General features: G+C 39.9%; 2 protein-coding genes across 3 annotated transcripts; both read right to left on the reverse strand.

Moving 5' to 3' along the window:
* Positions 1 to 26,809: 26,809 nt before the first annotated feature.
* Positions 26,810 to 28,400, reverse strand: LOC145714558 (protein BEX1-like). Of its 2 annotated transcripts, XM_081794153.1 has the most exons (3): positions 28,267 to 28,400; positions 27,784 to 27,866; positions 26,810 to 27,440 (listed from the first exon to the last, which is right to left on the reverse strand). In XM_081794153.1, exon 3 carries the CDS (start codon positions 27,433 to 27,435, stop codon positions 27,049 to 27,051), a length of 387 nt encoding a protein of 128 aa, XP_081650279.1. In that variant the 5' UTR covers positions 27,436 to 27,440; positions 27,784 to 27,866; positions 28,267 to 28,400; the 3' UTR covers positions 26,810 to 27,048. The 2 variants fall into 2 exon arrangements, with proteins under 2 accessions (XP_081650279.1, XP_081650280.1); XM_081794154.1 differs by lacking the exon at positions 27,784 to 27,866 and having other exon boundaries at positions 28,267 to 28,397.
* Positions 28,401 to 48,299: 19,899 nt separating this feature from the next.
* Positions 48,300 to 56,363, reverse strand: LOC145713739 (nuclear RNA export factor 3-like). The gene is given in 17 exon segments (XM_081792605.1): positions 48,300 to 48,369; positions 48,371 to 48,490; positions 49,020 to 49,092; positions 49,565 to 49,607; positions 49,701 to 49,818; positions 49,933 to 49,993; positions 50,114 to 50,217; positions 50,357 to 50,412; positions 50,498 to 50,566; positions 50,917 to 50,953; positions 52,739 to 52,842; positions 53,016 to 53,123; positions 53,681 to 53,761; positions 53,886 to 53,990; positions 54,083 to 54,166; positions 54,814 to 54,967; positions 55,181 to 56,363. Coding segments are annotated over 17 exon segments (1,407 nt in total). The 5' UTR covers positions 55,201 to 56,363.
* Positions 56,364 to 72,089: the final 15,726 nt, after the last annotated feature.

The raw sequence follows: 72,089 nt of genomic DNA on the forward strand, positions 1-72,089 counted from the left end.
TATTTATATCTGACTACATTTTTCATATGTAAAAAAGTAAAAACATTTTATCTTAATTTCCAGCACTAAAATTCCTTTAGGAGTGGGATGACCAAAAACTATGTCTGATATTGGGGAGGGGACTTTGAAGATCCAGCTGGGTTTTTAATTCTAAATACTGCATGACCGGCCTCCTGCTGGGGAAAGAGCCAGATAATTTTCCACTTTGGGGGAATTGGTAGGGGGAATGGATGGTAACCTAGCTGAGGGCAGATTAAGTGAGATGTTATTTATCAGGTTGAGGAATTTTCCTTTTCTTTTATCCAGGCCAATCATTCATGGGCCACAGGGCTGTCAGACTCTACCCTGATCTTTCAAAGGTGCCCCTCACAACCGTCTTCCACATATATCTTCTGTGAAAGGATGGTAAGGTGCTAGCATTTTCAGGGATAGGTACATTTGTCTCCATCCTTTGAGGCATACCCCCCACCAACACCTGTCCTCAGTTTCCAGAAGAATAGTTCTGTCTCCTCTGATTATATATATATATATATATATATATATATATATATGCCACATCTTCATCCATTCAACAGTCGATGTACATTTGGACACTTTCAATAATTTTGCTATTGTTGATAATGGCGTTAAAACATCAGGGTGCATGTACCCCTTTGAATCAGTAATTTTGTACCTTTTGGTTAAATACTTCATAGTACAATTGCTGGGTCATGGTGTAATTGTATTTTTAACTTTTTTTTTTTTTTTTTTTTTTTTTTAATTTTATTTTTTTTTTTAAATTTTTTTTTCAACGTTTTTTATTTATTTTTGGGACAGAGAGACACAGAGCATGAACGGGGGAGGGGCAGAGAGAGAGGGAGACACAGAATCGGAAACAGGCTCCAGGCTCCGAGCCATCAGCCCAGAGCCTGACGCGGGGCTCGAACTCACGGACCGCGAGATCGTGACCTGGCTGAAGTCGGACGCTTAACCGACTGCGCCACCCAGGCGCCCCTTATTTTTTAATATATGAAATTTACTGTCAAATTGGTTTCCATACAACACCCAGTGCTCATCCCAAAAGGTGCCCTCCTCAATACCCATCACCCACCCTGCCCTCCCTCCCACCCTGCCCTCCCTCCCACCCCCCATCAACCCTCAGTTTGTTCTCAGTTTTTAACAGTCTCTAATGCTTTGGCTCTCTCCCACTCTAACCTCTTTTTTTTTTTTTTTTTTTTTTCCTTCCCCTCCCCCATGGGTTTCTGTTATGTTTCTCAGGATCCACATAAGAGTGAAACCATATGGTATCTGTCTTTCTCTGTATGGCTTATTTCACTTAGCATCACACTCTCCAGTTCCATCCATGTTGCTACAAAAGGCCATATTTCATTTTTTCTCATTGCCACGTAGTATTCCATTGTGTATATAAACCACAATTTCTTTATCCATTCATCAGTTGATGGACATTTAGGCTCTTTCCATAATTGGGCTATTGTTGAGAGTGCCGCTATAAACATTGGGGTACAGGTGCCCCTATGCATCAGTACTCCTGTATCCCTTGGATAAATTCCTAGCAGTGCTATTGCTGGGTCATAGGGTAGGTCTATTTTTAATTTTCTGAGGAACCTCCACACTGCTTTCCAGAGCGGCTGCACCAATTTGCATTCCCACCAACAGTGCAAGAGGGTTCCTGTTTCTCCACATCCTCTCCAGCATCTATAGTCTCCTGATTTCTTCATTTTGGCCACTCTGACTGGCGTGAGGTGGTATCTGAGTGTGGTTTTGATTTGTATTTCCCTGATAAGGAGCGACGTTGAACATCTTTTCATGTGCCTGTTGGCCATCCGGATGTCTTCTTTAGAGAAGTGTCTATTCATGTTTTCTGCCCATTTCTTCACTGGGTTATTTGTTTTTCGGGTGTGGAGTTTGATGAGCTCTTTATAGATTTTGGATACTAGCCCTTTGTCCGATGTGTCATTTGCAAATATCTTTTCCCATTCCGTTGGTTGCCTTTTAGTTTTGTTGGTTGTTTCCTTTGCTGTGCAGAAGCTTTTTATCTTCATAAGGTCCCAGTAATTCACTTTTGCTTTTAATTCCCTTGCCTTTGGGGATGTGCCGAGTAAGAGATTGCTACGGCTGAGGTCAGAGAGGTCTTTTCCTGCTTTCTCCTCTAAGGTTTTGATGGTTTCCTGTCTCACATTCAGGTCCTTTATCCATTTTGAGTTTATTTTTGTGAATGGTGTGAGAAAGTGGTCTAGTTTCAACCTTCTGCATGTTGCTGTCCAGTTCTCCCAGCACCATTTGTTAAAGAGACTGTCTTTTTTCCATTGGATGTTCTTTCCTGCTTTGTCAAAGATGAGTTGGCCATACGTTTGTGGGTCTAGTTCTGGGGTTTCTATTCTATTCCATTGGTCTATGTGTCTGTTTTTATGCCAATACCATGCTGACTTGATGATGACAGCTTTGTAGTAGAGGCTAAAGTCTGGGATTGTGATGCCTCCTGCTTTGGTCTTCTTCTTCAAAATTACTTTGGCTATTCGGGGCCTTTTGTGGTTCCATATGAATTTTAGGATTGCTTGTTCTAGTTTCGAGAAGAATGCTGGTGCAATTTTGATAGGGATTGCATTGAATGTGTAGATAGCTTTGGGTAGTATTGACATTTTGACAATATTTATTCTTCCAATCCATGAGCAGGGAATGTCTTTCCATTTCTTTATATCTTCTTCAATTACCTGCATAAGCTTTCTATAGTTTTCAGCATACAGATCTTTTACATCTTTGGTTAGATTTATTCCTAGGTATTTTATGCTTCTTGGTGCAATAGTGAATGGGATCAGTTTCTTCATTTGTCTTTCTGTTGCTTCATTGTTAGTGTATAAGAATGCAACTGATTTCTGCACATTGATTTTGTATCCTGCAACTTTGCTGAATTCATGTATCAGTTCTAGCAGACTTTTGGTGGAGTCTATCGGATTTTCCATGTATAATATCATGTCATCTGCAAAAAGCGAAAGCTTGACTTCATCTTTGCCAATTTTGATGCCTTTGATTTCCTTTTGTTGTCTGATTGCTGATGCTAGAACTTCCAGCACTATATTAAACAGCAGCGGTGACAGTGGGCATCCCTGTCGTGTTCCTGATCTCAGGGAAAAAGCTCTCAGTTTTTCCCCGTTGAGGATGATGTTAGCTGTGGGCTTTTCATAAATGGCCTTTATGATCTTTAAGTATGTTCCTTCTATCCCGACTTTCTCAAGGGTTTTTATTAAGAAAGGGTGCTGGATTTTGTCAAAGGCCTTTTCTGCATCGATTGACAGGATCATATGGTTCTTCTCTTTTTTTTTGTTAATGTGATGTATCACGTTGATCGATTTGCGAATGTTGAACCAGCCCTGCATCCCAGGAATGAATCCCACTTGATCATGGTGAATAATTCTTTTTATATGCTGTTGAATTCGATTTGCTAGTATCTTATTAAGAATTTTTGCATCCATATTCATCACGGATATTGGCCTGTAGTTCTCTTTTTTTACTGGGTCTCTGTCTGGTTTAGGAATCAAAGTAATACTGGCTTCATAGAATGAGTCTGGAAGTTTTCCTTCCCTTTCTATTTCTTGGAATAGCTTGAGAAGGATAGGTATTATCTCTGCTTTAAATGTCTGGTAGAACTCCCCTGGGAAGCCATCTGGTTCTGGACTCTTATTTGTTGGGAGATTTTTGATAACCGATTCAATTTCTTCGCTGGTTATGGGTCTGTTCAAGCTTTCTATTTCCTCCTGATTGAGTTTTGGAAGAGTGTGGGTGTTTAGAAATTTGTCCATTTCTTCCAGGTTGTCCAATTTGCTGGCATATAATTTTTCATAGTATTCCCTGATAATTGTTTGTATCTCTGAGGGATTGGTTGTAATCATTCCATTTTCATTCATGATTTTATCTATTTGGGTCATCTCCCTTTTCTTTTTGAGAAGCCTGGCTAGAGGTTTGTCAATTTTGTTTATTTTTTCAAAAAACCAACTCTTGGTTTCGTTGATCTGCTCTACAGTTTTTTTAGATTCTATATTGTTTATTTCTGCTCTGATCTTTATTATTTCTCTTCTTCTGCTGGGTTTAGGCTGCCTTTGCTGTTCTGCTTCTATTTCCTTTAGGTGTGCTGTTAGATTTTGTATTTGGGATTTTTCTTCTTTCTTGAGATAGGCCTGGATTGCAATGTATTTTCCTCTCAGGACTGCCTTCGCTGCATCCCAAAGCGTTTGGATTGTTGTATTTTCATTTTCGTTTGTTTCCATGTATATTTTAATTTCTTCTCTAATTGCCTGGTTGACCCACTCATTCGTTAGTAGGGTGTTCTTTAACCTCCATGCTTTTGGAGGTTTTCCAGACTTTTTCCTGTGGTTGATTTCAAGCTTCATAGCATTGTGGTCTGAAAGTATGCATGGTATAATTTCAATTCTTGTAAACTTATGAAGGGCTGTTTTGTGACCCAGTATATGATCTATCTTGGAGAATGTTCCATGTGCACTCGAGAAGAAAGTATATTCTGTTGCTTTGGGATGCAGAGTTCTAAATATATCTGTCAAGTCCATCTGATCCAATGTATCATTCAGGGCCCTTGTTTCTTTATTGACCGTGTGTCTAGATGATCTATCCATTTCTGTAAGTGGGGTGTTAAAGTCCCCTGCAATGACCACATTCTTATCAATGAGGTTGCTTATGTTTATGAGTAATTGTTTTATATATCTGGGGGCTCGGGTATTTGGCGCATAGACATTTATAATAGTTAGCTCTTCCTGGTGGATAGACCCTGTGATTATTATATAATGCCCTTCTTCATCTCTTGTTGCAGCCTTTAATTTAAAGTCTAGTTTGTCTGATATAAGTATGGCTACTCCAGCTTTCTTTTGGCTTCCAGGAGCATGATAAATAGTTCTCCATCCCCTCACTCTCAATCTAAAGGTGTCCTCAGATCTAAAATGAGTCTCTTGTAGACAGCAAATAGATGGGTCTTGTTTTTTTATCCATTCTGATACCCTATGTCTTTTAGTTGGCGCATTTAATCCATTTACATTCAGTGTTATTATAGAAAGATATGGGTTTAGAGTCATTGTGATGTCTGTATGTTTTATGCTTGTAGTGATGTCTCTGGTACTTTGTCTCACAGGATCCCCCTTAGGATCTCTTGTAGGGCTGGTTTCGTGGTGACAAATTCCTTCAGTTTTTGTTTGTTTGGGAAGACCTTTATCTCTCCTTCTATTCTAAATGACAGACTTGCTGGATAAAGGATTCTCGGCTGCATATTTTTTCTGTTTAGCACACTGTAGATATCGTGCCAAGCCTTTCTGGCCTGCCAAGTTTCAAAGGAGAGATCAGTCACGAGTCTTATAGGTCTCCCTTTATATGTGAGGGCACGTTTATCCCTTGCTGCTTTCAGAATTTTCTCTTTATCCTTGTATTTTGCCAGTTTCACTATGATATGTCGTGCAGAAGATCGATTCAAGTTACGTCTGAAGGGAGTTCTCTGTGCCTCTTGGATTTCAATGCCTTTTTCCTTCCCCAGTTCAGGGAAGTTCTCAGCTATAATTTGTTCAAGTACCCCTTCAGCACCCTTCCCTCTCTCTTCCTCCTCTGGGATACCAATTATGCGTATATTATTTTTTTTTAGTGTATCACTTAGTTCTCTAATTTTCCCCTCATACTCCTGGATTTTTTTATCCCTCTTTCTTTCAGCTTCCTCTTTCTCCATAACTTTATCTTCTAGTTCACCTATTCTCTCCTCTGCCTCTTCAAGCCGAGCCATCGTGGATTCCATTTTGTTTTGCAATTCGTTTAAAGCGTTTTTCAACTCCTCGTGACTGTTCCTTAGTCCCTCGATCTTTGTGGCAAGAGATTCTCTGCTGTCCTGTATACTGTTTTCAAGCCCAGCGATTAATTTTATGACTATTATTCTAAATTCACTTTCTGTTATATTATTTAAATCCTTTTTGATCAGTTCATTAGCTGTTGTTATTTCCTGGAGATTCTTCTGAGGGGAATTCTTCCGTTTGGTCATTTTGGAGAGTCCCTGGCGTGGTGAGGACCTGCAGGGCACTTCCCCTGTGCTGTGGTGTATAACTGGAGGTAGTGGGCGGGGCCGCAGTCCGACCCGATGTCTGCCCCCAGCCCACTGCTGGGGCCACAGTCAGACTGGTGTGTGCCTTCTCTTCCCCTCTCCTAGGGGCGGGATTCACTGTGGAGTGGCGTGGCCTGTCTGGGCTACTTGCACACTGCCAGGCTTGTGTTGCTGGGGATCTGGCGTATTAGCTGGGGTGGGTAGGCAAGGTGCACGGGGGCTGGAGGGGCAGGCTTAGCTCGCTTCTCCTTAGGTGATCCACTTCAGGAGGGGCCCTGTGGCAGCGGGAGGGAGTCAGATCCGCTGCCGGAGGTTTGGCTCCGCAGAAGCACAGAGTTGGGTGTTTGCGCGGAGCGAGCAAGTTCCCTGGCAGGAACCGGTTCCCTTTGGGATTTTGGCTGGGGGATGGGCGGGGGAGATGGCGCTGGCGCCTTTGTTCCCCGCCAAGCTGAGCTCTGCCGTCCGGGGGCTCAGCAGCTCTCCCTCCCTTTGTCCTCCAGCCTTCCTGCTTTCCGAGCAGAGCTATTCACTTATGACCTCCCAGACGCTAAGTCGCGCTTGCTGTCGGAACACAGTCCGTCCGGCCCCCCAGACTCGGGGGCTCTGCTTGGCCGGCGAGCGGCCCCTCTGCCCCGGCTCCCTCCCGCCAGTCCGTGGAGCGCGCACCGCCTCGCCGCCCTTCCTACCCTCTTCCGTGGGCCTCTAGTCTGCGCTTGACTCCGGAGACTCCCTTCTGCTAATCCTCTGGCGGTTTTCTGGGTTCTTTAGGCAGGTGTAGGTGGAATCTAAGTGATCGGCAGGACGCGCTGTGAGCCCCGCGTCCTCCTACGCCGCCATCTTCCGGCACTCCCTCTATTTTTAACTTTTTGAGGAGACTCAATATTGTTTTCCAGAGTGACTGCCACAGTTTGCCTTCCCACCAGCAGTTTAAAAGTTTCCCTTTTCTCAGAATCATCATCAACATCTGTTGTTTCCTGTGTTGTTAACGTTAACTATTCTGATAAGTGTGAGGTGGTATCGCTGCAGTAAGGGATACTCTAGTGTCTTCTGTGCTTTTCTCAAGCCCATCTAGTATATTTTTTAAAAATTATTTTTAATGTTTATTTATTTTTGAGAGAGAGACAGAGACAGAGACAGCACGAGTAGGGAAAGGGCAGAAAGAGTGGGAGGCACAGAATCTAAAGCAGGCTCCAGGCTCTGATCTGTCAGCACAGAGCCACATGCCAGGCTTGAACTCACAAACCGCAAGATCATGACTTGAGCTGAAGTTGAAAATTTAACCAACTGAGCCACCCAGACACCCCCCAGCTAGTATCTTTATAACTGTTTTATATTCCAGTTCAGACATCTTACTTATATCTGTATTGATTAAATTCCTGGCTATTACTTCTTCCTGTTGTTCCTTTTGAGGTGACTTCCTCTGTCTTGTCATTTTGCTAGGTCACTTTAAACTAAAGTGTAAAGTAAAGACAGTGTAAAACCTGTTCTATTCCTGCTCCTGAGTGTAATGACTATGTTTAGAAAAGGTACAGAAAAAAAAGGAAACAATAATTTTTCGGGGTAGTTCAGTGATATTAAATACATTCATAATGTCATACAACCATTACAACCATCTATCTCCATAATTCTTTTCTTCTTATATAACTGAAACTTTATCCCCATTAAATAATAACTTCTCATTTTCTCCTCACACCGGCCCCTGGCAACCACCATTATACTTGCTGTCTCTATAATTTTGACTACCTTAAGTGCTTCATGTAAGTGGACTCATACAGTATTTATATCTTGTGACTATTTCACTTAGCGTAATGTCCTCAAGTTTCATCTATACTGTAGCATATGTCAGAATTTCCTTCCTTTTTAAGGCTGAATAATATTCCATTGAATGTATATACCACATTTTGCTTATCCATTCATTTGTCAATGAACATTTAGGTTGTTCCACATTTTAGGTATCATGAATAATGCTGCTATAAACATGGGTGTACAAATATCTCTTAAGAGATCTTGCTGTATATTCTTTTGGTTATATGTCCAGAAATGTAATTGATGAATAGTATGGTAATGCTATTTTAAAATTTTTGTGGAACCACCATATTGTTTTCCACAAAGGCTGTACTATTTGACATTTCCATCAACAGTGCACAAGGGTACACAACCTCACCAATTTGTGTTGTTTTGTTTTTTGTTTTTCAGATGGTAGCAATCCTAAAAGTTAAGAGGTGGTATCCCATATAGTTTCACTTTGCACTTCCCTAGTGATTAGTGATGTTAAGATTTTTGTATGTGCTTATTGGCCATCTGCATATCTTTGGAGAAATGTCTATTCATTGAATTTTGAATTAAGTTGCTTGCTTTTTGTTGTTTAATTTTAGGAGTCCTCTATATAATCTGGATAGTAAATATATGATTAAATGATATTATTAAATATATGATTTGAAAATATTTTCTCTCATACTGTGTGTTGCTTTTTACCTTGCTGATAGTGTATTTTGATGCACAAATTTTGAAAATGTTTATGAAGTACAATTTTTCTAATGCTTTTTAGTTGTGTCCTTGGTGTCATATCCAAGAAACAATTACCAAATCCAATATTGTGAAGCTTTTGTTTTCTTTTCATATCTTTAGTGTTTTAGAAATCACATTTAAGATTTTGATCCATTTTGAGTTAATTTATATATATATATATATATATATATATATATATATATAGTTAGGTAAATGTTCAACTTCATTCATTCTCATATGGATACCAGTTTTTCAGCACCATTTGTTGAAGATACTCTCCTTTCACCATTAAATGGTCTTGTTAACTCTGTCAAAAATCATTTGACCATAGAGGCACCTGGTTGGCTCAGTTGATAGAGTATTTGACTCTTGATGTCAAGGTTGTGAGTTTGAGCCCCACAGTGGATGTATGGATTACTTTAAAAAAAATTAATGTTTATTTATTTTTGTGAAAGAGCATGCAAGTGAGGGGGAGGGGCAGAGAGAGGGGAAAGAGAGAATCCCAAGCAGTCTCCATGCTGTCAGCATAGAGCCCAATGCAGGGCTGATCTCACAAACCATAAGATTATGACCTGAGCCAAAATCAAAAGTCAGACACTTAACTGAACCACCTATGTACTTCTACTTATTTTTTTAAATTATTTGACTATGTATGTTAAGGTTTATTTCTGGGCACTCTATTCCATTCCTTTGGTGTATGTATGTTTTTATGCCAATACCAAATTCTTTGATTACTGACTGTAGCTTTGTAGTAAGTTTTCAAATTAAGCAGTGAGGGTACCCTATATTTTTCTTATATTTCATGGTTGTTTTGGGCTATTAAGGGTCCCTTGAGATTCCATATGAATTTTAAGATTTTTTTTGTACCTGAAAAAAAAGTAATTGGTTTTTAATGGGGATTACATTGAATCTGTAGATTGCTTTGGAAATATTGATATTTGAACAGGTTTATGTCTTCAAATCCATGAACATTAAGTGTGTTTCCATTTACTTACATCTTCTTCAATTTTTTCAGCAGTGTTTTGTAGTTTTCATTGTACAAGTCTCAAAAGACTCATGAATGTACTTGGCTAAGTTGTAAGCAGAATTGTTCACATAATTTCCTTTTCAGATTATTATTGTTAGAGTGCAGAAACACAATTGATTTTTGCACGTCAACTTTGTATCCTTATAATTTGCTTAATTTGTTTATTGGTTCTAATAGTTTTTTTGAGGAGGGATATTTAGGGTTTTCTACATATAATATGATATCTACAAAGACAGATAATTTTACTTCTTCCTTTCCAATTTGGATGTCTTTTTTTTTTCTTGCCTAATTGCTCTGGCTAGAACTTCCAGTAATATGTTGAATAAAAATGATGAAAATAGACATCCTTGCCTTCTTCCTAATCTTATAGGGAAAGCTTTCAGTCTTTCACCATTAAGCATGATAATCACTGTGAGTTTTTCATGTATGGCTTTTATTGTGTTAAGGTGGGTTTCTTCTATTATTAGTCTATTGAATTTTTTTATCATTAAAGGGTGTTGAATTTTGTCAAATGCTTTTCCCTTATCAATTGTAATGGTCATGTGGTTTTCTTCCTTCATTCATTCTGTTAATATGGTGCATTACGTTGATTAATTTCACATGTTGGACAATCCTTGCATTCCTGTATCTAACATAAAGCAATGAAACTCACTGTTTGTGTCTGGAAAAGTCTTTATCTCTCCTTCACTTTAAAAAAAATATTTATTTATCTTGGAGAGAGAGAGAGAGATAGTAGGGGAGGGACAGAGAAAGGGGGAGAGGGAGAATCCCAAGCAGGTTCTGCACTGTCATCACAGACACCAACGTGGGGCTCAATCTCATGAATTACAAGATTATGACTTGAGCCAAAATCAAGAGTTGGATGCTTAACTGACTGAGCCACCTAGGTTTCCCTCTCTCTCACTTTTGAAGGGTAATTTCTTTGGGTAAAGAATTTTAGACAGGTAAGTTTTCCTTTAAACACTTCAAATAACTTATTTCTCTCTCTTTTTGCTTGAATGGTTTTTGAAGAGAAGTCCCAGGTAATTTTTATCCTTGCTATTCTATATGGTGAGATGTTTTTTCCCCTTCTTTGGCTTTTCAAGATCTTTCTCTTTGTCTTTGATTTCCTGTAGTTTGAATATTATATGCCTTGGTATACATTTCTTTTTGTGTGTGTGTATTTATATTGTTTGGTATCCTTGAGCTTTCTTGATCTGTTATATCGTGTCTGTCATTACTTTTGGAAAATTCTTTTTTTCTTTTATTGTTTTATAAATATTTTTATTTATTTTTGAGAGAATGAAAGAGAGAGAGAGAGAGATGGAGTGCAAGCGGGGAAGGGAAATAAAGAGAGGGAGTCACAGAATCTGAAGTAGGCTTCAGGCTCTGAGCTGTCAGCACCAAGACCAATGAGGGGCTTGAACTCATCAACCACAAGATCATGACCTGAGCCAGAGTTGGACACTTAACCGACTGAGCCACCCAGTGTCCCTCCTTTTTTTCTTTTAATTCTGGTATTCCTATCATATATATGTTAAACTTTTGTAATTATCCCACTATTATTAGATAGTTTTTTCTATCTATCATTTTCATTCTTTTTGTTTTTCATTTTAGTTTGGGAAGTTTCTATTGACATATTTTTAAACTCGCTATTTTTTTTCATTCATGTCATATCTGTTGATGAACCTGTCAAAGACAGTCTCCATTTAACTTTCTTAATGTTGTTAAAGAACATTAAATTCCTAAATATTCTTAACTTTTAGCATTTTCTTTTGATTCTTTCCATATTTATGCTTACAATACCTACTTGTTCTTGCATGTTGTCCACTTTTTCTGTTAGAACCCTCAGCATAAATTCCTGGTTTGTTATTTTAAAATTTCTGCCAGAGTATGGTCCTTTCTTTCTTTGAAAAAAAAATTGTCTTTTGGTATGCCTTGTACTTTTTTGTTAAAAGCCATACATAATGTACTGAGTAATAAGAATTGACATACTTAGGTCTTTAGTGTGAGATTTATCTTTACCTGACTAGAAGTTAGTCTGTATTTACTACTTTAGCTGTAGGTATCAGAGACCAAAATTTCCTCTGGTGTCCTTGTTTTGCCTTTACTGTTAACTTTGGATTTTCCTAGAGACTTCCTTTTAGTAGGTTTTGATAAGTGCATTTTTTCTCCATTATATGTCCCTGTTATTTACAAGAGACTTATTGATGTAGTGGTAAAATGTGGGGGGAAGCGAAGTTTCTATTATCCTATGATTAAGTTTCAGTCTTTTAGTGAGCTTGTGAAATGGGCTGTGACCTTCAAAAGTGGTTCTCAGATCTCCCCAACAATTAGGTGAGTCCGGAAGACTAGAGATGGATATTTTCATTTATCTACCTGGTAAACTGGAGACAACTGAAATTGAGAATTTCCCTTCCCCCACATGGAAGTCTAGAGTACCTGGGGTTGAGTATTTTATTTTACTCATTTTGGTTAAGTTTATTTGAAGGCAGCTCTTTTTAAAAAGAACAGAATTCTTTGGGTGTATTTTTAAATGGCTATATTATCCCTCTTGCTGGAAACAGGAAGATATTTTTCTCTGATATTCATTGTAGGTGGCTTGTAGGGCTCTTGGAAGTAAAACGCATGAAAACATGGAGTGCCTCTTAATACTGGATCCACCTAGAGTTTTTAATTCTTAAGCTTATCAACAATAAGCTCTAACAATTCATCAATTATAGTTTATTTCCCTACCATGGTTCTGGTTTCAACATTGATCTGCTCCAGAATTTCTGCTCCAATAACCTGTGATTCCCTATATACACCTGTATATCTCTCCAGTTGGTGAGGTCAGTAGTATGATTTGTGGCTTCAATTGTCCAATGGTCTAAGAATTGCTGATTTTTGGTTTGTCAGCTTTTTGTTGCTGTGAGAATGGAAGTGATGACTTCAAAGCTCCCTACATACAGAACTGGAAACCAGAAGTTGAAATGTGTACCTTTAACCTGGAAAGACAAAAGTCAACATCATCAACAACAAAATAATCTGCTGTTTTTCATAATGGGAGATTTTGACACAGTATATACCAAATGAACCTGCTTCTGTTTGAAATATATGCACACAGATGGAAAAAAAAAACTGTAGGATGTTATACTTTAATGATTTTCATTGAGTGATGTATCCTAAAACAATTATTCATCTATTCATTGTGTATTTATGCAGCACCTACTGTGTATCAAATAGTGGTAGTACAAATCAATACCCCAGCATTAGATCTTGGAACTGAGTTCTTTATTTTTGATATATCCAAGAAATTATTATAAAACCTGATATTTTTGGCTCAAGACTGTAATTTTCAAACTTTGTTCAACTTCTGCTTCCCCCTGTATATTCTGTGACCCTCCTCCTCTCTCAGTCACACTGTTGATGAGTCAATGGTCACACCATTGCTGTACTTGCTCTTTCCTGGATAAGAGAGGGAAGGGAAAATGAGAGTGTGAAGTGGAAGCACCCCTGAAATCCCTTAGGTCTGTTCTGCCTCCAACACCTCAAAGATATTCCATACTACTGTGATCTGGCAAAGAAAATTTGGTAACTTACCAGCACAGAAGTGGAGTAAGACACATCATGTAGAAGTCCCTATGCCCTTGATGAATTAGTTGTCAAAGTTAATTGTGAAAGGGGAATAAAACATGAAAGCTCATGGGAGGCGATAGACACAAGGGTCTATGGGTGCAAGGCATGGACTTTGAAGAATTCACTGGAAAGACACTCATTACAAGGATTAGAGGTGTTCCTTTCTTTAGGGGAAAGTCTCAGGGTTAGCAACTCAACCAGATTCCTGAGTCTACCCTAAAACAGGTTAGATAGTAAAGTGGGAGTAAAACACATTCCCCAAGATATTTTCTTATTCTCTTTTCTCAATAATTCACCTGCCTCATTTTTTATTTGTTGAAAAAGTATTAGGTTGAGCTTTATGAGTTTGCTGATATATGCCTGGTTTTAGCCTTAAAAATGGCAATTTAATAGAGTTCAACCTACTGTCTCTTGGGACCTACCATGTGTCAGGCACTGGAGTAGATGCTGGATATGTGCTGGTGAATAAGGTAGACAAGGTCTTTCTGAGCATGAAATGTAAAGTTTAGTCAAAGGAAAGAAACATTATAAAAACATAATCTCAAATTGTGATAGAGAACAAGGTTCTGTGAGTGATAACATGAGGGGCTAGACCAGGGAATGAGAGAAGTACTCTCAGAAGCCATGATATTGTGTACTAAAGGGTAAATAAGAGTTAGTCAGGGAGAAGTAGTTAGCCTTCCAGAAGGAGAAACAGCATGTGCACAAGCTCTACGGCAGGGAAGTCCTTGGCCCATTTAGACCAAAGGAGGACTGTGTGGCTGGACCTTATCAAAAAAGGAGGAAAGTAGTCCTGCTGATTGGGAGAAGCGGCCAGGAGCTGGGTTTTGCAGAGCCTGAAGGCCATGGTAAAGATTAGTTTTGATTTGTTTTTAAGTATTTAAATTCAATGGAGAGAGGGAAGATGGCGGCGTAGGAGGACGCTGGGCTCACCGCGCGTCCTGCTGATCACTTAGATTCCACCTACACCTGCCTAAATAACCCAGAAAACCACCAGAGGATTAGCAGAACGGAGTCTCTGGAGCCAAGTGCAGACTAGAGGCCCACGGAAGAGGGTAGGAAGGGCGGCGAGGTGGTGCGCACTACACGGACTGGCAGGAGGGATCCGGGGCAGAGGGGCGGCTTGCCGGCCAAGCAGAGCCCCCGAGTCTGGCTGGCAAAAGCGTAGGGGCCTGACAGACTGTGTTCCGACAGCAAGCGCGACTTAGTGTCTGGGAGGTCATAAGTTAACAGCTCTGCTCAGAAAGCAGGAAAGCTGGAGGACAAAGGGAGGGAGAGCTGCTGAGCCCCCGGAAGACAGAGCTCAGTTTGGTGGGGAACAAAGGCGCTCGCCAGCGCCATCTCCCCCGCCCACCCCCCAGCCAGAATCCCAAAGGGAACCAGTTTCTGCCAGAGAATTTGCTCGCTCCACGCAAACACCCAACTCTGTGCTTCTGCGGAACCAAACCTCCGGCAGCGGATCTGACTCCCTCCCGCTGCCACAGGGCCCCTCCTGAAGTGGATCACCTAAGGAGAAGGAGCTAAGCCTGCCCCTCCTGCCCCTGTGCACCTTGCCTACCCACCCCAGCTAATATGCCAGATCCCCAGCACCACAAGCCTGGAAGTGTGCAAGTAGCCCAGACGGGCCATGCCAACCCACAGTGAATCCCGCCCCTAGGAGAGGGGAAGAGAAGGCACACACCAGTCTGGCTGTGGCCCCAGCGGTGGGCTGGGGGCAGACATCAGGTCGGACTGCGGCCCCGCCCACCAACTCCAGTTATACACCACAGCACAGGGGAAGGGCCCTGCAGGTCCTCACCACTCCAGGGACTATCCAAAATGACCAAACGGAAGAATTCCCCTCAGAAGAATCTCCAGGAAATAACAACAGCTAATGAACGGATCAAAAAGGATTTAAATAATATAACAGAAAGTGAATTTAGAATAATAGTCATAAAATTAATCGCTGGGCTTGAAAACAGTATTGAAGACAGCAGAGAATCTCTTGCTACAGAGATCAAGGGACTAAGGAACAGTCAAAAGGAGCTGAAAAGCGCTTTAAACGAAATGCAAAACAAAATGGAAACGAAGACAGCTCGGATTGAAGAGGCAGAGGAGAGAATAGGTGAACTAGAAGATAAAGTTATGGAAAAAGAGGAAGCTGAGAGAAAGAGAGATAAAAGAATCCAGGAGTATGAAGGGAAAATTAGAGAACTAAGTGATACACTAAAAAAAAATAATATACGCATAATTGGTATCCCAGAGGAGGAAGAGAGAGGGGAAGGTGCTGAAGGGGTACTTGAACAAATTATAGCTGAGAACTTCCCTGAACTGGGGAAGGAAAAAGGCATTGAAATCCAAGAGGCACAGAGAACTCCCTTCAGACGTAACTTGAATCGATCTTCTGCACGACATATCATAGTGAAACTGGCAAAATACAAGGATAAAGAGAAAATTCTGAAAGCAGCAAGGGATAAACGTGCCCTCACATATAAAGGGAGACCTATAAGGCTCGTGACTGATCTCTCTTTTGAAACTTGGCAGGCCAGAAAGGCTTGGCACGAGATCTTCAGTGTGCTAAACAGAAAAAATATGCAGCCGAGAATCCTTTATCCAGCAAGTCTGTCATTTAGAATAGAAGGAGAGATAAAGGTCTTCCCAAACAAACAAAAACTGAAGGAATTTGTCACCACTAAACCAGCCCTACAAGAGATCCTAAGGGGGATCCTGTGAGACAAAGTACCAGAGACATCACTACAAGCATAAAACATACAGACATCACAATGACTCTAAACCCGTATCTTTCTATAATAACACTAAATGTAAATGGATTAAATGTGCCAACCAAAAGACATAGGGTATCAGAATGGATAAAACAACAAGACCCATCTATTTGCTGTCTACAAGAGACTCATTTTAGATCTGAGGACACCTTTAGATTGAGAGTGAGGGGATGGAGAACTATTTATCATGCTCCTGGAAGCCAAAAGAAAGCTGGAGTAGCCATACTTATATCAGACAAACTAGACTTTAAATTAAAGGATGTAACAAGAGATGAAGAAGGGCATTATATAATAATCACAGGGTCTATCCACCAGGAAGAGCTAACTATTATAAATGTCTATGCGCCAAATACCCGAGCCCCCAGATATATAAAACAATTACTCATAAACATAAGCAACCTTATTGATAAGAATGTGGTAATCACAGGGGACTTTAACACCCCACTTACAGAAATGGATAGATCATCTAGACACACGGTCAATAAAGAAACAAGGGCCCTGAATGACACATTGGATCAGATGGACTTGACAGATATATTTAGAACTCTGCATCCCAAAACAACAGAATATACTTTCTTCTCGAGTGCACATGGAACATTCTCCAAGATAGATCATATACTGGGTCACAAAGCAGCCCTTCATAAGTTCACAAGAATTGAGATCATACCGTGCATACTTTCAGACCACAATGCTATGAAGCTTGAAATCAACCACAGGAAAAAGTCTGGAAAACCTCCAAAAGCATGGAGGTTAAAGAACACCCTACTAAAGAATGAGTGTGTCAACCAGGCAATTAGAGAAGAAATCAAAAAATATATGGAAACAAATGAAAATGAAAATACAACAATCCAAAAGCTTTGGGATGCAGTGAAGGCAGTCCTGAGAGGAAAATACATTGCAATCCAGGCCTATCTCAAGAAAGAAGAAAAATCCCAAATACAAAATCTAACAGCACACCTAAAGGAAATAGAAGCAGAACAGCAAAGGCAGCCTAAACCCAGCAGAAGAAGACAAATAATAAAGATCAGAGCAGAAATAAACAATATAGAATCTAAAAAATCTGTAGAGCAGATCAACGAAACCAAGAGTTGGTTTTTTGAAAAAATAAACAAAATTGACAAACCTCTAGCCAGGCTTCTCAAAAAGAAAAGGGAGATGACCCAAATAGATAAAATCATGAATGAAAATGGAATGATTACAACGAATCCCTCAGAGATACAAGCAATTATCAGGGAATACTACGAAAAATTATATGCCAACAAATTGGACAACCTGGAAGAAATGGACAAATTCCTAAACACCCACACTCTTCCAAAACTCAATCAGGAGGAACTAGAAAGCTTGAACAGACCCATAACCAGCGAAGAAATTGAATCGGTTATCAAAAATCTCCCAACAAATAAGAGTCCAGGACCAGATGGCTTCCCAGGGGATTTCTACCAGATGTTTAAAGCAGAGATAATACCGATCCTTCTCAAGCTATTCCAAGAAATAGAAAGGGAAGGAAAACTTCCAGACTCATTCTATGAAGCCAGTATTACTTTGATTCCTAAACCAGACAGAGACCCAGTAAAAAAAGAGAACTACAGGCCAATATCCCTGATGAATATGGATGCAAAAATTCTTAATAAGATACTAGCAAATCGAATTCAACAGCATATAAAAAGAATTATTCACCATGATCAAGTGGGATTCATTCCTGGGATGCAGGGCTGGTTCAACATTCGCAAATCGATCAACGTGATACATCACATTAACAAAAAAAAAGAGAAGAACCATATGATCCTGTCAATCGATGCAGAAAAGGCCTTTGACAAAATCCAGTACCCTTTCTTAACAAAAACCCTTGAGAAAGTCGGGATAGAAGGAACATACTTAAAGATCATAAAAGCCATTTATGAAAAGCCCACAGCTAACATCATCCTCAATGGGGAAAAACTGAGCTTTTTCCCTGAGATCAGGAACACGACAGGGATGCTCACTCTTACCGCTGTTGTTTAACATAGTGCTGGAAATTCTAGCATCAGCAATCAAACAACAAAAGGAAATCAAAGGCATCAAAATTGGCAAAGATGAAGTCAAGCTTTCACTTTTTGCAGATGACATGATATTATACATGGAAAATCCGTTAGACTCCACCAAAAGTCTTCTAGAACTGATACATGAATTCAGCAAAGTTGCAGGATACAAAATCAATGTACAGAAATCAGTTGCATTCTTATACACTAACAATGAAGCAACAGAAAGACAAATAAAGAAACTGATCCCATTCACTATTGCACCAAGAAGCATAAAATACCTAGGAATAAATCTAACCAAAGATGTAAAAGATCTGTATGCTGAAAACTATAGAAAGCTTATGCAGGTAATTAAGAAGATATAAAGAAATGGAAAGACATTCCCTGCTCATGGATTGGAAGAATAAATATTGTCAAAATGTCAATACTACCCAAAGCTATCTACACATTCAATGCAATCCCAATCAAAATTGCACCAGCATTCTTCTCGAAACTAGAACAAGCAATCCTAAAATTCATATGGAACCACAAAAGGCCCCGAATAGCCAAAGTAATTTTGAAGAAGACCAAAGCAGGAGGCATCACAATCCCAGACTTTAGCCTCTACTACAAAGCTGTCATCATCAAGACAGCATGGTATTGGCACAAAAACAGACACATAGACCAATGGAATAGAATAGAAACCCCAGAACTAGACCCACAAACGTATGGCCAACTCATCTTTGACAAATCAGGAAAGAATATCCAATGGAAAAAAGACAGTCTCTTTAACAAATGGTGCTGGGAGAACTGGACAGCAACATGCAGAAGGTTGAAACTAGACCACTTTCTCACACCATTCACAAAAAGAAACTCAAAATGGATAAAGGACCTGAATGTGAGACAGGAAACCATCAAAACCTTAGAGGAGAAAGCAGGAAAAGACCTCTCTGACCTCAGCCGTAGCAATCTCTTACTCGACACATCCCCAAAGGCAAGGGAATTAAAAGCAAAAGTAAATTACTGGGACCTTATGAAGATAAAAAGCTTCTGCACAGCAAAGGAAACAACCAACAGAACTAAAAGGCAACCAACGGAATGGAAAAGATATTTGCAAATGACACATCGGACAAAGGGCTAGTATCCAAAATCTATAAAGAGCTCACCAAACTCCACACCCGAAAAACAAATAACCCAGTGAAGAAATGGGCAGAAAACATGAATAGACACTTCTCTAAAGAAGACATCCGGATGGCCAACAGGCACATGAAAAGATGTTCAACGTCGCTCCTTATCAGGGAAATACAAATCAAAACCACACTCAGATATCACCTCATGCCAATCAGAGTGGCCAAAATGAACAAATCAGGAGACTATAGATGCTGGAGAGGATGTGGAGAAACGGGAACCCTCTTGCACTGTTGGGAATGCAAATTGGTGCAGCCGCTCTGGAAAGCAGTGTGGAGGTTCCTCAGAAAATTAAAAATAGACCTACCCTATGACCCAGCAATAGCACTGCTAGGAATTTATCCAAGGGATACAGGAGTACTGATGCATAGGGGCACTTGTACCCCAATGTTTATAGCAGCACTCTCAACAATAGCCAAATTATGGAAAGAGCCAGATGTCCATCAACTGATGAATGGATAAAGAAATTGTGGTTTATATACACAATGGAATACTATGTGGCAATGAGAAAGAATGGAATATGGCCTTTTGTAGCAACGTGGATGGAACTGGAGAGTGTGATGCTAAGTGAAATAAGCCATACAGAGAAAGACAGATACCATATGGTTTCACTCTTATGTGGATCCTGAGAAACTTAACAGAAACCCATGGGGGAGGGGAATGAAAAAAAAAAAAAAGAGGTTAGAGTGGGAGAGAGCCAAAGCATAAGAGACTGTTAAAAACTGAGAACAAACTGAGGGTTGATGGGGGGTGGGAGGGAGGGGAGGGTGGGTGATGGGTATTGAGGAGGGCACCTTTTGGGATGAGCACTGGGTGTTGTATGGAAACCAATTTGACAATAAATTTCATATATTAAAAATAAATAAATAAATTCAATGGAGGCATTAAGTGACATAATTGAAGGGAAGAACATGTTATAATCCCTCTTTAAAATATTACTTGGAAAATGAAATGAAATGAAATGAAATGAAATAATAAAATATTACTTGGATTTCCATGTAGAGACTGGATTGAAGAATGGTAAGAGGAGAAACAAGAAGATCAATTCACTGATCGCTCAGAGAATCTGTGAAAGATACAAAACAGTTATAAAACAATCCAAGACATCATGAGGGAAGCAGAGCATGAGGTGCCTGGATAAGTCCACTATTGCACATGCCAACTTCTGGGGGAAAAGAAATTTAAAAACCACAAGGTTCTGTCAGGTTCATGAGGATGAACAACCTAGGTTGAGCCTTGAAATGTGGGCAGGGTGAGGAGAAGTTCTCGAAAGGGCTGGTGAGGGGGAACAAGTAGCTTTGCTGGGGTAGAGGTGATGAGCATGCCAAGTGAGCAAAAAATGTCCAGTGGAAGTCTCCACAAACCCCAATAAGATTCAAAGCTTAAACAACTCAAGTGTCTGCTTTTCAGAAATGCTATTCAATAACATACAAGGCTGACTTTCTACCTATGTTTGGAGGAAGGGATGTGCCCAACACATTTGGCACTGGTTCATTAATTGGGGAAAGAATCTGGGAAGGGAGGTGTTACAAATGTGAGAAAAGTGGAAATTTTGTAAATACATATATATATTTTTTTTCTTGTAATTCTCTCCATATGGTTCTGTTCCTCACTGACTGTTTCTTGGGCTTCTGTAGGCACAGACCCACATGACTTCCACTTAACCCTAGTTAATGGTCTTACTAGACTTGGTACTCTGGAGAAACTTCCCCGTGTTTTGATTTTTAATCCCAGGGTTCCAAGAATCCCCGATTTCTATCAGTTGGGGAGCTTCTGCTTAATCATATTCATTATTCTTGCTCTTATTCTCATTCTCAATTCTTTCTCTTCCCTTTGAACGTTGGCGTTTTCTGGACTACTTTAGCTTTTTATGCTCTGTCTCCTGTCCTTTCAAAGGTTATTCAATATGTCATCCTGCTGTTGATATCCCACTGAGGGCCTAGTAGAGGCCATTCCTATTTGTGAAGTTCCCAGTGTAGTGTATGCTTACTCAACATCAACTTCTCCTTTCCTCCCTTAACAGAACTCCAAACATCTAGATTTCCACCCCACCTCTCCTTACTGGTAACTTCAGGAGGCAGGCCTAGTTATTCTGAACCTGTCAGGACTTGGAATTTCTCTGAGAATTGTTACTAGTTGAGGATGGCCAATGATCTTAAAATGACCCAGTCAGATTGAAGATATTGTCCTTGGTTGAGAGAGAGGTTTTACCTTCTGTCCTGAGGGACAAAAACAGAAAAGAATGTATCCTCAGTCACCACAAGCAGCCATCCCGTTGTATAAGGTGTAACCACCAGCCTTAGGATGAAGCTGACACTAGACATGGTAGAAGTGGACCAGAGATGGAAGGAACCTGGGTCCTTGGTAACATCCTGAATCAGTCAGCCCTGAAGCCTGTCTTACCTACTCCTGTTCTTTCTGCTATGTGAAATCGTAAACTTCCTTAATATTTAAGCCATTTTTCAGTCAATTATTATTTACATACAGCTGAAATTCCCTACCCAATATAACTGAAATAACTCCATTATTTATAATGACTATACAGCCTTCCAAAGTATTGCTGCATCTTATGTATTTATCTTTCCTTTATTTATAGTTATTAAAGTCATATCTAGTTTTTTGGGTTTCCCAAAAATGCTAAAACAGATATCCTGCTATTGCATATACTGTTGACCTTTGAACAACATGGATTTGAACTGTGTGGGTCCACTTCTAGATGAATATTTTGTAGTACAGTACTGTAAATATACTTTTCTCTTCTATATGATTTTCTTAATAACATTTTCTTTTTTTAGCTTACTTTATTGTAAGAATAATATAAAATATATATTATAGACTAATGTATTTTGTTATATATCTATATAACATACAGAATATGTGTTAATTGACTTTATGTTTTTGGTAAGGGTTACAGTCAACAGTATGTTATTAGTAATTAGGTCTTGGGGAATCAAAAGTTATATGTGGATTTTTGACTATGTGGGGTGTCAGTGCCCCTAACGCCTGCATTGTTCAATGCAGGCCATCTCTATTTTCGTACTTTCCCAGTTGGTTGTTTTCACAGATCTGGTACAGATCATTTGTATGATTTCTCACCTGGAGTGTAGTCATAAGCATAGAATTTCTGGTTCAAGACTATAGAATTGTTTTAAGACTTTTGATACATATTTTCAAACTATCTTTCAGAAAAGTTGAACCAATTCTCATTCTTACCAGCCCTGTATGTAAGTGCCCGTGCTCCTTTGTGTTTTCACTGTATGAAAGAACCCTTCACCTCTAGATGTAAATCACTAATAATGGTGTGGATTCAAACGTCACACTGTCTGTGTTCAAATTCCAGCTCCACAACTAACAGTCATGTGGCTTTGGGTGTGTGGTTCATTCTCTGTAACTATAAAATAGGTCTAACAATAGTATCTTCATGCAACTTATGTGGTTAGGGAAATTGAATAAGGTATGCAAAATATTTAGATTGTAATGATCAATAAATGTTGGCTGCTATTATTATTAAAATTATTTACCAATTTGTTACTTGAAAATGTTTTCTTATTCTCATTTTCATATGTCCTTGATTACAAATGATACATAATTTTTTCCATATATCTATTAGTCAATTACAAAATTGTTTAACTTTCACTTTTTCCATTATGATATTTGTTTTCCTTTTTCTGATTGATTTAAACCAATTCACTATTCAGTTATGATAGTAACTTTTTGTCTTTCTTATATATTATATTTCTAATATTTCATTTGCCTTTTTAAATTACACTTATATCAAATAAAAGTTTATTTTTTATGTAATAAAATAAGTTATTTTCTGCATAATTCTGCCTTAAATTATATGTTGAGGAATGTCTTTAATGTGCTTAAATTAAATAATCTATATTTTCTTCCAGTTTTGTTATTATTATATTTTTAATTTATGTAAATAACAGCTTTGTCTCAAATAATTTTTAAAGATAATGTAAAAAGGTTATCTTAAAATGTTAAGCGAAAAAGAAGCATACAAATAGAATATACAGTATGATCCAATTTTTATAGAACAAGATTCCATTTGTGGATGTTTTGTGTAGAAACTAAAATATTTAACAATGCTTACTAGGTTTAATAATTTTCTTCTTTATCTTTCTTTGGGCTTTCTGAAATGAATGTGTATCATCTTATCTTTATTATCAGAAATTTTTAAATAATACTTTTTAATTATAAAAACTTGGTATATCTTAAAATGATTTGGAATGGTGCAGTTCAACAGAAATATAATGTGAGCCATATATCTAATTTTAGTTTTTCTAATGAACATATTCTTTAAAAGTAAAAAAGTAACTAGTGAAATTAATTTTAACATTATATTTTATTTAACACCTTATAGCCAAATGCTATCATTTCAACATGTTATCAGTATAAAACTTTTTAAGATATTTTACATTCTTTTTTGGTACTGTGGATCTAAAATCTGGTGTATGCTTGGGGCACCTAGGTGGCTCAGTAGGCTGAGTGGTTCTGACTTTGGCTCAGATTGTGATCTCATGGTTCTTGAATTGAGCCTGTGAACCTCACATCAGTCTCCCTGCTGTCAGCATAGAGCCCACTTCAGATCCTCTCTGCCCCTCCCCTGTTCACTCTCTCTCTCTCAAAAATAAACTTAAAAAAACAATCTTGTGTATGCTTTACAGTTTTGCATATCTCATATGCATTAGTCATATTTCAAGTTTTTAATAACCACATGGATATCATTGTTATCATATTGTACACTGCATATTTGAAACATAAAAATGTCTTTTGAGTCCCAAAGTGGACCAAAGCCCAATTATTTACTGAACTGTTGCTTCAAATTCCTTTTGAGATGCAGTTGATATGAATTAGGGAGTATAAATTGAAGTGCCAGAGAGATAACTAGATAATCTAAGAAAAGCTGGGTACAAAAATAAAACTGAAACACGTGTCTTTCTAAAGGATTGAAGCCATCGGTAAGCTCCCTCCAGTCAGTTGGTGCAATGTGGGAATCCAGGCCCAGAGTTGACAGACCTGAGTTTTCATGGAAACCTAGAATCTGGATTTTTCTGTGCAATTTCTCAATTATTAAATGTTGACAAGGATTCAAAAATTGTACAGTATTGTACAGGACAAAGTATGTTTTTACCAAATATAATCCCTTTTTTGCCAAATTTTGACTTCTGGGATCAGTATATACTTTCAAAAATCTGCTAATTTTATTAACTTTAAAATATGAGGCTACTCATTCTTACTGAACTAAAGCTTTTATTTTCACCTAATGTGCTTTATAACATTAACAGCTAACATTTACTGAGAGCTTAATATATGACTGGCATCTTGGTGAACATTTTCTATATTTTACAGATTAGAAAAATGAAACTAAGGGCAGTTGACCAACTGTATTTAAGGTCACAAATCTTATAAGCAATGATGCCAGTATTTGAACTAAGGTCTGCCTGACTCCAAAGTCTGTGCTTCTACAAACATTCCTTTAAATTGCCTAGGAGTATTCATGTCTAGGTAATCTACCAATCTCAATCTCCCTTCCCCCCATCCACACAGTCCTCTGGTCCCTTTTAGTCATAAGAATACTACATATACTAGGACTTTATATGCCTCTGCCTTTGTCTCTTATTTTTCTCTCTTTTATGTTCATTCATCTCCTTTACAAAAGACTTTTTCCTTTTCTCATTATCATCTTTCATGTTCCTTGACTGGTAATGTCCTTGTTTTAATCACCTTGATAAGGGAGGATTCTGAGGCACTGGTGGTGTGCTTGAAGTTGGCTTTTACTGGCTGAGGACAGCTAACTGTGAATATCAATATGTTGGTCAGGGCCAGGGTCTTATCTGAAGGTTTGAGAGGGCAAGGATCTGCTTCCAAACTTGCCTATGTTGTTTGGCAGGATTCACTTCCTCAAAGGTTATTGGACCGAGGGTCCCAGTTCCTCACTGGTTGTTGGCTGAGAAATACTGTCAATTCTTTGACATATGAGCCTCTTTAACATAGGAATTTGTTTCAAAGGCAGCAAAAGGGAAGGGAGGACAAGGAGGAAGTCTTCTGGTAAAACCAAAACCACAATCTTCTGTAACACAGTCACAGAAATGGTGTCACATCACTTTTGTTGTAGTCTATTGATAGGAAGTAAGATCTAGTGATTTTGCCCACTCAGCAGGAGGGACAATTACACCAGGGCATGAATACTATATCCAAGGGTAATTTGAAATCTATATTATTTAAGTTCTGTCACTGATAATTTTAAGGGCCTACATTGCCTTTCATTTATAAGCTCACTGAAGAGTTCATTGGATGTGGATCTATTATTGACTTATTTCTTTTTGCACAAGTAATCCATATTCTTTAAGAAAAATGTAGTTGAGTACAAAGAAAAAAAACCCCAATACCCTACAAGAGAACCACCTTGAACTTTTTAGTGTATATACTTTAAATTTCAATTTTTATGTAGTAAATCTAAAAGCCTTTTTTTAAATTTTCTCACTCTGTATTTTAATACTTCTCTCCACTGAATTCAGATATTCACTTTTATGTTCTTCATTACGGTTCCTATTTAAGAATCGAGATCATAATAAATATATGCACACAGTAGCCCTTTAGACATTAATGTGCATCAGAATCACCAGGAACCCTTCCTACAAATTAATGTTCTGGATCCCCATTCAGTAGATTTAGGGTAGGACCAATAGTCAACATTTTCGAGAAAGTCCTCAGGTGATTTTCACATCCATGACAAATTAGGATAGTTTCAAGTACTTCAAGACATTCTTAAATGGATCTATTGTTCCCTTAGGAATTGCAAGTGGTCCCTTCTAGATAAGTGAAGCCACATATTCATGTTTATTTTATTCAGGGACTGAACTGAGACAAGAATTCAGAGCTCCTGACTCAATCATTATTAATTGTATTTTGTTAAGGGCCTACTTCTTGTCAGGCAGAATTCAGCTTGACTAGCAGAGTAAGAATACCAGACTGGTGAAACCTATTGGAAACTCTGCTAAGTGACTGAACAGAAAATCTGGGGATAGGGGGTCTTCCCTAATAGGTGGGATGAGGACAAAAATAGGTAAACACAGCTCATACACACTCCTTATCTTGTTTCACAGTCATGTGAAGCAAGCATTGTCCCCAATTTATAAAGAATTCCTAAGTTTATTCATCTGGCTAAAATATCCAAATTTCATGACCAAATATTTATTAAGGGACCCTACTGCTTTCACAAGGTCATTAAAAATAGTTTCCATTTATGGGGTACCTGGGTGGTTCAGTTGGTTGAGTGTCTGACTCTTGATTTTGGCTCAGGTCATAATCTCAGGGTTGGTAGGTTTGAGCCCTGTGTTGGGTTCCATGCTGACAGCACAGAGCCTGCTTGGGATTTTCTCTCTCCCTCCCTCTCTGCCCCCTCCTCCACCTTGCTCTCTCTGTCTCTCTTTCAGAATAAATAAACTTAAAAAAAATAGTTTCTATTTCTTCTAAAACTACAGAAATTATAAAATAAAACACATCAACTCATCTCACAGAAATATGTCCTTGTATTAATCCTTTTACATATTTAATTTCATCATTTTTCTCTTAATGTACTAAATATATAAACATAAATAAATAAAATAAATATAAATACAATAATAAAATACATAGGTTGCTTTTTTTAAACTGCTTTATTAGCTTCACAATATATAATGAGCATCTTTCCATGCAGTAGGCAAAATTTCCCTAACAAAAATCTTACATATTGGGTCAAAAACACAACATTCAACTAGAGGTAATAATAGACTCACCAGGAATGAGTGACATCAAAAGGTTTACAACAAAGGTATATCATGAACATGTAAGTTTAGAAAGCAGGTGTCTCCCTGTTAACCTCAGGGAAAACATGATTTAAGGCATAAGGCAAAACTCATCACGATGGTCATGGTGAGGGGGGTCAGTGCTAACTGCCCGCAAACTATGACTGAACTGTTTTTCTTTCAGCTTTTGCATGAGTTGTCTCATCTCCTCCCCAATCCTTTCCATATTCTCTTCTCTCATCATTGCCTGTGGCTCTTCAAGCCTCCGAATCACATCCCACGTATACTGCAGGATGGGCTGCCTAACACAGAACCGCCTATGATTTACTCTAGGCACACAATATTCACCAGTTTCCAAAGGGAGGGCCAAGGGATCTCCTTTATTAGCAACTTGCTCATTGTCATCATTTTTTTCATTTCCCTGGTCGGTATTTTCCATGTTGAGATTTTTTACTGCGTGTTCCTCTTTGGACGCCATTACTCCTAGGAGACAAAAGACCAAAGGGTTTGAGGTTTTGGTGGACAGATCAGCACCGAGAACAGAGGCCTTACTACTCCTCTTTCAGAGCCCTGGGTATCAAAGGTTTTTAAAGTATCATTTTCCCACCTGTAACGCTCCGTGCGCCCTCTAGGGGGCCTCCCGTATGGACCCTCCTCCTCTCTCACTTCTCCGTCCTACCTCCCCCCAAACCACCATTTTCCTACAAATATATCCCCAGGCTTCTGCAGTCACCAAAATGGAGGACAGGGGACAGGGATGGTGGAGTTGGGAGGGGGTCTCAAACTGGGCTCTTCACCCGCCCCCCACACTGTCCCCCGCACCGACCTGGGCCTATCCTTGCAGCCTCCTTCCTCCTGATTCTCGCCGTGCGTGTGCTGCTGCAACACTTGACACCTAGACCTGCAGACCTGCAGAGGGCCGGGGTGGAGGGAGCCGGGACTGTGGCGAAGCGTTTGGCGCCGACCAGCCACCACCTGGTCCCTTCAGGGTCCCGGACCGCCTGGCCACCACCCCCCCCCCCCATCCGCCTCTCCCGCCCCAACCCCTAGCCTCCCCCACCCCGCCTCAGAGGTTCACCATTTTCCTGTAGGAACTCAGAGGTGATTTCCCATGACTCTTAGTGGCTCGGTTGCCCTCGTGGCCGCCAGCACCTCCACCCCACCCCAGGAGGCCACTACGGACGCTCCCAAGACTGCTGGGTGTGGAGAAGCCATGCTGGGACCCGCTGCGCTGATCCTTTGCACCGCCCTCCGGGGTAGGCCTGCAGCTGCCGCCCTGGCCTTGGTACGCGGACCCCAGAGCCCTTACCTGCTCCGCTTTCCTCAGGCCCAGTGCCAGCCCGCCCGACCCAGGGCAGCGGGGAGCTGGTATCCAGCCAGGAATGACGACTGCTCCAAAGGCTGCACCGTTCAGCAGCTCCAGGTCACGTGAAGGCTTCGCGTCACCAATGAGTTTTCTCCCCTCCCACTCTACCTCCTCAGACAACGGGGAGTTTTGCAGGACCCTGCCCCCTACCTCCGCACGCTCGAACTCTTGCCAGGCCTCAGTACGCACAGCCTTGTAACTCAGCTCTGTCCCCTTCAATCTGAGGGCTCCCTAGTAGCCTTCTGGCCTTGGTTGGTTTTCCCTTCTCTTCTTACCAGGGGAGGGTATGCATATCACCCTGCCCCTCTCCCTAGGGCCTTGACATTGGCTTTGGTATTTTCAGTTTTTTCTCCTCTTCTCCCTGGCTGAATTTCTGCTTTCTAAAAATTTCTCTTTATTTTCTTTAAAACAATCAGTATGGCTCGAAAACAAAATTATGAAATTTCATTTTTAAACATGTTTCAACCTGGGGAAGTAAAAAAGCCTCAATTTTTATGTTCTCATGCACCACACAGGAAATACTTTCTCTGAGTTCCACAAAACTTCAGATTAGAACATTGTAGCTAGTTTTAAAATTTTGTAAAAAAAAAAAAAAGGGGGGGGGGTTGGGGCCGGGGGGAGGGGCAGCGAGTCTTCCTGAACACAGATGGTGTTTTGAAAATGATCAAGTCCAGTTGTCAGATCTTGGCTATTGTATATAAATAATCCACCCTTTGCCCCCTTATGGAACAAATTTAATATTTGTTAATAAACATTTATATTTTATTCTATTATGATTAACATTCATTATATATGGCAAAACTTTGCTGACAACTGAAGTCTTCTGTGAAATGTAATGGCTATTATTAATAATGATTTTGCAGACCCAAGCAAAGGGAAGGGCTGTGAGGTGGTGGCAGGTTGAGAGATGGATGCAGAGACAGTCAGATCTTTTCTGCCCTGACAAGAGTTTGGGAAGGAGCAGTCTACCCACTGCCACATTCCAGAGTCTTTTATTTCCTACATTTGGGCTCTGACTGTACTTATTCCAAAAATATAGATGGACAGGTGACAAAGGTAATGACCTAAATTGATTCCTTTGGTTCCTTCCCTCCATTTCTTGCCCAAATTCCCACCTAGTGACTCACCTCCCAGATAGATGTATGTGTGAGTGTGCGGGGGGGGGGGAGGGGGCGGGAAATCTGTTCTCATACCTTTTCTACACCTCTGTGGTAGAGGCTTTCAAGAATAGTAGAGAATTTATTCTGTAGGGAAAGCCTCCCAAGTTGGCGTGCTATATCCTCTTTGTCACCTTGTCCAGGCGGAAGCCTCCCTGGGACATTTCTGTTGTCTCTTACCTGGGTTAGAACTGCTGGGATCTTCACCCTGTCCTCCCCACCTCTAGGACATTCAGAAAGAACCTAGCCTTACTGCAGGGTCACTATCTGCCAGCCTATACTCACCCTGGTACTACCTCATTTATGCCAGGGCCCAAGGAACACTATCTACCAACCACCCTGAGTAAACGTAGATTAGTCATTCTCAACACAGAAGTTTGTGGAACAGATATTCAAATATTATCTATGTATGTGAGGAGTTGGTAATATATTCACATTTTTGTGGGGAGAGGGGTCAAACTTCTTAGCTGATCTTCAAGAGACACCATGATTCTCGCCCCTCAAAAAGTTTAAAAATCTCTATATATGCTGTCTCACCCTCTCTTTAAGCCCTTTACTTTCACCTTAGACCTGCTTCTTTTTCATTTGTTTTCTGCCTTAGTATCCACCCATTGGAAAGCCTAGAATCTGGCCATCATCCTTGAATCCTTTATCATTGTCCCTCATATTCAATTAATAACCAAACCTGGCTAAGACTCTCATGTCTTTTTAAAACAGCATTATGAAACCATAGTTCACATACCATAAGATGTGCCCACTTAAAGTGTATACTTTCATGGTTTTTAGTATATTTACAGATATGTGCAACCATCACCATAGTCAATTTTAGGACATTTCATCACATCAAAAAGAAACTCAAAAAGTACACTTTAGCTATCACTCTCTATCCCCCAATTCTTTCCAGGCCAAAACACACTAACATAATTTGTCTCCATAGATTTCCCTATTTTGGACATTTCATATAAATGACACATATAATATGTGTTCTTTTGGTATTGGCTTCTTCATTTAACATGTTTTCTGAGTTCGTGGCAACAGTACAATTAATCGTTTGAGGAACTGCCAAACTTTTTTCCAAAGTGAATGATCATTGTAAACATTCCTACCAGCAGTATATGAGGGTTCTTATACCTCCACATCCTCATCAACATTTGTTATTTTCTGAAATTGTGATTCTAGTCTTAGTAAAGATGAAGTAATATCTCAGGCTTGGCATTTCCTAGATGATTAATGATTTTGAGCATTTTTCATGTTATAGTTCTGCTCCCATTCTTATGCATGTGTGCATTTCCCCAAACCACAAAGCAATTCTCTGATATCAGCTGGGTGTCCTACAGTTATCTCAATTCTGACACTATTTCTCTGGAGATACATTACACAGGTTAAGGGCTCAGTCCACAAGACTGCCCTCCACTTCAGATGCCAGTCACAAGTACAGGTTGTTATATGTGTTTCTGACTTACTGACTATAAATCAGAAGTTCTCACCACCCCCTCCGTAGGTTTGATTAATTTGTTGTACAGTTTATAGAACTCAAGAAGCCAGTTTACTCACTAGATTACTGGTTTATTACAAAGGGTATAAATCAACAGCCAGATTAAGAAATACATAGAGTGAGGTCCTAAACAAATGAGCTTCTGTCACCATGGAGTTTTCCACACTGCGTGGCAGCACAGGGAAGTGCTCTGGTTCACCAACCTGGAAGCTCTCTGAATCTCATCTGTTTTGGATTTTTATGAGCCTGCATTACACAGGCATGGTTGATTAAATCATCAGCTGTTGATGATTGGTTTAATCTCCTGTTCATCTCCCCTCTCTGGAAAGCATGGGGTAGGACTAAAAGTTCCCACCCTCAAATCATGTTTTTTTTTTCCTACTGGCAATGAGCCACCCCACCTATCTTTAGGGGATTTCCAAAAGTCAACTTATTAAAAAACTTGGCTGTGGTTGAAAGAGATTTGTTATGAATAACAGTGACACCCATTTTACCTTTATGACTTTTAAATGACAAAAGACCAAATATTATGAGAGAAGGTACTCCTATTGCTCTTATCTGTTAGGTAATTTCAAGGGTTTGGGAAGTTTTGTGTGGGGGAAAATCAAATATATTTCTTATTATAAATCACAGTATCATATATGTGCTTATTAGTCATTTGTATAAATTCTTTGGAGAAATGCCCATTCTGACCCTTTGCTCATTTCTTCTTCAATTCTGCATCTTAAAAGTGTCATTTTTCTATATCCTCACCAACCCAAGCATTATCAATATTTTTAATCTTTGCAAATCTGGTAAATTAATAAAAAAATAATAAAATTAATTTTAAAAATAAAATAAAAATCTCACTTTGCTTTTCATGTCTTTGTTAATATACTTGAGAATCTTCATAGTTATTAGATATTCCTTTTTTGTGTGTCTTGGTTGTTTTTGTGTCCTTTGCTCATTGTTGTAGTGGTGTGTTTTATATAATTAGAGTCATTTTAGCTGCACAATGGTTGGTGAAAGAATGCAAGAACCAAATGATGGAGTTTCTTATAGTAAGAACCAAGTGGCCATCTTGGGTTTCTCATAGCCCCATTGTCCATTGAATTTACAACTATTGTTTGCCCACCATAATTTCTCTGAATCAGAAGCAGACTGTTGCCAATTTACAGGACATCAGGATGACAAGTCTGGCAACAATGGGTCATTTTGTGCAGAAGAATGGGTTTTATCTACATATGCCAAAACTTTTATACTTTCTGTTCCTGATGTCTTTGAATAAAAGTCAGCCAGGACATTTCCCTGATACTCAGTTTCAGTCCTCAATTTTGGTCACAGCAATTTCAGAAGGTAAGAGAACAGCAACAAGAAGGTCATTTACTTCTTGTCCATTTTTTATTGAAGTTACAGTAGATGTAAAGAAAACCCCCTTTTTATAATATGAAATTTATTGTCAAATTGGTTTCCATACAACACCCAGTGTTCATCCCAACAGGTGCCCTCTTCAATGCCCATCACCCACTTTCCCCTTCTTCCCACCCCCCATAAACCCTCAGTTTATTCTCAGTTTTTAAGTGTCTCTTATGGTTCAACCCTCAATTTATTCTCAGTTTTTAAGAGTCTCTCATGGTTTGCCTCCTTCCCTCTCTGTAACTTTTTTCCCCTTCCCCTCCCCCATGGTCTTCTATTAAGTTTCTCAGGATCCACATAAGAGTGAAAACATATGGTATCTGTCTTTCTCTCTATGACTTATTTCACTTAGCATAACACTCTCCAGTTCTATCCATGTTGCTACAAAAGGCCATATTTCATTCTTTCTCATTGCCTAGTAGTATTCCATTGTATATATAAACCACAACTTCTTTATCCACTCATCAGTTGATGGACATTTAGGCTCTTTCCAGTAAAAAAAAACACGTAAAAAAAGAAATACTAACAATATTATTATTTATATTAGATTATTATTATTAAGTAAAAATTAGATTCAGGATCATCTAAGATCATTTTCAAGGGCAAAATTCTGATTTTGAGCTTTATTTTGTCAATAAAGAATTTTGTTTGAAAGAAAAAAGAAAGAAAGAAACAAAGAAACCCCTTTGTTTCTATAACATCCCCAAATCACAGATGGCCCCAAAGGCATACTAGCTGTCAATATATATATTAACAGTTTGTCATTTTGATAATTGGCATGCTCCAGTAAGTGTGTAGAGCTCTGGTTGTTGAATTGATTTAACGTATGGAAGGTTTCCCCTCTCAAGTAATACATACTGCATAGTAACAGTATAGTCTGCTTGTAAATCCTGATTTCCATTTTTACAATATGATCCATCAACAAACAAAATTACATCAAGATTAGTCAAAGGGACATATTGTAAATCAGGATGCAGTGACATAAAATGCAACATTATTACCTCAGAATCATGGGCTTTGCCTTTATCAGGCAGGGGGAGTAACAGCAGGAATAAGAATGTTGGCAATGTTTAAGATGGAGGTTAGGTAGTGAAAGAAGGAGGATTCCATAAGAGGTTAACCTACTTGCAGAGAACTGTTGAGTCAATTCAGAACTAACAAGATATTGGACAACCTGTGTCTTTTGTAAATAAATGTCATTTCTGGAGTTTGGGAAGAAGGCAGAGTAGGAGGACCTTAAGCTCTCCTCATCCCATGTTTCTAACTAGATATCACTCACATCCAAGTAAATAAACTGGAAAGCAATCTGAAGTCTGGTAGAACAAACTTCACAACTAAATGTAGAGAAGCCACATCTGAGAGGTTAGGAAGGGCAAAAACTGTGGTAGAGAGTTGCCAACAGGAGGGAGAGAGAGCTGTGAGCAGAGAAAGGAGAAAGCATCAGGGAGCCCACAAGGGGAAAACAAATCCCCATAACATCTCGCCTTGAAAACCAGAGAGGATGAATTATGTGAGTTTGTACAATTGGTGGATCTTAGAGCCTGGAACTTTAAAAAGTCAGCTGATTCAGCACTGGGAGAGTCAAGAGGAGAGTAATAGTTGAATTTCCACCCTTATAGAGACTACAGCCCTTGGAGACGGAACATAAAAGTGACAGCACAATAACACAAGGAGATATCTTTATACTGATTTTGGGGCTTTTCAAAGGACTTGCTCAGGGAAGAAGGAGCTGGAAGTCACCATTTTCCTTCCTCCTACTCCCCAGCATAAACACAGAGCCACCTGCAGGAGGCTGCACTGCACAGACACTTGCTAATGCCTTGTATGCCCCACCCAGCTGCTACCTCTTGCACAGTGCCCTTGGTGGCCACTGGGCTTCAAGGGATATGGACTAGTGGCTCAGTGTACATGTTTCTATCACTGCATGCGCCCCACCAAACTGCCACACAAACATATGTCACCCACTGCATTCAGCTGCCACATGCACAGATGCTGGGCACCCCTGGTCAATGCCAATGCTGTACACCTCACCCCTGGCTGCTGCTGTGCTTCAGGGGATCGAGCATAGGATTAGTGGCTCAGCACAAAGCTTGCTAACACTATTGTCCTGCCCCCAAGCCCTCTTCCAGTCACAACCCCTCAGAGCCTGCCTGCCTAGGTCTCACTAACATCACACTGAGCAAGCAAATCCCACAACAAGCAGAAAGTCATTGCAGATGTCTGGACTGAAAGACAAAGCTACTCAGATGCAATAGCGGTACTCAAGCAACACACATAGGAGAATCTCTTGAAATGTCATGTTCTGGTGAACAGGGGACACTGCACTGCAGGGCATTACAAGACCTTTCTTTATAAGCCCATTACTTTCAAAAGCAAAAGACATAGTTGACTTTCCTAACACACATAAACAGGCACAGAAAAGTAGACAAAATGAAGAGACAGAGAAATATGTCCTTAATGAAAGAACAAGACAAAATTGCAAAAGGTGACCTAAGTGAAACAGAAAAAAAATAGTGTGCCTCATAGAGAATTTAAAGTAATGATCATAAAGATACTCATTGGACTTCGGAAAAAAGTGGAAGACATCAGTGAGACCATTGACAAAGAGATAAAAATAACATATCAGAAATGAAGAACTCAATAAATGAAATTAAAAATACAATAAATGGAATAAATAGTAACACACAGGAAGCAGAAGAACATAGCAGTGTCCTGGAAGATAGAATAATGGGAAGCAATCAAGCTGAACACGTGAGAGACAAACAAATACTGCATAATGAGAATAGACTTAGAAAACTCAGTGACTCCATCAAGTATAATAATATTTGCACTCTAGGAATTCCAGAAGAAAAAGAGAAAGGGGGCAGAAAATGTATTTGAAGAAATAATAGCTGAAATCTTCCTGAATCTGGGGAGTAAAACAGAGATCCAGTTTCAGTAGGCACAGAGATACCCCAACAAATTCAACCCAAAGAGGTCCACACCAAGACAGATAGTAATTAAAATGGTTCAAAATAGTGATAAAGAAAGAATTTTAAAAGTTGCAAAAGAAGACAGTTATATAAAAAGAAAACCCCATAAGGCTATCAGTTGATTTTCCGCAGACCTTTGCAGCCAGAAGGGACTGGCATGCTATATTTAAAGTGCTGAAAGGAAAAAATCTGCAACCAAGAATACTCTATCCAGGAAAGCTATCATTCAAAATAGGAGAGATAAAGAATTTACCATACAAACAAAAGTTAAAAGAATTCATAGACACTAAACCAGCCTTACAAGAAATGTTGAAGGGGACTCTTTGACTCAAAAACAAAACAAAACAAAAATATCAGGAGGAGTAAGAAAAATAGAAAGCACAAAAGAAAAAAAACGTATATCTATAAATATCAGTCAAGAAAAGCACAAAATAAAAGGATGAGAAATATGGTATCAAATATCTGAAATGTGGAGGAGAGAGGAGTGAAGAATGAGTTCAAAACTGAGCAACCATAAGCTTAATATAGACTACTATATGCAGAAGATATTATATATAAATCAAATGGTAACCACAAGTCAATAAGACCCAGTAGTGCGTATGCAAAAAATAAAAAAAATAAAAAATAAAGAGTAAGGAATCCAAGTATACCAGTAAAAGAAAACCAGCAAACTATGAGAGAGAAAGAGAAGAAAAGATCAGAGAAAAACTGTGCCTTAGATTATGACCTAGGTAATGAACATTGTCTGAAGATAATTATAATTTCTCCTTAGAGACTTTATGTCCTTTCTTAGCTAACTGTTGCAGCAAATAAATGGAATTTTTTATGGATGCTTCTTTGATAACTGAGCATAGTAAGAGGCTGTCTATACACTGAAGAAGATTTCTTTGGGAACTGTAAGGTACTTAAATCCTGGTGGAGTACTTGGGAGAAATAAGAGGCCTCAGTGAACCCCCTGAGTCATGACAAGTCCAGGTCTATTGTTGATTGTTCCAAGTAAAGGCAAATATATATTGCCTGTTGGGGTCTATAGGGATGTGGAAGAAGGCTGAACATAGATCCACAACAGTGAACCAGTTTTTAAGTCTGGTGGAACTTGTGACAAAAGGGAGTTCAGGTTTGGAACTATTGGGCAATGTGGAGTAACTGTCTTGTTAATAGGTTCTATGTCTTGGACAAATCTCATCCTTGCCTGTTAGGTTTTCAGTTTCTGGACTGACAAGATTGGAGTGCTACAGGATATGGTACTAGGAATGGTTTGCCCCTGGGGTATTAGGTCTTTAACTACTGGCATGAGGCATTGTATGGCCTTGGACTTTAGTGGATATTGAAGTGATTTGGGAAGAGATTTAGTTTTGCCTATCTTAACTTTTATAGGTTCTTCACTTTTTATTCTCCAATTGTCACTGTTAGAGGTGGCCACCAGATATTCAAACATCTGGATTAAATTAATGATCTTTTGCTGGAATTCTTACTCTTCTATATCGAAGAAAGATTGTGAGAAGCATAAAAGATCAGGTTCAGGTTGTTCAGGAAATTCTGAAGTAAGGTCTCCATTTGAGGCCAAATATGTTAGCCCCTTCGATTTAGAAAGGAGATCTCTACCTAATAGATCAACTGGAGCTGTATCACATAGCAAAAAGAATGTTTTTCAGTGAAAGGTCCCAGAGACTTTTGCACTGGTTGAAATAGAAGCTGTCTCTGAATTTTATTAGATACCTCCATTATAGAAGTTTCTTTCTATTCAGAAAGATCTGTTGTCTTATGAAAGTGGGATTTAAAGTAGAGAGTGTAGCTTTGGTATCTACCAGACTTTGGAAATATTTTCCATTAACTATGATTTTGGTTTCTGTTTGGTTTTGAAATGGAATTACTGGTAGTAGTGTATCAGAGAATCCCTGAGTCCTGTCAACCTAGGGAGATATTTATTTGGGGGCTCTCCTTAGAGGGTAGATTTGAAAACATTTGAGTTGATGTTGAAGGATTTGCATAAAATTTTGGACAATCTTTTTTTCAGTGTTCTAGTTGATTACAAATGACACACTGCTTCCTGAGGTAGTGTTTTGATGATGGACTCCTAGGAGGATACAATGGGGGTTGCACAGGTATTGTTTTGGGTTTCTAGCCTTGGGACTACTGCAGCTGTAAGGCTAATAATTTCAACTTTTATTTACAGCCTTGTTCCTTGTTCCAATGTTCTTCAAAAGTGAGCAACAATGATCATGAATTCAGTCAAACATGTGGTTTTCCATCTTATTTTCTGCCCCTTAATCAACCCACTAAATCTCAGGAGGCAATCCATTTACAATGGAACCCAGAATGCCATAGAAAGAGAGCTTCCAGACAAGCTTTAAACTCTGCCACAGATTTATTTTTCTTTTGTTTTCATGTTTGGATAGTAGACCAATCAGTGAAAGCAGGGATTACTCTAGGAATAGTTTTAAAAAAATGGTTTGCTATTTTGCAAGCTTGTTCTGGTCCATAAGGGGACCCTGTTGAAGATCAAGGATCTAGAAAATCATCCTCAGAGTTATGCCATTCTACTTCCACAGCCATTTTTGGACTTTGCCATGTCCTACCAGCATGTACACAAGTTGATAAAGATCTTGCAGCACCAGGTTATAGGTTCGTATGAGGGCTGTAAGTTCTTCAGAAAAATTTTTGGGATCCTCCCTGGGTTTAGAAAATTAACTATGGCCCTTGTTCAGTCTTTGACCAAGGAGTAAAATATACATGAAGAGAATCACCTGCAGCCTTAGGTGGTTTTGTTTTAGGAGTTTAATAGTTTCTTCAAAGTAGAAAGACAGTTTAGATAAAGAATTAGTATCCTGTGAAAACTCAGGTAAATGAGGATAGAGGGTAGCAGTAGGAATTACATCAGTGATATTCTTTTGTTCTGTGTCTTTGATTTTTCCCTGGCCTTTTGCAACAAGTCTTCCAATGAAGTTATTTTGGAATCTTAAACTATTTTGGAGGCTTCTGCATACCAAATAAAATAGGTGTCCCATTCTGTTTATTTGATTTGGGAAAACTTGCTTTCAAGGCACTTCTCAAATAAATAATTTTTTCTAATTGGAACATTCTGCATAATGGCCATCGCAATTCTTGGTTGTCTTTATTAAGATTTTGCCATTTTATTTACTTATTTTTTCAATATATGAAGTTTATTGTCAAATTGGTTTCCATACAACACCCAGTGCTCATCCCAAAAGGTGCCCTCCTCAATACCCATCACCCACCCTCCCCTCCCTCCCACCCCTCATCAACCCTCAGTTTGTTCTCAGTTTTTAACAGTCTCTTATGCTTTGGCTCTCTCCCACTCTAACCTCTTTTTTTTTTTTTTTCATTCCCCTCCCCCATGGGTTTCTGTTAAGTTTCTCAGGATCCACATAAGAGTGAAACCATATGGTATCTGTCTTTCTCTGTATGGCTTATTTCACTTAGCATCACACTCTCCAGTTCCATCCACGTTGCTACAAAAGGCCATATTCCATTCTTTCTCATTGCCACGTAGTATTCCATTGTGTATATAAACCACAATTTCTTTATCCATTCATCAGTTGATGGACATCTGGCTCTTTCCATAATTTGGCTATTGTTGAGAGTGCTGCCATAAACATCGGGGTACAAGTGCCCCTATGCATCAGTACTCCTGTATCCCTTGGATAAATTCCTAGCAGTGCTATTGCTGGGTCATAGGGTAGGTCTATTATTAATTTTCTGAGGAACCTCCACACTGCTTTCCAGAGCGGCTGCACCAATTTGCATTCCCACCAACAGTGAAAGAAGGTTCCAGTTTCTCCACATCCTCTCCAGCACTTATAGTCTCCTGATTTGTTAATTTAGCCACTCTGACTGGCATGAGGTGGTATATCAGTGTGGTTTTGATTTGTATTTCCCTGATGAGGAGTGACGTTGAGCATCTTTTCATGTGCCTGTTGGCCATCCGGATGTCTTCTTTAGAGAAGTATCTATACATGTCTTCTGCCCATTTCTTCACTGGGTTATTTGTTTTTCAGGTGTGGAGTTTGGTGAGTTCTTTATAGGTTTTGGATACTAGCACTTTGCTGATATGTCATTTGCAAATATCTTTTCCCATTCTGTTGGTTGCCTTTTAGTTTTCTTGATTGTTTCCTTTGCAGTGCACAAGATTTTTATATTGATGAGGTCCCAATAGTTCCTTTTTGCTTTGAATTCCCTTGCCTTTGTAGATGTGTCAAGTAAGAAATTGCTGCGGCTGAGGACAGAGAGGTTTTTTTTCCTGCTTTCTCCTCTAGGATTTTGATTATTTTCTGTCTCACATTCAGGTTCGTTGTCCATTTTGAGTTTATTTTTGTGTATGTTGTAAGAAAGTGGTCTAGTTTTATTCTTCTGTATGTTGCTTTCCAGTTTTCCTAGCACCATTTGTTAAAGGAACTGTCTTTTTTCCATTGGATATTCTCTCCTGCTTTGTCAAAGATTAGTTGGCCATACTTTTGTGGGTCCAATTTTGGGTTCTCTATTCTATTCCATTGGTCTATGTGTCTGTTTTGTGCCAACACCCTGCTGTCTTGATGATTACAGCTTTGTACTAGAGACTAAAGTCTGGGATTGTGATGCCTCCCACTTTGGTCTTCTTCAATATTACTTTGGCTATTCAGGGTCTTTTGTGGTTCCATACAAATTTTAGGATTGCATGTTCTACCTCTGAGAAGAATGCTGGTGCAATTTTGATTTGGATTGCATTGAATGTGTAGATAGCTTTGGGTAGTATTGACATTTTAACAATATTTATTCTTCCAATCCATGATCACAGAATGTTTTTCCATTTCTTTGTATCTTCTTCAATTTCCTTCATAAGCTTTCTATAGTTTTCAGCATAAAGATCTTTTACTTCTTTGGTTAGGTTTATTCCTAGGTATTTATGATTCTTGGTGCAATTGGGAATGGGATCCCAATTTTGGGATCCTGTATTTGTCTTTCTGTTACTTCATTATTAGTATATGAGAATGCAACTGATTTGTGTACATTAATTTTGTATCCTGCGACTTTGATGAATTCATGTATCACTTCTAGCAGACTTTTGGTGGAGTCTTTCGGGTTTTCCATGTATAGTATCATGTCATCTGCAAAAAGTGAAAGCTTGACTTCATCTTTGACAATTTTGATATCATTGGTTTCCTTTTGTTGTCTGCTGATGCTAGAACTTCCAACACTATGTTAAACAACAGCGGTGAGAGTAGACATCCCGTGTTCCTGATCTCAGGGGGAAAGCCCTCAGTTTTTCCCCATTGATGAGGATATTAGCTGTGGGCTTTTCATAAATGGGTTTTATGATGTTTAAATATGTTCCTTCTATCCCAACTTTCTTCAGGGTTTTTATTAAGAAAGGATGCTGAATTTTGTGAAATGCCTTTTCTGCATTTGGATATATGGTTCTTATATTTTATTTTATTAATGTGATGCATCCCATTGATTGATTTGCGAATGTTGAGCCAGCCTTGCAGCCCCATAAGGTGAAGCATCCTTTCATGTACATACTGGACAAATTTATGTATTATTTGGAAAAAATATATGTATTCAGATTTGCTCATTTTATTTTTTTTAATTCTTTTTAAGTTTTATTTATTTATTTTTGAGAGAGAGACAGAGAAAATGAGTGGGGGAGGGGCAGAGAGAGGGAGAGAGAGAATCCCAAGCAGGCTCTGTGCTGTCAGCATGGAGCCCGACATGGGGCTCGAACCTACACACCATGAGAGAGATCATGACCTGAGCTGAAACCAAGAGTCGGACTCTCAACCAACTGAGCCACCCAGGCGCCCCCAGATTTGCCCATTTTAAATGATATTTTTTGTTGTTTTATTGAGTTGTATGAGCTCTCTATTTTGAATATTAGCTTTTTATTTGCAATTTTTATTTGAAAATACTTTTTTTTTTCCATTCACTGGTTGCATTCTCATTTTGTTGGTGTTTTTTTTTTTTTTGATGTGCAGAAGTTTTTATTAATTTTAATTTTTATTTTTTTTAGTTTACTTGAATTCAAGTTAGTTAACACACAGTATAGTATTGGTTTCAGAAGTGGAATCCAGTGATTCATCACTTACATGTAACACCCAGTTCATCCCAAAATGTGTTCTCCTTAATTTAATACCCTTCACCAATTTAGTCCATCTTCCACCCACTTCCCTTCCAGCAACCCTCAGTTTGTTCTCTGTACTTAAGTCTCTTACAGATTGCCTCCCTCTCTGTTTTTATCTTAGTTTTCCTTCCCTTCCCTTATGTTCATCTATTTTATTTCTTAAATTCCACATGTGAGTGAAATCATATGATATATGTCTTTCTTTGACTAATTTCACCTAGCATAATACACTCTAGTTTCATCTATGTTGTTGCAAATGGCAAGATTTCATTCTTTCTGACCACTGAGTAATATTCCATTGAGTATATATACCACATCTTCTTTATTCATTCATCAGTTAGTGGACATTTGAGCTCTTTCCATAATTTGGTTATTATTGATAGTACTTCTGTACACATTGTGGTGCATGTGCCCCATGGAATCAGCATTTTTTTTATCTTTGGATAAATATTTAGTAGTGTAATTGCTGAGTCATAGGGTAGTTCTATTTCTCATTTTTTGAGGAATCTCCATACTGCTTTCCAGAGTAGCTCTACCAGTTTGTATTCCCACCAGCAGTGCAAAAGTGTTCCTTTTTTCTCATCATTCTCACCAACATCTGTTGTCTTCTGAGTTAATTTTATCCATTCTGACAGGTATGAGGTGGTATCTCATTGTGGTATTGATTTGTATTTCCCTGATGATGAGTGATGTTGAGCATGTTTTCATGTGTCTGTTTGCCTTCTGGGTGTCTTCTTTGGAAAATTGTGTATTCATGGCTTCTGCCCATTTCTTCACCGGATTATTTGTTTTTTTTTAGGTGTTGAGCTCGATAAGTGCTTCATATATTTTCAATACTAACTATTTGTCCATTATGTCATTTGTAAATATCTCTCGCATTCCACCAGTTGACTTTTAGTTTTATTGATTGTTTCCTTCACTGTTGCAGAAGCTTTTTACCTTGATGAGGTCCCAATTGTTTATTTTTGCTTTTGTTCCTCTTGCCTCTGGAGACTTGTCTAGTAAGAAGTTGCTGCAACCAAGGTCAAAGAGGTTGCTGCCTGTTTTCTCTTCTAGGATTTTGATGGTTTTCTGTTCTACATTTAGGCCTTTCATCCATTTTGAATTTATTATTGTGGACGATGTAAGAAAGTGGCCCATTTTTATTCCTCTGCATGTCGCTGCCCAGTTTTCTGAGTGCCATTTGCTGAGGAGACTGTGTTTTATTGATTGGATACTCTTTCCTTCTTTGTCAAAGATTACTTGACCATACATTTGTGAATCCATTTCTTGGTTCTCTATTCGGTTCCATTGATCTATATGTCTGTTTTTATGCCAATACTACACTGTCTTGATGATTACAGATTTGTAATACAGCTTGAAGTCTGGAATTGTGATGCCAAGCTTTGGTGGTCTTTTTTAATATAATTTTGGCTATTTGGGGCCTTTTCTGATTCCATACAAATTTTAGGATTATTTGTTCTAGCTCTGTGAAGAATCCTGGTGTTATTGAGATAGAGATTGCATTGAATGTGTTGATTACTCTGGGGAGTATAGACATTTTAATAATATTTGTTCTTCCAATCCATGAGCATGGAATGTCTCTCCATTTCTTTGTGTTTTCTTCAATTTCTTTCATAAGCTTTCTTCTATAGTTTTTAGCATACATATCTTTTACCTCTTTGGTTATGTCTATTCCTAGGTCTCTTATGATATTTGGTGCAATTGTAAACGGAATCGATTCCTTGATTTCTCTTTCTGTTGCTTCATTATTGATGTATAAAAATGCAAAAAAAAATTCAGTATACTGATTTTATATCTTGTGACTTTGCTGAATTCATGTATCAGTTCTAGCAGTTTTTTGGTGGAGTCTTTTGGGTTTTCCACATAGACTATCATGTTATCTGCAAAGCGTGAAATATTGACTTCTTCCTTGTTGATTTGTATGCTTTTTATTTCATTTTGTTGTCTGGTTGCTGTGGCTAGGACTTCCAACACTATGTTGAACACCTGTGGTGAGAGAGGATATCCGTGTCACCGTCCTGACCTTAAGGGGAAAGCTCTCAGTTTTTTCTCCATCGAGGATGATATTAGCTGTAGGTCTTTCATATATGGCATTTATGATGTTGAGGTATTTTCCTTCTACCCCTACTTTCTTGAAGGTTTTTATCAAGATGGTGTATTTGGTCAAATGCTTTTTCTGCATCTATTGAGAGGATCATATGTTTCTTATACTTTCTTTTATTAAGGTGATATATCACATTGATTGTGATCATGGAAAAAATGAGACACACAAAAAAACTGTAAGACACACAGAAAACAAATAACAACATGGCAACCATAAGTTCATCCCTATCAGTAATTGCTTTAAATGTAAATGGATTAGTTTCCCCAATCAAAAGACATAGATTGGCAGAATACATTAAAAAAACATAATCCAATTGTTTCAATTTTTATTCTAGAGGATAGCATTGACGAAGAGAACATGCCAAAGATGATGTAGGAGGGCAATTGGTATCTCTTAAAGAAAGATCCTTTTGTTGGTATAAAAGGAGTGGGTAATATAAAAAATAAAAACTGGGGGCACAAAAGCACATGAAACAAGAGGAAATAAGGTTGTTATTTTAATTCTCAACCTAAAGCACTGAATCATGTCCTTCCTAAGACAAAATGTAGCAGAGCTGGCGATGACAGACACTAGCTGGGTTGTAAGGGGTGCCTTTGTCTGTTCTGAGTCATTTTCTGTGACCACAAAACTGGACAATTTTGATTGAGTGGATGTGTGATTTTTGGACAGAGAGGCAGGGATTACAATACAGGAGAGAGACATTAGGGGATCTTGGCATGGTTAATATGTGGCAACTATGGCTCAAAATATCTGGTATCTGATGTTCTTTAACAAAGATCTCAGAAGCCACATGCTCATATTTGACAATCTGTCTCTTAAAATTTTTCTGTGGATATAAAAGCAGTAAATGTTACTCAATAAATGACAGGTGCTTTCATTTCAGCTGGTTCAAGAAACATAGTTACCTTACACAAAGGACAATAGGATGATGACTTCTGTTGACTGCTTATAGATAGTGAGCTCCAGTTGAAAGTTATGAAAATAGAGAGTAGGCATGAAGTAAACAGAACATATTGCATTTAGACCTTCTGTGGGTTTTTTGATCCTGTACTAAGCTCTTCGTGACCCTTGGGATGTTCTTGCCCAAGAGGATTTCTGGTTGTCAGCTGCAGATATCATAAACATAAAGGCTTCCCAGGAAGTGGTGATCTGAAGGGTCTTTGCAGATATAATTGAGATAAAAATCTAAAAATGACAGCAGCTTGGATTAGGGTGGATTCTAAATCTAATAAAGCATTTCCTTATTAAAAACAGAAAAGTAGAAGACAGAGTCAGAGGGAAGAAGGCAATGTGAAGATGGAGACAGAGATCTGAGTTCTGCTGCCACAAGCCAAGGAAACTCCATACCCACCAGAAACTGGAAGAGGCAGGAAGGATTTTCCCTTAAAGCTTTTGGATGGATCATGACACTGTTGGTACTGTGATTTTGGATTCTTGGCCTCCAGAACCATGAGAATTGATTTCTACTGTTTTAAGACATCCAGTTTGTAGAACTTTGTTATGGCAGTCTTAGTAAACTAACAAATATTCTAGTATCTGGAATCTAGTTCTGTGCAAATAAATACCTAAATATGTGGAAGTAGCTTTGGAATTGGGAAATGGGTAGAGAATGAAAGAACTTTGAAAGGCATGGCAGGAAAAGCCTAGGTGGTATTGAAGAGACTGTTCGTGGAAATATGTTGCTTCTGGTGAGGTCTCAGAAATGAGGAACATATTATTGGAAAATGTAGGAAAAGAAATTTTCCTATGAGAGAGGAGAAACTCCACTGAATTATGCTTGGTTAGGTAGAAAGCAGAATTTGTAAACAATGTACTTGAATATTTTGCTGAGGAGATTTCCAAGCAAATTGTTTCTCCCTGCTGTTTATGGTAAACACCCTGGTTTCTCCATGCTGTTTAAAAGGTGAGAGGAAAGAGTTAAATTGAAGAAGGAATTGTTAAGTAAAAGGGAGCCAGCACTTGATGATTTGGAAATTTTTCAGTCTATTTAAGTTGCAAAAGATTTTAAGTGTGTTCTGGAAAAACAGCTGAGTGTGACTGAACACCTTTTGCTGAAGACATTAGATGTGTGACTAATGGATCCAATCAACTTCTCAGCAGAGTCCAGAAATAAAGATGAGGTTATGCAGCAAGTATCTGTGGAGAACCCTCTTTTCTGTTGTCATGGATACCCTAGGCATACATGGGAGATCCACAAGGTTTTTAAAAAGAGTGTTATACTACCCAAAACATTGCCAGCTTGACTTGGACACAACAAAGGAGGGACAAAATGAAGGAAGGCTGCAGACTTCTGTGATTCTAAAGGCAGGAAACAAGATGGCAGAGTTACTTGGCTGATAACATGTGTAATTCTTCAAGAAAAAGAAAGAATGACTATGAGGGCAAAGACATGGATATAGAGGCAGGGCCAGAGAGAGCAGGGCAATTCCTATGGACTCAGAGAACAGATCTCCAAGCCACAAAAGATTATTCCTGTGTACTGAAACCTAACAAAATTTACTTTGCTGGATTTCAAACTTTCTTGGGACTAGTAACTTTTTAATCCTTTCATGTTTTCTTTTTCAGAATGATAATGTATATTTGATGCCTTTAGCACAATTTTATTTTAAAGGTAGATAACCTGTTTTTTGGTTTTACAGGTCCACAGATGGAAAGAAATTTTCCCTACACATGGATTATAACCAGAGTCTCACCCATATCTGATTTAGATGAGATTTGGGGCTTTTGAATTGATATTTAGGTGAGATATGGTCTTGTGAAGATGGAAGCAGACATATGAGTTATGTTGCCACAAACAGAAAACAAAAATGCAAACAAAACAAAACAACAACAACAGCAACAACAAAACAAGAGCAATGAAAAGCTGGAAGAGGCAAGAAAGGATTTTCCCCAAGAGCCTTCAAAAGAAACATGGCCTTCTGGCACCTTAGTTTTTATTTCTGGCATGCAGAATGGTGAGACAATCGATTTTTGCTGTTTTAAACCATCCACTTCATTGTAATGTTATGGCAGTTCTAGGAAACTAACACATTAATATAGAGACACCTGCAATGCATGTGCGCGCTCTCTCTCTCTCTTCTCTGAAAATACACCCATTATTTTTCTTTACTCATTTGTTACCTTATCACAATGTTTGCAGCTGTAGTTTTTTAGATTATTATGCTTGCAAAGCTTTTCATTGATTTCTTAGATATTCCTATTGCATTTAATAACAATTTTAATATCAGTTTACCTTCTCTCTACTGATTTTTTTATATGTCAAAGTCAGTCATACATGAGGGCATTTTTTTTTTCTTTTCAGGTTATCTTATGCTCATTAATGCTGTCTTTCCCCAAATACATTGTTTTACATTTTGAATAGATTTGTTTAAGAATGTAACACTGTTCTCTGCCTAAAAATATGTGATTAATATACTAGGGGCACAAAACACCATTACAAGGTTTGCCAGAGTTACAGAGTCCCCCACCATGGAAGAAACATGGCCCTGGGAAACACACAGCTTGGAATTTGGGAGGTGTATGATTTGAGACTCCCTCCCACTATGTCCCAAGAGTTGCCGACTCTCTCTGACTTTCCTTTTCCTCCCTAGTAGAACAGTGGTCATAAGACCTTCCTCACATGGATTTTTCAAAGATTTGACATAACATAATGTCATTTATTATCAAAAGAATCAGGAATTCTGAGTGAGACAAATGCACAGAACTGATCTTTTGCGTGGATTAGTGTCAGTTAAAACTTGGCTTCCTGCTGCATGTAAACTTCCCGCTCAGTCACAGGGATATACTCAGACAGAAGGAGAAACACAACAAAGCTGATGAAGATGAAGATGACGACACCTGAGAGTTTCTTGTCAGGGTTGTATTCTCAATATCCTGGATCAGTCTGTATGAGCACCTCCTCTGGGATCATGTGTTTGGCCTGGAAGGAGTGAAGGGAGGGAGTTGGGAAATCAGCAGAGCCACAAGCCCTGAGTCTCATCCCCAGGCTACCCAAACTATGCTCACTCTGCATGAATTCCCAGTACTCACCATAGGCAGAACAAGAACCAGTGTAGTCCCAGGGGCTGTCATGAAGTCACCTGAGGTGGAGGAAATACAAGTGGCATCAACTATAACCAAAATGGAGACAACTTGAATATACAGTACCATTTCCCAATCTATCCAATCAATGGAAACATGCCTCCACATTTACTGCAACACATGCAGCAGAATGAGCCCTGTGCAGTGTGTACTGGGAAAAACTCCTGAAACCACATTGTCTGCCAATAAAGGAATAGGGTCCATGGACTTAGAAAAGTAATGAATAAATGTTGTTGTTGTTGTTGCTGTTGTTGCTGTTGTTGTTGTTGTTGTTGTTGTTGTTTACCTGCCTAGGGGCACCGTGGCTCAGTCACATAAGTGTCTGACCATGGCTCAGGTCATGATCCCAAGGTTCATGAGTTCAAGCCTGGCATTGGATTCAGATTCTGTGTCTCCCTCTCTCTCTCTCTCTGTTCCCTGACCTCTCTCTCTCTCTCAAAAATAAACATTTAAAAAATTTGAAAAACTGCCTAGCTATAAATAAATAAATATATACATGCATAAAAATAAAACAGCCTACCATATATGTAATGAAAGGATAATGTTCAGGGTAAGGAGTGAAATAAACAAGGAAAACAAATTATGTGCAAGTTGCCATGATTCACTCCTTGGTTCCTCCCAACTTTCTATTATTCCCATGCACCCTCAGCACTCACTTTTGAGACCACTGGAAGTTCATTACAGACTGGGTTATGAAAGTATGCACCATTTCCTGCTCTGCTGCTTCTGGGAGGGGGGGGGCAAGAGATGCAGGAAGGTGTGGGCACTGTGATAGGGAATGCATTCTGGGTGTCCTTGAGCCTGGTGTCCCTCGCAAACAGGTCATCGTGCACGATGCTTAGACTGAAGGAAAAACTTCACTCTCAGACAACTGAATGATGGACAACCCCACACCCCCAAACACAATTCTGCTCCCACTTCCACTCAATAACAAGATCTTTTCCATACCCCTACTATAACTGCCATCCAGGTTCCTTGGCTGGTACCTTAACCATTCCCACATAGCCAACCGTGGAAAGATTGTCTACCACACTTACTTTACTACATTTATAAGTTTATTCCCACAACAGGGACAATTATATAACCATAATTACCCTGTATAACAGAATAAGGATTGGTCAGTCTAATCACCATTTTCACAGGAAGACACTTTGTCACAGACTCAACCAAGGTAACAATCCTAATGAATTTTGGGATCTGAGAGAACACATAATCCAATTGCAGAACCCATGTTCTTAAACACTAGGCTGCACTGCTCTTTGGATCTCACAGGTGGATTGCTACAACATTGAGAACACCTGCATTACCACTCAATTCTGACACTATTGAATTCATACTGAACTGGGTGATCCACCCACAACAAAGCATTCACCTGTAATTGTTGACAGGGCTAGCGATGAAGGTCCGGGTGAAGGCATGAACAGAATCCTGAGACATTCATTCTACTTCAACAACAAAAAACAAATTACAACACCTCTTAGCATTCCACATGCTTTACACACTCACACAGCATTCCCAGTCATGGTCTGACTTGATATTCATTCGTGCTGGAGGGGACAATTGTTCTCTGGGAGTCAGAGTGTTCTGAATGGGGAAGGCAATCTGTTCCCCGTGACAGGGATCCGACTATGTGCTGGGACCAATGAATACCCCTCAAAACTTACAGGTTCAGAGCCCAAGTTCACAGAGTAAGGATCTAGGGTGAGAGCTATCAAAGTCCACAGACTGTGTCCCTAATGCCCAAGCTGTGTGGGGTAGACAGGCATATAGCTGGTTCAGACCAGGGTGGTTTGAAGACAGAGTGAGCACAGGAGAACACAGCAGGAATCGGGGAAGCTGGGAGAGTTCTGAGAGGGAGCCCAACCACCAAGGAAGGGGCAGTGGGGCAGCTGAGGAGGAGGTTCTACACACACTCACCTTCCTTGAACACTCCGTTGACAGAGAAGCAGAGCATCAAGTCCTAAAAGGGAAGAGCCCAGGTGCTAAGTCACCTACACTTCCTACCCACCTGTGGCTTTCTGAGGGCTACCCTTGGGAGGAAGCAGGTGCTCACCGTCTGGCACCATATGTCCACCACAAAGGAGCTGAGGTCATGCTGAGTTTTGGGCAGCACACAGAGGGAGTGCACAATGTCATGTTTTGTATGCTTCAGCAGCTGAACACGCAGGTTTATGGGGGGGGGTGGAGAAGCAAGTGAAGGTCAGGGGTTGCCACACCCAGGGTCCTATGATTAGCCCCTCACATCTCCTTCCCCTGCCCAATCTTCCCCTATTGCACACGCACAGGGGTCCTGGACCTTCTTCATGTTCCTGCTTTCCTTGAGGTACTTGCACAAGCTGCTTCTAGGGAGAGAAAGAGGAACAGGGAGTGGTGGTCTGGCCAGTGTGCATGCTTCCAGGAGCTTCCCTGTGTCTGCTGGGAGCCACAAAGCCCATGAACAGAGTCTGAGCTGTGCTACTCATGGGGCTGGCTCCTTGGGGTTGAAGGGAATGGTCAGGGAGAAGCAGGCCTCATCGTGGTAAGCACCAAGGAGACCCTGACGATCTCCAGAGTCATAGATCAAGTAGTACCTGTGGGGAAACAATGAGGACAGTCTCTCTCTGGGGTCTGGACCTCAAATGAGATTTCAAGACACAGTCAGCAGTCCTGAGCTTGAGTGGCCTCACCCATCCTAGCCCTCCACTTTCCCAGGTTCCCAGGAGTACTTACTGCTGCAGGAATTGCAGGACCAGACTCTTCAGCGCATCAGATCCAAAGAAGCTTCCCTGAAATCACAACAGCCCTCAGGACCACAGCTGATATCCCTTCCTCACACACCACCCAAAACCCGGCTTGATCTGCCCTCCTCACCTTGCAGGTTGGTAACCTCTTGTGGGCTGCAATACCAACGCTGGTTGGTGAAGGTGACTCCTGGCCATCCTGGGGAAAGGAAGAGGAAGTGAGTGTTGTTGACCAGGAGCGGATTATGGACAATCAGGAAAAGGATGGGCCCAGGAGACGGTGAGCCTCAGAGGTCAGATATGAAAGGGATATGCAGATTACATGGGCAAGGCTACATTTGGGATCACTGTCTTGGGGTGCTTGCTGCCTGTGGAGAACGTGGCTGAAGGATATCCGGAGCCCTTGTTGGGTTTCCACATAGATCTGCACATCCATGAGGTTTAAGGGTCATGAAAATTGTAACTTCTTCAAGACTTAAATGGCCTCTGGGCAGGTTTGGGGTGACATCAGTGCCAGTAGAGGACTCAATGATCAAAGAATACACCTACCAGGCACAATAACTTGGAAAACAGTTCCAGGATGGAGCTGCAGAAATCCAGAAAAAACAGAAAAGTCAGTGAAGGTTTGCAGGTGTCCTTCATCATGGGAGCAAGCACACTTACACCTGACACATGGCCAGTACGTCCCACCTACACCGCAGTGCCCCAGGCTTGCAGGGCCCTTGGCACCTCCCTTGTGGGCTGACTTAGAGGAAAAGCACACACTCTCTCTCCCCATCCTTCTCATTCCTTTCCTCTGCCTGACCCCCTCCTCCCTCCCGTTCCCCCTGGGTGGCTCCCACCTAGATTATCCTGACTCCCATCTCCAGATTCACCAGAAGCAACATTTGGATCCCAGGGTCCAGGGCTGCCTTCCCCTCCCTGCCTCCCTTCTTTCCTCTAGGCCCCCACTGAATACTCCAGAGAGAAGAGGGAATGGGGTGAAAGCCCAGGGTTATGGTACCTCACTAGGGGCCCAGCATTCTGCAGGACCATGACACCCCCAGGGATGGCCCAGAATGCTGGGGCACGGAGGTGAGTGAGGCATGACCCAGGAGACAGGGAGGGAGAGGAATGGGGATGAGGACAGAAGAAGGAGTGAAGGAAGGAGGGGAGAGGTGAGAGAGACAGGGGAGTAGAGACAAAGGAGGAAGAGAAAGCAAAGCAAAGGGAAAAGAATGAAGCTTTACCATGGTGGTGGGGCCAAGGAGGAAGAGAAAAGAAGGGGGAAATGTCTCCCCAGCTGCAGCGCATTCCTTCATCTGCCCTGGCTGGCCCTGACATCCGAGGTAGGTGTTGGGCTGGGGGCCCTTTGGATGCTGGTTGAAACTTTGTCACTTGTGTGAGCTCAGTCTGAGCTGGGCATGGGGAATGGGGCAGCCACAGGGGCAGAAGACCTTCCCCAGAAGGAGTAGAGGATCAATCCCCAGGTCAACATGGGGCTGAAGGTCTGTGGTCCCCCCTCTTATGATCACCACCTTCCCTCCTGATTGCCCCAGTGCACACGTGCCTGTCCCACTCGGTTCCTTGCCTGAGGCATTATACCCATTGTCAGGCTACCCAGGGCTCCACTGAAGGAACAGTCTGGATGATGTGACGTGTGGGGGTGGGGTGGGAAGGGGGTGGTGCCTCTGAGAGGCCTGTCCTTTGTCCTTCATCTCCTCAAGCTCCTCTCCTCTCTGCCTTCCATTCCTGCCTGAGGAAGCCCTCTGCTCCCTGGCAGTCTCCCATTTCTGGCCCCCTGACTCAGGGAACCCTGGTTTCTCTCAAGGAGGGCCCAGCTCCTGGCATTGGGTCAGAGGAACAGATGTCATGATGGCAGCCCCCCAGGACCTCAGCCCTCAGCGTGGGCAGGAAAGCCACCATGGCTGCCTGGAATTGACGGGAAGAGGGGGGATACATTTGGTTCAAGGAAAGGAGGGTCCCTCTCAGAACAAGGGAAGGAATCCCTGTCTAAGCAGGGAGGCAGGACTGCCTGTCTCAGCATGAGGCCCTGGCCTGGATGGAGGACCCTTGTCAGTCCAGGTCACAGCATGTGGTGCACAGTAGTCACTCTGGTCCTAGTGAGGAAGGGGAACCCTGATTCGTGGATCACACTTTGGGGAGGGCATGCTAGAGAAGGCTGGGTGTAGATAGCCAGCAAACAGACCTCAGACCAAACAGGTGAGAGGGTCAGAGGAAGGAACGGAGACCCCTAAGCACAGGCGAGGGACAGAGAGAGAAGAGCATAGGGCCTCTGTTCCTCGCAGAGGAACAGGGATGCTGTCCCCTCCAAGCAGGCACCGTCAGGCATAGTTCAGAGTCCCACAGGGTGACGGAGAGTATAACTGACCTTATGTTGGTTGATTTATTGGGAAAGGTGGTGCACAAGGGGCTTCTGTTTGCACTCATGTCTTCTCGCTGCAGTCTTTTGCCCTTGTCCAACTCCCCTGCAGACTTCAGGGGAGTAATTATTGGAAGGAAATGCAAGGATCAGAGAAAGATGGCCAGGATGACCCTGCACCCCCGGCCCTTTATTTTTCCAACAAATCCACTTCCCTGACTCTCGCCACCACCCCATGAGCACTCTCACCTTCTTTTTAAAGAAAGATCTGGGTACCACACCTTACCTCACTGTTGGAGAGGTTCAAGTCCTTGATGCTGGAGGCATTCTGCATAGTGTTGGATAGGCCATCCATCTGGTAGGGTTTCTTGTCGCTCAGGTTCGAGGGCAAAAGCTATGATGAGGAAAGTGTTAGAGTGAGGACCCCAACAGGGGTTATCTGACACCAATCTGCCTCTTCTACCTAATCTCCCACCTTTGCCATCAATCCCAGCACTGGGCCTGAGTTCTCACCTTGAACATGTTCTTTTCATGAGTCTGCCGGGAGGCAGCCATGCTGTTTCTAGGATTTGGTACCATTTCAATATCTCGGGTGACCATGTCTCCGAGAAGCCGAGGGGAGGGAATCACAAGGCTGAGATAGGCCCAGCTGGTTACAGCTTCAGGTTACCCTCCCCACATTACCATCCCCAAGTCTCCTTTCCAGACAGGCTTCTCTGCTCTTACCTGCCCTAGAACTACTTCTGTAGACATACCAGGGGCAAAGCGGACTTTCTGGATGTTAAAAGATTGCTAGGAGACTACACATCTTTTGTTTGTGGTCAACTGCAGAGTTAGAGATGGGGTCAGTGTCTCTGAGTCTGAGGTAGAGATGGGGGATGGAGGCAATAGGTGTGGGAAGAAGATATGGGTCTGGATATAGATTCACAGCTGGTCTTGGGTCTGCATTACCTTTATCTGATCCACATTTTCTGGCTTCAGCTCCTTCTTCACAGGCTGGGGTGCATCAGAGGGGTGGACAAAGATAGATATCTGTAGGGAACCCAAGAGGGGCTGAGTAAGCACCAGGAAATCTGATCCTTGGGATCAAGCAAGACCTTGCCCCTGTCCTGCCATCTTGCCCCTAACTAGCCCTGGCCATGCCCTTGACACACACCATTTCATTATTCTCATTCCAGATCTTGCCGTTGACACTCTTCAATGCGAAGGCACTGCTGGCATTCTCAACAAAGAACTGGGCCTGCATTTTCTCATAGTGAAACTGTAGGGTGAATGGCAAAAGAAAGAATATGAGACCCAAGCCACTGCTCATTTGCCCTGTTTCTTCCCATCTGCCTCACTGTCTTCTCTTACTTGCACTGGGGTGAAGGGGACACTGCATTGTTTCTGAATCAGATTCAGCAGCCACTTCTCATCATATCTGATGCCAAATGGAATCTAAGAGTAAGAAATGGGAGAAGAGATGGGAGAAGAGATTGACACAATGGAACCCAGGGTTAAGATAAAACTCAAGCATGTCTTCCTTTCACACCTTTTGTGTGTGTGGGGGGGGGGGGGGGTTCTTCAAAATAATTTCTTATGATAGGACAATATCCATTATTGTGAACTTTTGTACCAGTCATGGATTTCCTAAATAACCTTTCTTTCCATTCAAACACTTTCTTCAAATAATCAACTTAAGATATTTAGCATGAACTTCCTTATATAAAGTTCCAAGTGATCCTTGCTCAAGGAAGGATGCCTTAGTCTGTCTCTCCAACAGAGACCCTGGAGACTCGACCCCCTCCCACACTCAGCTTGAGCTAAACTGAGACTTCCAGGGTGGAGCTGCTACTTCTCCTTGGCTGTAGTTTCCTCTGTTCTTAGACAACCTACCCAATTCTCCCTTTAGTCAATCTGTTCCCTTTACATTGCTTCTCTGAGTCTGCCCTTACCTGATCTAAGATGCTAACTCCTAGTAATAAAAAGACGGATTACCCACTCCTCTCCCCCAGAAAAGTACCTAGCATCTCTATATGAGTCCAGCATAATTCCCTCTGTTCACCTCCTTCTGCACACTGGGTTCATTTTGCCAGGACACTCACTGTGATCTTGAACCAGCTCCTGGAGGTCTCATCCTGCCTCTCCCCCTCCATTCTTGTCTCTGGACCCTTTTGCTCTCCCTCCATGTTAGCTTGCATTTGGTCTTGCATCTGAAAACTGCCTCTCCAATGACAGGATGGAATGGCATAGGGGGCACTGTGGGGAAGTGGAGAGAAGGAAGTAATCCACACATGCTTGGAAAGTCTTCTATTACACATTCGCCCCACTGTACAATAAAGTTTGCTCAACCATTAACCTGATTCCATCATCCTGCACTCTTCCAGGTTGAAGAAGAGAACAGCATCTTCAGCTACAGGGCTATGTATTCCACTGGCTGGTACATTTCAGCTATGGTGACTGGTCACTTACTATCTTCCTCGGGTGCTCATGCAACTGTCATTTGTTGCTGGATCTCCATCTTGCTGCTGGTGGGATGAAGAATCAATGCCAGAACGGACATGCCCAGACCAATTGTTATACCTCCTTCGGTAAATACCCGAGCATCTTGCTCTTCTTTGTAAGGAGTTACCTGTGTTATTATGCCCTGAAATTGAGAATAACACATCAATGGTTCCAATATCACAAAAGGTTCCGGGGAAACATCATGGCTAATGAAGAAATATCACTGACTTTATCGTCTAAAATGAAATTCAGCACAGTGCTAAATAAGGTTGAAAGACTTCTCTGGGGCTCCACTGCCCGGGAGATGAGAAGTGGGGAGCATTCACAGCCAAGGAGAAAAAAAAAAGCACAGAGGAAAGGGTTTGGGCCTAGGGTTTAACCTGTGATGTCAGCCCTTGCTCTGCCCTTTGCAGGCTAGGTGACCAGGGACAAGTTGCTTATCATCTCTAACTCACAATTCCCTTCTCTGCCCTAGGGGGATAACCAAATCAATGCTGAAAGTTTGGTGCTATGGTTCACAGGTCAAAGGTGAGTTCCCACCTGAAAAAAGAATTAGAGAAGTGAAAGTTACATCTGATGAAAATATCCAGAAAAACTTAGAGAGACATAATATGGAGAATACCAAAAGAGAGGGGGAGAGAATTAAAGGAGATGTCCCCAGAATGAAAGAGAGGGAAATGCGGAGAAGTGGCATTTGATGGAATCTTGCTTGAGAAGTTTCCCAAAGTAACAGGATAATCAAGTCAGTATAACAATACTAATAGGAGACAAAGTATGCTTTAAGAAAAAACATTCCTAAAGAAAAGATGTACATTTCACAGTGATGTTAATGTAGCACAAACTGAGAAAATTTGTGACTGGAGGAATCAAACTAAAAGAAATATTAAAGGTTCTCCTTCAGGGAGAAGAAATAGGATCCCAGATGGAGGCACACAGATGCAGGAAAGAAAGACTAATGGCATTTGTGAATATGTAGGCAAGTCTAAATGAGTATTGACTATATAGCACCATGACACTAATTTCTTCTAGGGGTTTACATATACATAGAATTAAAATTCATGGCAATACATCGGGAGAGGGTGAGAGGAATCAAAGTGTCCCAAAGTTCCTTCATTGTCTGAAGAGCTTTAAAGAAGTAATCCACATCACACTGTGAAAAGGAAAACAAAAATTACATTATAGTCAGAAAGGTAAACACTACAAGAATGGCTAAGGGATGTTTAATTGTCTAGCCAAATGAGGTAACAATCTAATACTAAAAACAAACAAACAAACAAACAAACAAACAAAAAACAGTATTAAGTCATTTCAAAGAAAGGAGAGGAAAAGGACAGGCAAACCATAAGAGACTTTTAAATACTGATGGCGGGTGGGGGAGAGGGGAAAATGGGTGATGGGCACTGAGGAGGGCACCTGTTGGGATGAACACTGGGTGTTGTATGGAAACCAACTTGACAACAAATTATATAAAAAATTAAAATAAATTAAATAAAATATTGACATAAAAATACATGTGCAGTCAATATGGCATACAAAAAACAAGTTATATATATATATATATATATATATATATATATATATATATATATATTTACATTAAAAGTTTCAGACTGGATATTCCAAACAGAAACACAGATATTATGAGACTGGAAGGAAAACATTCCATCAAATGCTCCTTGAAAGAAACATCTGCAAAATTTAATGATCTAGAAAATTTGGAAAAAAAAAAAAACTTGGCAAAATGTGTAGCATTTACTTACTGACCTCCCAAAAGCTGGTATAACCATATTACTAAAAAGAAAGGTATTTTTTTTCAAGAAAAAAACAATTACTAGAGAAAAGAGGAGGTTTCATTATAATAAAAGGTTCAATGCAATAAGAAGCCATCAATACAAAATCCTAAATTTGTGTGCGTGTCTTAACACAGAGCGAAAATGTGCAGAGCAAACAGTGACAGTAAAAAGATAAATGGATAAATTCACGATTACAGCAGGAATATTAACACACCTCCTTGAGTGACACATAAAATGGCAGACATAAATTCCACTAGGTGGAGAATATTTTAAAATGAGAATAAAGCAAATTAATAAATGTACTTAATTGACATAGAACAGTGCAAATAACCATTACACGTGGAACATTCCAGAATAAGTCATGTGCTGGGCTATAAAGCAAGCCTCAAGAAACTTCTATGGGGGTAATACAATCTACCCTGAATAGTTGATGTAAGAGTTAAGGGTAATGGGGTGTTCTCTGCCACTCCTTCACCTGTAGTAGGCATCCAAAGAATATTAATTTACAGCAACCCCCAACTCCCTTTCCTCGCACGTGGCCAACCTAGGCCACTCTCCAAACTGTGGACCTGTGAGGACCACATAAAATCAGATCTATCCCCTCAATCAGTGAAAAAAAATCCACCTGAGCCTAACCACTTCCATAGGAGGGGAGTTTTTCCATGTGGAACTGGGATGGGAATGTCAGGGCCCACCTGGCACATTTCCTCAAGAGATTAGAGAAGAGTGAGCCTGGGCCCTCATCACCCCTTCTCTAAAAGGGGGTTGGCTGGGTGTCCTGTGGGGTGGGGTGGGGGAAGGGACCCAGCAACCCTTGTAACCTCTGGGGATCTGAGACCAAGGCCTCATGCTGGCCAACCCACCCATGGTGTGGCCTGAAGGCAGTGACCTGTCACCAATGTCCTCACAGGCTGCTTATGAAGAGAACCTGTGGGATCTGGAGCTGGAGGTTTAGAGAAGATCAAGGAAAGCTGCTGAGGACGAAGAGAGCAGGCCCCAAATGACTTTGTCAGGCTCACACAAACAAGATGGAGTCCTTACAGGAAGTCCCCTCCTCAAAGCCATGGAGAAGAGAGCCCCCGACACCAGAGGTGATTACTGTGATTACTGCCCCCTGAGTTTGCTATCAGCCTATCAGGGAACTGTTTCTAACTGAACCAGCCCTGCAGAAAAGGCCAACTAGAGTCAGGGGGCGTGGGACCCAGGTACTTGCAGCTACAAACACAGGGAACTCTGTATGCCAGGCTCTGTATCCACTTACAATACATCCTGTTCCCTCATTCTGCAAACCCAGAGAACTCTGAGTGCCAGCTGTAGGCCAGGCTCTGTACTTGCTACATTGCATCTTATCTCTCATGTAGTCCTCACAACGGGACTCCGAGATCACAGTCACAGGCTTTGCAAGGTTACTGAGACTTAATGAGGTGTTGGAGTTTTCCTGGAGTCATTCAGATGCTACCTGGAGAAACAGAGACTGCAACTGAGCTCCATGGAATGGGGGTGACATGTAAATGCATAGGTAGCCTAACTAAATTCTTGCTGCAATATGTGGGATTCGCTAAAGTTGGAGCAAGGTAACAGAATGTTCTGAAACTAATCACATGGCTGGCATTATCTCCTGTGCATCCCAGAGAGATAATAACAAACAAGCAAACAAACTACCGATACCCCATCCCCCCGAAACAACAGCAAAAACCAACACACACGCACACACACACACACAGACACACACGCCCCAGATCTGGAAACTATAAAGGAAAAAAACAACAAAAACAGAGTTTCGTGGGTCACTGTAATGAGAGTAGAATGAAATATATATATATATATATATATATATATATATATATATATATATATATATAGTGTGTGTGTAGGTAGATGCCCCTTTAGTGGTCAGAGTGAGAATTGTAGCTCTGAATGTCTCAGACCAGAGGGCTTTGCAAGGGGGAAGGAAGGAAGGAGGCACCTGGGCTCCAGTATATCAGCCAGAAATTTCTGGAATTTCTACTTCTTTCTGGAATTTTCTACTCTGTGTCCACAATCCCTTCCTAGATCCCCATGCCCTGAGAGAGAAACTTCAGTCCCTGAGAGAGGTGAGGAAAAATCTCCACATATGAGAGTGTGAACACTTGGGTTCAGGGAAGTGTAAGACAGAAACGCACATACATACACAGATAAACTGTCAAGTCAAAGGGTGAAGTTTGTATTTGCGTATTAAACACTATCATGTGAACATTTTCATAACGTGGTAAATATATATGAACTTTTCTTGTGAATTGGTTATTATATATTTTCAAGTGTTTCTCTCAACAAATTTGCCTAATCACAAAATGTTAAACATTAAAAATGTATACATAGAAAATGGAAATCATTCTGCACCTTCCATCTATATATGATCCCCGCGCCCCAAATAACTGATATCCAAGATGGCTTATGTAAATAGATTGGTACAGATGTGTTTCTCTTTAAGTAATGTGTATACTTACCTTAAAATATTTGTGTAGTTATGTGGTTATAGATACACACTCTTTAAAATTTGCCAACACGTAAATAATGTTCTGCAAATTGATTTTTTCACTTACTTACTATGCCATCTCCAGATTGCCATTTCTTCAGTTAATGTGGTGTGGCATCTTTCCAGATGTCTGGAGAAACATTTTGCTTTTTACACAAATTATTTGTTGTCATTTGTCCCTTTCTCCACCAATAGACAAAAGCCCTTTATTTTCTTGCCCGGTAGCACAAATTCTGCAATATTTGCCAACAGGCAAATATTTACCCCATCTTTTCAAACTTTAATTTTTTTTCTTTCAATAGTGCAGAAATTGCTTTAATTTTCATGGGGTTTCTTCACTTAAAAATAATACAGCTATGACAGAAAACAAAACAAGAAATACTTAAGGTTACATCAAATAATAGTCTAGTGGGAATTCTTGATCCAAAGCCTTGAAGGCTTCAGGACACAGTGGAATAAAGCTTCAGACCGACTTCTACATCTGCAAATAATGGGGATAATAACTGAGTACTTGTTAGGTTGTAGGAGATACCATGTGAAGTGCCTCTGGCTTAAAATAATTCTCTAAATGATCATTTCCTTCCCTTGATGGAGGTTACTTTTCCTCTGCTTCTGGTTGGGCCACACACACCACCCCTAGGACAGTGCTATCCATGTGGCCGCCCCTATCCAGGCCTCTAGGCCTGAGGAATGGGATTTCATCTCCACCATCATCTTCAAGGCAAAGACATTGGGGAGAGGGTTGTTCCAGTACCCTGTTGGGTACCATAACATGAACACCTGGGAAATTCGAAACCAACTATGTGACCCAAGGAAAGCTTTTAACTCTGTTACAAAATTAATTGGACAAATTAAAGGGATGTTAAAGAAAAACAAATAAACAAACAAACAAACAAACAACTCTTCTATCCCAAACAAGAATGTCACGTATAAAGAGATGCATATTACTGGGAAAATACATGGAATATGTTTTAAAGGCAAATGTTTAATATTCTGTTATAAAATAAATCTGATCAGTAAAAGAGTGTTATTAAAGTCTATTGAAATAATTCAAATAAGAACTATACATTACAAACTTATAAGATTTAAACATGTGTAAAACAATTATATATGCATGTATGTTTGTGTGTACATATATATTTCCATATATACACATACATGTGTCCATATATATATATATATATATATATAGAGAGAGAGAGAGAGAGAGAACAGTATATACATATTGTGAGCAAAATTTGGGAGAATATATATGTTCATGTAAATGTACTTGCATAGTACTATGCACAGGGAAGTATATCTGGGGAATATAAACTAAATTACCAAGGATATACATCTTGTTAGGTAACAAGATAAAGAGAATATACAAAAATATTTACTCAAATACACATTTCTGCACTGCATTTGATTTTGAAATAAGCACATTAACTTGAAATCCAAAAATAACTGATATAAGATTTTATGTCATTGTAGTATATAGCTGGTTGGAAATTTCATTACAAAAATCATATGTATGTATGTGGCCTACCTGTGTATATCTCTATCTATCTATCTATCTATCTATCATCTATCTATCTATTCTTTTTCCACATTACGTTTGTCTCTCAATCACACACACATATGGGTTTCGTGTCATAGTTGAGAGGGGAGAGCTGGAGAAAATTCTTGCTACTGGGTTTAATGTACATGGGCTCTGAGTCACCCTTAAGGCTTCATTTTCCACAGAATCTTCCAGAAGTTTCCCTCTGACCAGGACCTTCCTCCCTTTCCCCTTCCAAGGCTCTCTGCTAAGTGATGAACCACCTGCCTCTCTAGATATGTTCAGATGGTCAGATGGCCCAGACTTCCAATTTCTGAATTTTCTCCAGTGAAAAATATTAAAAGTTATATTTTGTGTGGCGAGTGATGAAACAGTATGTAAAATGAAATCATGCTCAAACTGCTTTACCTAACCATCTTTTTCTTCTGCATGGTTTTGCAGAGAAAAATCATAGTACTAATATCACACACTTCTTAGAGGGCTGGTGGATGTTATAGGTCTTAGGTGGGAGCAGAGAGGGCAGAGGGGGTTCAGGAACTTTCTAGAATTGTCTTGTTAAGTATTACAAAGTTTTGCTCAGCATGCCAAACTGCTGTGTAAAGGATTTCCACACTGGACCTCCCAAGCGATGAACCAGGTTATAAGGTATTTCCTTCTTGCTCTATCTGGTTAGTCTCCACCCTCTCCCCTCCTGCTGGCTAATGCTTCCTTAGCCTCCAATCTCAGCTTAAGCATTTGCTTCCTCTGAGAAGTCTCAGACACACCCTTCTGGTTTGATTACCATTAGTCATGTAGTAACCCCATCACCTTTACCATCTTCAGATACACCTTTCATGTGAAAGGGGACAAAAGACTGTGAGCTCAAACGTTCCCATGGGCTGTGGCTTCACACAGCAGACTGAAGATTCTGAAGTTTTTGCAAGTATTTTACCTTGAAGATTTGCCACAAGTTTGCCTCTTCTACTTTTGAGGGGAATGTCCAGGACACAAGTCAGTTCAGAAATTGAACTGTAGAGTTATTCCACAGACAACAACTAGGGCATGTACTTCAGAGAAGCTGTTGAGGCTGCAGACCGATGCTTCCTTCTCTAAAAGATCCAATAAGAGTACTGTAATGGCAATCTGCAATTTTGAGGAGGCGTGGATTTGCATGACACAGAACAAATGAAACTTCCAGAGGTAGAACTGCCAAGTTAGAAAGTTGTTGTTCATGGTGGTGGTGATATATATCTATATCTATCTCTATCTATCTATCTATCTATCTATCTATTTATATTTAATTGAAACATAATTAACACACAACATTATATTAGATTCATGTGTATAATATAATGATTCAACAGTTCTGTACAGTACTCAGTGCTCATCACAATAAGTGAGCTCTTAATGCCCTTTATCTATTTCACCCATCCCTTCACCCACCTCCTCTCTGGTAACCACCAATTTTTTCTCTGTATTTATGAGTGTTTGTTTTGTTTGGTTTTGTTTTGTGGTCTGATTCTTTCCTTTTTTTTCTTCTTCATTCGTTTGTTTTGTTTCTTAAATTCCACATATGAGTGAAATACTATGTTATTTGTCCTTCTCTGACTGACTTATTTCACTTAACATTTACCCTCTGGGTCCATCCATATTGCTGCAAATGGCAACATATCATTATTTTTAACGGCTGAGTAATATTCCATCACACACCTACACACACATAAACAAGCATACACGTATATATAAGCCCCATATATGTATACACCATATACATATGTATATGGATATATATATATATACACACACATATATATGTATACATATACATATGTATATATGTATATGCATATGTATATGTATACATATATATGTGTGTGTGTGTGTGTGTGTGTGTGTGTGTGTGTGTGTGTATATGTATATATATATATACACACACGTTGGATCACATGGCAATTCCATTTTAAATTTTCTGAGGAAGCTCCATACTGTTTTCCACAGTGGCTGCACCAATCTGCATTCCCACCAAAAGTGCACCTTTATCCTCCACATCCTTGCCAGCAAGTTTGGAAAGCTTTTAAAGAATTTGCTTTGTGGACTGCTCTGAAATATATTTCAGAGTATTTAAATGAATTTCAGAAATCAGAAAAGGCATTAAAGAAGGAAGCAAAAATTTCCATTAACCCCTGGGGAGATGGCATCTTTCTTTATATTCTCATTAATGGTGTGTATAATATGACACTGGCTGATATTTTAATCTACATAATAACATTTAATCCCTTCGACATAACCACAAAGTCCACATGGTGATTCCTTCTTTACAGATGAGGAAACTGAGCCTCGGATTCCAGGCACAGCTGAGGCTGAAGCGTCTGTGTAACCTTCACTGCCCTGTGATTTCAATAAATCCTGGCAAAGACCCTATGAGGAAGAGAATCCTCACTCCTTGAATGGGGAAGCTGGGACTTGGGATCTCAATGTCCCACACTGCCACATGTCATGCTTCTACTCATTGGATGAGCCCAGACTGGAAACCAGGTCTTCTGAAGCAAAAGCCTTTACTCTTCCTGCTGCTTCACCTGGCCTTGCCTTAATTATTGGATGTACTTTTATAGGCTTTGTTTATGAACATAATGGAAATTCCCCCTCAGTTTAGACAGTGTGGAAAATGCATCAAAGGACGGAGGAGGACATGCAAATAATTAGTAACACCACAGAACACTCACAAACCTAGTAAACTTTTAAGGTGCTCTTTTGGATACCTGAAAACTATTTAAAAATCTAGCTTCAATTTACTGTGACTATTTGAGACAATTCTTTGTTTTTATTTCTGTTGTTTATCACCTGGATATCTATCACCCAGATGTTGCTTTTAACAGAGAAGGAAAGCTATATATCATTTCTCAATGAAAACAAGTTAACAATTGTAAGAATGCCATTGTCAATCCCTGGAGGAAATATGTGTTTCTCAAAACGGATTTGTTTTCTCCAAATTAAAGAGTTTCATTTTTAATCATTACAATTAAAATCTGCATTATGACATGTTTGCTAATATGTAACGCAAACTACGGAGTTTGATGTTAAAATGAAGATGTCTTCATACACATACATGGGTACTTTGAATGAAACCCTTGAACTTAATTAATTTGGCGGCACACCAAAATCCAGTTTAAGTACCATCCATTACTCTCTCAAAACAAATATGGCCAATACAAAGCAGTCCTTGACCTCCCATCGAGTCAATCCATTTTCAGTAGCTGGGAAAAGAAACTATTTGGCAGAAGGCACAAACACAGCTGTTTGTTTAAACTGCAGAGGTGAAGGTCCATAGTGGAAGGGAAATTGACTTTCTACTGGTGAAAGTACCATGTACACATTATACAGTATATGGAGTGCTAATATCAACATGAGAAGAAAATGGTTGAAAACCTCAAACATGACAAGCTCTCCCCCTGTAGAAATCCTAGGAGGCATGTGTGATAATGCATTGTTATGAGCATAGACAGCCACTCCTCACTTACTCCAAACTTACTCCAAACTCCTCACCTTTTACTGGCTACCACAGTCTAGGATCTGCCTGTTGTCTCACTTCCTTGTGTGAAAACGTCTCCCCCCGCCCCCCGACAAATTTAGTCTTTTCTTCTGTGCTGGCCTCATCTTTAAGAGAGGGTAGAGCCAAATCTCACTGGTTATACACCTGTGCACAGGAGTGAGGCAGATCTGGATTTGAGCCCTCTTTCCATTACCTCGTAGCTCAGTGGCACCCAAGTTTGCTCACTATGCACTCAAATGAAAAAATATATATAATACAATATATATTAAATATTATATATTTAATTTATTATATAATACTTAATATATAGGGTATATATTTATTTATAATATAAATATATATTTATTATATAGCATTTATTATATATATTGTATTATATTATATTATATTATATTATATTATATTATAGAGAAGGAGTGCAAGAGAAGGAGCCTTTATATCTGTATAACTGATGTGGTCACCCTCACTGGCTCCGTCTACACCTGGTTTTGTCCACACCAGAAATCTCTGTCTCTCTCATTGAGAATGTGAAGTCTCTCAATTTTTTCTTGCTGCCTACCCAACCATTCTCCATCACGAAATCACCTGACACTTACAGCTGGGTTATACTGTTCTCATGCTGAACATCACCCATCAAAAAGAACACCAATATCAGACTAAGCCACTCTGTGACCATGATGAAATGAGATAAAAAAAACAAAACAAAAAAAACAAGATCACAGTGAATAAAGTAAAGTTGCAGGATGCACATTCCGCAATTAGTTGCACGTCTATACACTAACAGTGAACCATCTGAAAAAGACATCAAGAAAAGAATCCCATTTACCATAGCATCAAAAGCATTAAAGTACTTATGAATCAATTTAATCGAGAAAGCGAAATATCTATATGCCAAAAACTATAAGACATTGATGACAGAAACTGAAGAAGACACAAATAAATGGAATGATAGTCCACGTTCACAAATGGAAAGAATTAATATTGTTAAAATATCCATACTACCCCCAAATACTCTATAGACTCAATGCAATCTCTACCAAGATACCAATGCCATTTTCCACACAAACAGAACAAAAAAGGCCTTAAGTTCATATGGAATCACAAAAGACCCAGAATACCTAAAGCAATTTGAGAAAGAAGAACAAAGCTGGAGGCATCACACCTCCTGATTTGAAACTGTATTACAAAGTCATCATAATCAAATGGTATGATATTGGCATAAAATATACACATGGACAAATGGAACAGAACAGAGAGCCCATAAATAAACCCGTGAATAAATGGTCAACTAATATCTCATAAGAAAGCCAAGAATATTCAATGGGGAAAGGATAAGCAGTTCAAGAAACGGTGCTGGGAAAACTGGACACTCACATACAAAAGAATGGAATTGGAGCCCTATCTTATACCATTCACAAAATTTACTGAAAACGGAGCAAAGATTTAAATATAAGTCCTGGGACCATAAAAGTCCCAGAAGAAAATACAGGGGGAAAGCTCCTTGACAATGTTCTTGGTAATGATTTTTTGCAAATGACACAAAGGCACAAAAGCAGCAAAAGGAAAAATCCACAAGTAGGGCCACATCAATCAACAATTAAAAGGCAACCTGTGGAGTGGGAGAAAATATTTGCAAACCATATATCTGATAAGGGGCTCTCATCCAAAATACATAAGGAACTTACACAACTCAATAACGTAAAAGTAATAACCTGATCAAAAAATGGGCAAAGGACCTGAATAGACATTATTCAAAAGATGATATATAAAGGGCCAACAGGTATATGAAAAGGTGCTCAACATCATTAACCATCAAGGAAATCAAATCAAAACCACAATAAGATTTCACCTCCCACCTGTCAGAATGGCTACAATCGAAAACAGGAGAAACAAAAAGTGTTGGCAAGGATGTGCAGAAAAGGGAACCCTCTTGCACTGTTGATAGGAATGCAAGCTGGCTCAGCCACTCTGGAAAACAGTTAAAAAGTTAAAAATGGAACTGTCCTAAGATCCAGTAATAGCATCGCAGGGTATCAACCCTAAAAATACCAAAACATGAATTTGAAGGGATACATGCACCCCTATGTTTATAGCAGCTTTGTTTACAATAGCCAAATTATGAAAGCAGCCCAAATGTCCATCAATAGATGAATGGATAAAGAAGGTGTGTGTGTGTGTGTGTGTGTGTGTGTGTGTATATATTTTTTCATCCATAAAAAAAGAACAAAGTCTTTCTATTTGCAATGGCATGGGTAGAGCTAGTGAGTATAATACTAAGTGAAATAAGTCAGTCAGAGAAATACAGATACCAAATCATCTCACTCATATGTGGAATTTAAAAAACAAAATAAATGAGCAAAGGGAGAGAGAGCAAGAGCGAGAGCAAGAGTGTGTGTGAGTGTGTGTGTGTGTGTGTGTGTGTGTATGTGTGTGTGTGAGAGAGAGAGAGAGAGAGAGAGAGAGAGAGAGAGAGAGAGAGAATATCAGACAACCATGGAGAACAAACTGATGGTTACCAGGGGAAGTGGTGGTGAGCGGAGGGATGAGTAAAATAGGAGATAGGGATTAAAGGGTGCATTGTTGTGGTGAGCACTAGGTGATGTATGGAGTTTTGGAATCACTATGTCATGCATCTGAAACTGACAGAACACCAGGTTAACTATACTGGAATTAGAATAAAAACTTAATTAAAAAAGGAACTACACTGTGTATAAACCATCTCTCAAGCAACATCTTCTTTATTAAGATAGAAATTAAACTTATGTGTAGGAGCATATGGGAATAGCTGTGTAGGAGCATATGGGAATAGAAACTATACTGTGTATAATGCATCAACCCAACAACTTTCTGTAAGATATAAGTGCTTTTCAGCATAGGTGTAGAGGCATTTGGGAAAAGCTGTGTGGTTAACTACTTGAAAATATACCGAGTATAAACTGTCCTTCAAAACACACACACACACACACACACACACACACACACACACACACACACGATGAGATTTTGCCTCATGCCTGTTAGGATGGCTATTATTAAAAACACAAGAGATAACCGGTGGTGACAAAGATGTGGAGAAAAGGACATCCTTGTGCTCTGTTGAAGGAAATGAAACTTGGTACAGCCACTGTGGAAGACAGTATGGGAGTTCCTCGAAAAGTTTAAAATAGAACTACCATAAGATTCAGCAATTCCTCCTCTGGGTATATATCTGAAGGAAGTGATAGCACGATCTTGAAAAGATGTCTGCATCCACATGCACACTGCAGCATTATTCGCAACAGCCACAACATGGACCCAAACTAATTGTCCATCAATGGATGAATGGATACAGAAAATGTGATGTATATATACACAATGGAATATAATTCATAAGAAAGAAGGAACTCCTGCCATTTGCAACAGCATGGGCGAAACTTTAAGGCATTCTGATAAGTGAAATAAGACAAAGGCAACTACTGTATGATCTCACTTGTACATGGAATCTAAAAAAGCCAAATCTGTAGAAACAGAGAGACGAGTGGTGGTTGCCAGGGGCTGGAGGTGGGGAGAATGGGTGATGGTAGCCAAAGGGTACAAACTTCCAGTTTTAAGATTAATAGGTTCTGGAGACTTAATGTACAGCCTGCTGACTACGGTTCCCAATACTGTACTGTATACATGGAAGTTGCTAAGAGAGTAGATTTTCAATGTTCTCACCACACGCACACGCAAAATGATAACTATGTGAGATGACGTGTGTGCCAACTAACCTTATTGTGGGAATCATTTTGTAATATGCACATATATCAAAGTGTCACGTTGTACACCTTAAACTCGCACAACGTCATGTCGATTATATCTCAATAAAGCTGGGGGTAAAAACAACACAAAATCACCATGCGAACCACAAAAATGACTAAGCACCCTCTTCTCCTGGTTAAAATAAGTAACCAATGCCTCTTTACCAATTACAGCTTTAATCTTGCTCTATGCTTCTCTCCTTTCAGATAAAATTTATCGCTGTACCCAATCAAAGAATCACTCCCACTTCCTGACAGCATTCAATATGGACCAGCTCCCCACTTCCTTGAACCTCCTCCACAATCACTGAACACAAGTCCAAATCTTATAATACTTCATTCCTTTTTTAATGAATATAATTTATTGTCAAGTTGGCTTACATAAAACACCCAGTGCTCATCCCAACAAGTGCCCTCCTCAATGCCCATCACCCACTTTCCCCTCTCCCCCACCCCCCATCCACCCTCAGTTTGTTCTCTGTATTTAAGAGTCTCTTGTGGTTTGCCTCCCTCCCTCTCTGTTTGTAACTAATTTTCCCATTTCCCTTCCCCCATGGCCTTCTGTTAAGTTTCTCAGGATCCACATATGAGTGAAAACATATGATATCTGTCCTTCTCTGACTGGCTTATTTCGCTCAGCATAATGCCTTCCAGTTCCATCCACGTTGCTGCAAGTGTCATGAGTTCATTCTTTCTCGTTTCCAAGTAGTATTCCATTGTATATATAAACCACATCTTTATCCATTCATCAGTTGATGGACATTTAGGCTCTTCCCATGATTTGGCTATAGTTGAGAGCACTGCTATAAACATTGGGGTACACATACCCCCATGCATCAGCACTCCTGTATCCCTTGGGCAAATTCCTAGCAGTACAATTGATGGGTCGCAGGGTAGTTCTATATTTAGTTTTTTGAGGAACCTGCACAATGTTTTCCAGAGCGACTGCACCAGTTTGCATTCCCACCAACAGTGCAAGAGGGTTCCCGTTTCTCCACATCCTCGCCAGCATCGGTAGTTTCCTGATTTGTTCATTTTACCCACTCTGACGGGCGTGAGGTGGCAACACAGTGTGGCTTTGATTTGTATTTCCCTGATGATGAGTGACATTGAGCATCTTTTCATGTGTTTGCTGGCCATCTGGATGTCTTCTTTGGAAAAGTGTCTATTCATGTCTTCTGCCCATTTCTTCACTGGATTATTTGTTTTTCGGGTGTGGAGTTTGGTGAGTTCTTTATAGATGTTGGATACTAGACCTTTTTTATTTTATTTTATTATTATTATTATTATTATTATTATTATTATTTTTAAATTTACATCCAAATTAGTTAGTATATAGTGAAACAATGATTTCAGGAGTAGATTCCTTAATGCCCCTTACCCATTTAGCCCATCCCCCTCCCACAACCCCTCCAGCAACCCTCAGTTTGTTCTCCATATTGACGTATACTAGCCCTTTATGTGATATGTCATTTGCAAATATCTTTTCCCATTCCGTCGGTTGCCTTTCAGTTTTGTTGACTGTTTCCTTTGCAGCACAGAAGCTTTTTATCTTGATGAGGTCCCAATAGTTCATTTGTGCTTTTAATTCCCTTGCCTTTGGAGATGCGTCGAGTAAGAAATTGCTGTGGCGGAGGTCAAAGAGGTTGTTGCCAGCTTTCTCTTCTGGGGTTTTGATGGTTTCCTGTCTCGCATTCAGGTCTTTCATCTTTTTTGAGTTTACTTTTGCGTATGGTGTAAGAAAGTGTTCGAGTTTCACTCCTCTGCATATTGCTGTCCAGTTCTGCCAGCACCATTTGCTAAAGAGACTGTCTTTTTTCCATTGGATACTCTTCCCTGCTTTGTCAAAAATTAGTTGGCCAAACACTTGTGGATCCAATTTTGGGTTCTCTGTTCTATTCCATTGGTCTATGTGTCTGTTTTTGTGCCAATACCATACTGTCTGAATGATTTCAGCTTTGGAGTAGAGGCTAACGTCTGGGATTGTGATGCCTCCTGCTTTGGTCTTCTTCAACATTACGTTGGCTATTTGGGGTCTTTTCTGGTTCCATACAAATTTTAGGATTGCTTGTTCTAGCTTTGAGAAGAATGCCAGTGAAATTTTGATTGGGATTGCATTGAATGTGTAGATTGCTTTGGGTAGTATTGACATTTTGACAATATTTGTTCTTCCAAACCATGAACGTGGAATGTTTTTTTTCCATTTTTTTGTGTCTTCTTCAATTTCCTTCATAAGCTTTCTATAGTTTTCCACGTACAGAACTTTTGCATGTTTGGTTACGTTTATTCCTAGGTATGTTAAGGTTCTCGGTGCAATTGTAAATGGGATCAGTTTCTTTATTTCTCTTTCTGTTGCTTCATTATTGGTATATAAAAATGCAACCATTTTCTGTACATTGATTTTGTATGCTGTGACTTTGCTGAATTCATGTATCAGTTCTAGCAGGCTTTTGGTGGACTCTGTCTGGTTTTCCATGTAGAGTATCATGTCGTCTGCGAAAAGTGAAAGTTTGACTTCATTGCTGCCCATTTTGATGCCCTTGATTTCATTTTGTTGTCTGACTGCTGATGCTTGGACTTCCAACACTATGTTAAAAAACAGCGGTGACAGTGGACATCCCTGTCGTGTTCCTGATCTCAGGGGAAAAGCTCTCAGTTTTTCCCCATTGAGGATGATATTAGCTGTGGGCTCTTCTTTTTCTTTGTCTTTTTTTTTAATTTTTTTAATGTTTTATTTATTTTTAAGACAGACAGAGACAGAGCATGAGTTGGGATGGGGCAGAGAGAGAGGGAGACACAGAATCTGATGCAGGCTCCAGGCTCCCAGCTGTCAGCACAGAGCCTGACACGAGGCTCGAACTCACGACCCGTGAGATCATGATCTGAGCCAAAGTTGGATGCTCAACCGAGTGAGCCACCCAGGCGCCCCAGCTGTGGGCTTTTCATAAGTGGCTTTTATGAAGTTTAAGTATGTTCCTTCTATCCCGACTTTCTTGAGGATTTTTATTAAGAAAGGATGTTGTATTTTGTCAAATGCATCTATTGACAGCATCTATTTTTTTTTCTGCATCTATTGACAGCATCATACAGTTCGTATCCTTTCTTTTATTAATGTGATGTACCACATTGATTGTTTTTGCGAATATTGAAACAGCCCCGCAGCCCAGGAATGAATTCCACTTGATCATGGTGAATAATCCTTTTATATGCTGTTGAATTTGATTTGCTAGTATCTTGTTGAGAATTTTTGCATCCATGTTCATCAGGGATATTGGCGTGTATTTCTCCTTTTTTGTGGGGTCTTTGTCTGGTTTGGGAATCAAGGTAATGCTAGCTTCATAAAATGAGTCTACAAGTTTTCCTTCTGTTTCTATTTTTTTTTTTTTTTTTTGGAACAGCTTGAGAAGGATGGGTATTAACTCTGCTTTACATGTCTGGTAGAATTCCCCCCGGGAAGCCATCTGGCTCAAGACTCTTATTTGTTGGGAGATTTTTGATAACTGATTTGATTTCTTCACTACTTATAGGTCTGTTCAAACTTTCTATTTCTTCCTGTTTGAGTTTTGCTAGTGTGAGGGTGTCTAGAAAATTGTCCGTTTCTTCCAGGTTGTCCTGTTTGTTGGCATATAGTTTTTCATAGTATTCTCTGGTGATTCCTTCTACATCTGAGGAATTGGTTGTGATAAATACATTTTCATTGGTGATTTTATCTATTTGGGT

The sequence above is a fragment of the Panthera onca genome, chromosome X, assembly GCF_046562875.1.
Source record: "Panthera onca isolate mPanOnc1 chromosome X, mPanOnc1 haplotype 2, whole genome shotgun sequence".
Taxonomy (NCBI): domain Eukaryota; kingdom Metazoa; phylum Chordata; class Mammalia; order Carnivora; family Felidae; genus Panthera; species Panthera onca.

Excerpts from the sequence above, each read along its gene's own strand:
- LOC145714558 (XM_081794153.1), bottom strand. The coding sequence starts at position 27,435 with ATGGCGTCCAAAGAGGAACACGCAGTAAAAAATCTCAACATGGAAAAT.